The sequence below is a fragment of the Cyprinus carpio genome, chromosome B24 (genome assembly GCF_018340385.1).
Source record: "Cyprinus carpio isolate SPL01 chromosome B24, ASM1834038v1, whole genome shotgun sequence".
NCBI lineage: Eukaryota > Metazoa > Chordata > Actinopteri > Cypriniformes > Cyprinidae > Cyprinus > Cyprinus carpio.
This window is the reverse complement of record NC_056620.1, coordinates 21,777,003-21,829,591: the sequence shown is the minus strand read 5'-3', so window position 1 is coordinate 21,829,591 and position 52,589 is coordinate 21,777,003. Positions and strand designations below refer to the sequence as shown.

Below are 52,589 nucleotides of genomic sequence, written 5' to 3'. Positions count from 1 at the left end.
CTGATTATTTTATGTTTCTTGTCTTTTTCAGTCTGTTTAACATTAAGCTGTTTACCGATAAGCAGCATGACTCAGTGCCATGATATCAACACTGCTTGCTGACACAGTGCAGCAAAGGATGCTGGGAAACACCAAGCGTTTTTTTTGGCAGCGGCGAAGACAAAGAGGCGAGGATGGGGAAGATGAGGAGGAGCGATTGACGAGATTGAAACAAAATGGGATGATCGATATGGGAGACAAGGAACACCAGAACCGGCCGGATCCAAACCGGCAGCCGTTTGTGATTGGATGGCAGAGAGGAGAGAGGCAGCCCAGGGCTGTTAACTCCGCCCAAAGAGGAATCCCGCATTTACCCAGTCAGCCGACTCTTTTGCATCAGACAACCAATCAGCCGCTGTATCACCCGGTCTTGACCATCAGCAGGCCCGGCGGCGTCTGATGGAGCGCAGCATGACCACAGTGACCCCTGTAGAAGACTCACAATTCGCCGTGCTTGTGTTCCGCATCGGCATCCCTGACATCAAACAAACGGTCTGTGCATTTCTCTTCACACACATCACATGCACTCGCAATGTGTACTAACGACTGACCAATTATTATTTTGACAAATTCTCTACTCCATCACTTCTTTAATTTTGCAGCTACAGATATGGTACAGATATTTGCATTTACCAGTATCTTTTTTTTTTTTGGAACAACAATTTTATTTTCAAAGATTGTCATTTAAGTCTTATCGGTTTAAAATAAATAAATAAATAAATAAATAAATAAATAAATAAATAAATAAAAATACGCATTTACCCAATATTCATTTTACTTCTATCAATAACAATAATATGGCACCATAATGTCATTATTATTATAAATTAATTTTATTTTAGAAATGAATACAATTTGTAAACAATAATTGTGTCAAATAAATAGAAATATATATTATTATTATTTATTTTATATTTGTAGTGTAATTTTTATTTTTGTTGTTTTATTGTTTATCAAATAAAACTATAAATAAATATTAATAATTTCTATTTTATTGTTACATTTGTAGATTTTTTATAATTATTGTCAAATAAATAGAAATAAAATAATAATTTAGAATATATTCTTTCATTATTATTATTCATTAATAATGTTTTTGTTTTTGTATTTGTGGTGTAATTTTTTATTTTTATCGGTTTTATTGTTTATAAAAAATACACGAATAAAATGCTTTAAAACAGGTTCTGTTATTATTATTATTAATATTAATAATATTTAGTTGCATTTCAATGTTTTTAGTGATCGTTGTTAAATTAGTAGAAATAAAATAATTTAAAATGGACATATTAATAATTAATAATAATTCTTAATATTTTATTTTTTATAGTTTTTTTTGTTATTGTCAAATATATAGAAATAAAATAATTTAAAACTGGCTCTATTATTATTGTTATTATTTATAATGAATAATTTATTTTTCATTTATTTTGTAGTGATTTTTTTTAGTTATTGTGTCAAACAAATGAACTAAAAATAGTCATGAATAATATTACAAAGAAATAATGTGACATCTCTACAAAATACTAATAATTCACTATTGTACAACAATATTCAACAACCAATAATCATCCACAACATCATTATGACAACAAGAACAGAATAAAGAATACTTCTTAATAACTCCGCCTCCTTATAATATTCTCACTCATAAAAAATCAACACACACACACACACACAAACACACACACACACACACACACACACACACACACACACACACACACACACACACACACACACACACACACACACACACACACACACACACACACACACAAACTTTAATATACTCTGGATCTGTTGTATCTCCCAAGGTTACAGTAGGAGGGATCGAGACATTAGAAGAAAATTTAACAATAAATGAATTCAGGGGGAGAAAAGGGGAACATGGGAACCCGTAATGAAGGAATATTTACTGTGTTTGTATAGTAGTGTGCGTGTCAAGCTATTCTGGGGAAATTTTAAATAAACACACACACTGAGCTTGAGTTCCTCTGGTGAATTGTGTGGGAGCTCTGACCTGATTTAATGTCAAAATCATTCTCATCTAAACTCATCTCAACTCCTGACTCAATTAGCAGCTCACTTTAATACGCTCAATTGCGGCACATTAACAATCCCCAGATAAAGCTGCATATTATGAAGTTCGGTGATGGATTTTAATATGCAGGATGGTTTATGGTTTTCAGTATGGCAGAAGCCTGTTTTAAAGCTTTTGAAAGGGCTTGTAAAAGTGATTAAGTTTCAATGCAAACGACACTGAAATATGTTGTATTATATACATATTCAAAAGGTGTCATTAATGATTTAAACATACAAAATGTTTCAGGTTCAACATAATATTTGACATGTTGTTGTTCACCACAGAAAATGATTGCGATGTACTGCAAATATATTTACAGAAATGGGTTTCAGTGTCCTTTTAATAATTTTAAAATATATAATATTTAATTTTTATATTTTAATGAATGTTTTTTTTATCAAAGAAAATGATTGCAACATATTGCAAATATGTTTACAGTAATGGGGTTGTGTCATTTTAATAATATTAATTATTATAATATTTAATATTCAATTATATTAATAATTCATATATATTTTTATAGTTTGTTAATCTTGTTTTGTATCTTATTATTATATTTCTTATTTCTTATGTTTTCTGTTTTAACTTTAAGTTTAGCCAGAGTTTTAGTAATTTTGCAGTTTTTGTAATTTTTTTTTGTTTTTTAAATGTTACAAAATATAAAAATAACAAAAAATATTTAAATATTTTATTGTTTCAATTTAATTTTAAAGTTTTTTTTTTAATTAGTTTTAGTTTGTTTAAATTGTTAAAAATAAGAAATGTTGCTTTGGCAACTAGCTAAAATAGTTTGTCATATTTTATTTAATTCAGTTAATGTTTATTTAGTTTCATGTAACAAAATATGGATTTATAGTTTTTTTTTTTAATGCATTTACAATGACAATTTTGCATGCAGATATAGAAGGTTGCACAATTGTTCTTGTAAACCTCCAGAATGTCTTTTCAGTAGACATCAATTATAAATACATTACTGTAAACAGGACTTTTATGAGTTATGAGTCAAAATGAAGCTCTGTGGTGAACGACGGCACATCACAGATGCCGTCAATAAAACTGAAAGTAATTTTGAACTTTAAATCCAGTTCAATCTGTTGTTCTTATAAACCTGTTTTCTCTCTCTCCCGTCTGTAGAAGTGTTTGCGGTTTGATCCGGATTCAAGTGTTTGGAACGCAAAGCAGCAGATTATTTGTTCTCTCAGCGAGTCGTTGTGGGATGTTTACAATTACGGCCTCTTCCAGCCAGCTGGAGACGGACGAGATGCCAAGTTCCTGGAGGAGGAGCGCTTGCTTCGAGAGTTCGCCCAGTCCCTGGAGAAGGGAGTTCCCTACCTGGAGGTGCTGTAGAGGATATGAGATCACAGGCTCACAAACACTGGACAGCATCACATAGAATGCTCCTAAACCTCACAACAAAAAAGCTCCTTCATTCACCCATTATATAACAAAAAAAAAAAAAAAAAAAAAAAAAAAACAATAATAAAACCAGTTATTTAACACTTGTTGAGCCTATAGGGGCAAGTTGTCACAATAGGAACCTGCTGTTGGATTGACAGCTGAGAAGAACATCTGGTAACACTTTACAATAAGGTTTCATTTGTTAACATTACTTAACTGCATCAGTTAACATGATCTAGCAATACCAAATACTTATAAAGTATTTATTAATCTTAGTTGATCTTAATTTCAACATTTACTAATAAATGAATAAAATCAAAAGTTAAATATTTTAATATTTTATTTTTATATCTTTTATAATCTTTTAATATGGACCTGAGCTAACATTAACAATGAATGCTTACATTTTTATTAACCAGTTCTAAGATTATTAAACACTGTAACAAATGTATTGCTAATTTTTGTTGATTTTTTTAAATGTATATATATATATATATATATATATATGTATATATATGTATGTCAGTTTTATTTTATTTTAATTTAAGATTTAAATTGTTTAAATACTCTGGTATATTTATTTAGATATTAATAATATGTGTATTTTATTTTATTTTATTTTATTTTATTTTATTTTATTTTATTTTATTTTATTTTATTTTATTTTATTTTATTTTATTTTATTTTTTATTTTATTTTATTTTATTTTATTTTATTTTATTTTGAACAGTTCTTTAGTCCTTCAAACTGCAAAACAGAAATGCGTCACATTTAAAGTCTCCAGACGTGATGCATTTCTGGTTTGCCGTTTGAATCAAACATTTCCTTCATCTATTTAGAGCCTCTTGATTCTCAGAACTTGTAAACTGACCAAGCTTTGACCAGTTCCTCCTCTCTTTCTGGTGTCTTTAACTTACAGTTCAGATATAAGACGCGGGTCTACAAACAGACAAACCTGGATGAGAAACAACTAGCGAAGCTGCACACCAAGGTAAATACAAGACAAAAAACTATAGCTGCCAAAACAGATCGTATATAATTGACTAGACTAGAAATAGTCTTTCGTGGAAAGGTGGATATGTTTTATAGGAAGGAGGTGAAGTGTCTGTGTGTGTCTCCATCTGCAGGCCAATCTGAAGAAGTTTCTGGATTATGTTTATGCCGGAGCAGTGGAGAAGCTGAGTAAAGCTCTGGAGAAAGGACTGGACCCCAACTACCACGACACTGAGAGCGGAGGTGAGACTGTGTGAAGGCTCAGGAATCATTTGGGAGTCTCCAAAATGGTACTTTTGAAAATATGACTAGACAAACTTAATTGCAGCTTTCAGAAAACTGTTTTTTTTTTTGAAAACTTTTGTTTTCTCTTCATTTGTTAACATTACTTAACTACACTAGTTAACATGTACAAACGAAGAAAATACTTCTAAAGCATTTGTTAATCTTAGTTAATTTCAGCTGTTACTAAAACAGTATTAAAATCAGACTTTGTATCTGTTAATATTATTTAATGGACCAGAGTTAACCTGAGCTAATGATGGAGCAGTTTTATTAACTAATATTAACAAAGATTATTAAATGCTGTAACAAATGTATTACTTACTGTAAGTTAATGTCGATACATTAACTAACATTATCTAATAGGACCTTATTGTAAGGTTAATTGACATGTATTGTTAATTGACATTTATATATATATATATATATATATATATATATACTGTATATATTTTATTTCAGCAAGTTGCCAAAGCAACATTTCTCATTTTCGTTTAAAATACTAAAATAACTAAAACTAAGTAAAGTAATAAATTAATTTTTTTGTTGTTTTCACTTTCATTCTAGTTATTAAAGCTTTAATAATTTTCATTTTTGTCATTTTTATGTTATATTTTTTTACCATATTAAAAATGATAATAAAAATGACAAAACAACAACAACAACAAAATGAGTAAAACTTTAATAAAAATTTAAGTGAAAACATAAAAATAAAATTTAATTAAAAATATTTACAAAAACTGTAGTAGTATAGCATTGATACCAAAATAGCACTGGACTGGAGGTTAGATCTGTTTTATTTTTATTTTTTTAATCTAGTTAAGTTATGGTAGATGTAGATTGAATGAAAAATATGTTTAAACCTTTGGCATTTTCAGTTCAGATGAGCGTCATTGTGTGGCCAACATTTCCCTGTCACAATCTCCTCATTACACTGACCTTAGACTCAAAGCTCATAATGTTCATGATGAGCCTGTTCTCGTGATCTCTTGTGCTTTTCATTTAAAGGATGCTTTTTATTTGATGTGACATTCAATGCACTAATTGCAGCGACGTTCTGGAATAAGCAGGAGTTCAGTATTTTGAAATTATGCTTTATACTATACAGGTTGTTTCAAAGCAGCTTCACTTCAGCAATAAAATAGGAAACGCTTTACAAAATGAAATGTTTTACAAAACGAAAATTATGTAAAACTAAACTAAAAACTACAAAGGTGCCCAATTAAATTTTTAAATGTATTTTAAGTATTTAAGTGTTAAACGTTAAATAAAATAAATATTTAAAATAAATAAATAGTGCAACATTTCTCATTTTCATTTAGTTTAGGTTAAAATAATACAACTAAAAAAAAATCTGTTAAAAGTGATAAAGTAATTTTGTACAGAAAATGATCTAAAACTAAAAAAAAAATCTGTTAAAAGTGATAAAGTAATTTTGTACAGAAAATGATCTAAAACTAAACTAAAATCTATAAAGGTGCCCCCCTCAGTTTTTTATTTTATTTTATTTTATTGCATTTTTTTTCAGTGCTTTTAATTCGGTGCATTACAAGCTGTTTCTTTGAAGTTTACAGGCAAGTCCGAAATGAAAATAGCTTTCACGCCACCTTTTTTTTTTTTTTTTTTTTTGAGTGTGTGTTGCCTGTTAGTCTTAAATAAAGCTGTTCTTCTGTAGCTGTCGTGTCAGCGTGTGTTTCCTTCTGTTTCTCAGAGACTCCTCTGACTCTGGCGGTTCAGGGCAATCTGAGCGTGGAAGGGATTCGAGTTCTGGTGCTGAACGGGGCTCATGTGGATTTTAGATCCAGAGACGGATTCACAGCCCTCCATAAAGCAGTCAGAGCGCACAACCAATCCGCGCTGATGGTACAAACACATGCAGTTCACTCACAGCATGATAGACGAAATGCATTTAAAGGAATAGTTCACCTAAATTTGCTGAAGATGTACTCGCCATCAGACCCTCTGAAGATGAATTTGTTTGTTCATCAGATTTGGAGAAATGTAGCATTGCATCACTTGCTCACCAGTGGATCCTCTGAAGTGAATGGGAACCGTCAGAATTCAGAATCAAAATCAAAACAGCTGATAAAAACATCACAATCATCCACACAACTCCAGTCCATCTATGATGAGTCACTAAACACGAGTCCTCTATCCATAATATTGCTTTATACAGTGGAAAAAGTCATCTTGTCTGAATCAGGAGAGAAATCTGCACAGATCAAGCACTGTTTACAGTCCAAAACAGCTCTAAACAAATATGTGGCTGGATTTTGATGTGATAGACAACAGGAGATGGGCTTTTTCACTGTAGGAAGTGTTATTATGGATTATGGACTATTTTGGCCAGAAACAATAGATACAGTAATAGTTAAAAACGTTGTAACGATGGATTTGTTCCTTACAAACACGCAGCTTTCAGCCTCACAAGACATTAACTGATGGACTGGAGTGGTGTGGATTACTTGTGATGCTTTTATCAGATGTTTGGACTCTGATTCTGACGGCACCCATTCACTACAGAGGATCCACTGGTGAGCAAATGCTACATTTCTCAAAATCTGTTTCCATGAAGTAACAGACTAATTTAGGATGAGTGAATTGTCAACAAACTTTTATTTTTGGGTGAACTATATCTTTAAACACCATTTGGCTCCATTTCATTTACAGGTTAAAATTGATGGTGACAACTGCAAAATATTGATTAGTGCATCTTTAATCGGCTTAATTGTTTTTGCATAACTCTTCATTTGATCCCAGGCGCTGCTGTCTTTGGGAGCTTCTCCAGATTATCCAGACCGCTGTGGACTGACGCCGCTGTACCACTCGGTGCTGACGGGGGGCGAAACGTCCTGCTGTGAAACTCTGCTGTACTACAGAGCACAGCTGGGCGTCAGAGACGAGAACGGCTGGGACGAGTCACACCAGGTGTGTTTACTGTCTTCAACACAAAAAGACAATACATGTCAAAGTCTGTGAGTATATGTGTGCATGCGTGTGTCTGTTTACATAATTCTCTCTCTCTCTTTTTTTGGTTCTCTTTTCATTTCTCTATGTGACCCACAATATTTGTGACCCTGGACCACAAAACCAGTCATTAGGGTAGATTTAAACCATTTGAAAATCTAGAATCTGAGGGTGCTAAATAAATAAATAAATAAAAAAAAAAACAAATATTTAAAAAATCGACTTTACAGTTGACCAAATTAAGTTCTTAGCAATGCATATTACTAACCAAAAAAAAATTAATAATTTAAATATATTTACAGTAGGAAAATTTACAAAATACCTTAATGGAACATGATCTTTACTTAATATCCAAATTATTTTTGGCATAAAATAAAAATCAATCATTTTGACCCATACAATGTATTTTTGGCTATTGCTACAAATATACCCCAGAGACTTAAGACTGCTTTTGTGTTCCAGGGTCACATTTTTAATAAAAAAATGTGTGTTTTGCTACATTAGATGACTAGAAAATAGTAGACTCAAGTATTCAAACATGGATTTCTTTAATTGTTTGAATTTTTTTTTTTAAATCTTCGCCTTCTTGTTTCTAAACACCTGTGCATTTTTGTGCATGTTTCATTCATCCTGGTCATCATTGTGTCTTTATTTGTAAGCGCCTGGACTTTGTTCATCCTCTGCTGAAGTTCCATCAGATGCAGGGATCTTTAACTTTAACCTCATACACAGCAAATTTAAAAATTGCACTAAAATGCAAGTATACATGTATAAAGTTAATTACGCTTAATTACGCAGTTGTTTAAAAATGAACGAGAAATGCTCCTTGCTTCAGTATATTTTGTTGTCGAACTCAAACTGTATATACAATAAACTCAGCACAGAACTTGTTTACCAAAACTATTAGAAATAACTGAAATTCAGCTGGAATAAAATAAAAGATGAATATCAAATGAAAAACTAAATATCAGATGTAAGAATATAATGAAAATTGCTTTGGCAACTAACTGAAATTATATTTATTTATTTATTTTTTCTATTATTGTGTATTATTTATTTAATAAATTATTAATTAATTTGTAATATGCATTTATTTACTTATTTTGTACAGCACTTTGGGACATTCTGCACTTTTAAAAGTGCTTTATAAATACATTTTGATTTTGTGTGATTTAATTTGAAGTGAATAAATACTAAAATTAAAGCTGAAATGAAATTAATTAAACTCTATAGATATTTTTGAAAAAGGATAAAAATGATAATAGCACATAATAAAATTACTAAAACATAGATAATACAAAAAATATACTCTCCAAAATGGCACTATAGGGTGATGCGGAGACAATGAATTGTTGAATAAAGTCGCTATTTTTGTTTTCTTTGCGCACAAAAAGTATTCTCGTAGCTTCGTAAAATTACGGTTGAACCACTGTCACATGTCCTTGCTATGTTTCTGAGTCTTGATCGTGGTATGGGAGGGTCAGAGAGCTCTCAGAATTGATCAAAAATATCTTAATTTGTGTTTCAAAGATGAGCGAAGGTCTTACGGGTTTGGAACGACACGAGGGTGAGTAATTATTGACAGAATTTTCATTTTTGGGTGAACTATCCCTTTAAGTACTAAAATTACTAAAATGAAATCTAAAATAAAAAAGTGCTGTAAAAATATTTACAAATAAATGGATAAAAATGATTATAGCACATAATAAAATTACTAAAACTTAATGAATATAAAAATATTAATAAGACTGAGAGAACACTGCTGCCGAGTATGAGAAACTATAAAAATTTAGTATTGCTGTGTAAGGTTGTACATATTGCCTAATCATGTAAATCCTGAAGAAATCATGTCAGAAGCTGTGATTAAGCAGATGTTTTATCCAGTACACTTATCACAGTTCATGTTTCCCTGCAGTTAAGTGATTTGCTTTAAGGCACAACAGTGATAGCGCATGGCTATGACCTTCCAGCACATCGGCTCTGAGATATAACCGCTACACCACACCAGTGGCGTCATGAGGCTCACTGTGCTTCTGTCAGCAAACCCACCGAGTCTGACACCACATGAATCCTGCAGGCCAATCAGTACAGTACAGACGAATGGAGAACAGCGTCTAGGTGCTTCTGAATCATCTGTCAGACACTGTCCATAGTCCTCCGCTGTCTGTCTCTCTCTCTCTCCATAGATCAGACATGAAGAGGCGTTTGGAGAGGTTGAAGTTCACAGGTACCCATCTCTCATCTCTCATTTCATTCATCGTCTTCTGCTGTTTGTCTGTCTGGTGCCTGGTTTTAAACAACACTTTCTCTTTTTAATTCTCTGCTCTTTTCTCTTTCCTTTCTAAGCCGTTTGTGTACAAAAATATATGAATATATTCATTTTCCCCAACCTCCTACAGTACCTGCCTGTTCCCCCCACACAATGGTACCATGGTACGACTCCCACAACACTCTGAGAGCACAATGATTATGTTTATATATCTCCTAAATTAAATCAGGCTTCCAGCCCATCAGCAGAACAATCAGGAGAAATGAAATTCAAAGTTCAAACATGATATGGGCTTTTCAATGATCAGTAATGAATATCTAGAGAGCAGAGCAGGGTTAGTGTAGTTAAAGCTAAAAATAAAACCATCAAGTAACTTTTTAGTCACCTAAAATAAATGTTAACTGGAGAAAAAAAAAACAAAAACATTTCAGCTAGCTGCCAAGGCAAATTTTAAAAACTGAAATAAAAACTACATAGATAAATAGCAAATTTATTTTTATGAGAAACTCAGTAAAAATGTAAAAACATTTTAATTACGTAAATTTGATTATATATATATATATATATATATATATATAACAATATGTTTAATGATACTTAATGCTGGGGCAGAGTTGTCAATATAATAAAACAAAAACTAAACTAAAAAAAATAAAAAAAAAATAAAATGTAAATTAAAATTAATAATATAAAAATAAAACTAATTTCAATAAAACTATTAATAAAAACTATAATAGCAGCGATACTAAAATAATACCGGGGCAGAGTGGTTGATTAAAAAAAAAAAAAACTAACAAAAATTAGAAGAAAAAAGAAAATATAATTACTAAAACTTTAAAATAAAATAACTAAAACAATAAAAATTAATAACTACATAGACAAAAATTAGAAATGTATTAAAAAATATCTCAATAATATTAAAATAATATTGGAGCCGAGTGGTCAGTATAATAAAACAAAGACTAATAAATATGAGAAACTATGAAATTTTAGCTAAAATTAAAATGAAAGTGGATAATATAAAAATAAAAAGTAATTCAAAATCTAAATTAAAAGCAGATTGTGGTAATACTGTAATATATATTCATAATCAATAATAATGTTAATTTGAAAAAAAAAAAAAAAGTATAGAATATGCATCATAATTTTAGGGTCAATGGAAAGATTCAATAATCACCTCCAATCAGAAAGACATGGCACTTTCTGACCTTTGCTGCCCTTTTTTGACTGTTCCTCTGATTTTTCCTTGTTCTTCTGACTTTTTCTGGATGTGGTCTTGTTTCTTTAACCTCTGTTTTGTTCACTCAACTCTAGGCGTGTCAGCACGGATTCGCTCAACACTTAGAACACCTTCTGTTCTATGGGGCAGACACCGCTTCCCAGAATGCATCAGGAAACACTGCCCTCCACATATGTGCCCTTTACAACAAGGTAATCTGACAGAGTCTGACTGTAAATACAGATGTGACACTGGGGATTTATCTTATTTATCAAAGTGTAGTCCAGTCTTATGATAGTATTCATTATATAGTAGTTTTTAAAATATTTAAATTATCTTTCATTTTCAATTTTAAACTATTTAAATTTTATTGGATTATTTTTTTCAATTTTTTTTCCTAATATTTATTTTAATTTAGCTTTTTTCAGCTTTATTTGGGGTTTCTTAAAAAAGTCTTAATTCACAGATCAAGGCCACAGACTAAGGCCTTTGAAAGGTCTTAATTCATGAAGTCGTGGCATTAAATGTTGCATACATTGCAAACAACGAATACCTTCCTCAGCATTTTGGTCTTGTTTTCCAACACAAATATCCTTAAATCGATATACATTTACTTAAGGAGCAAAATGAAGACATGAAGCCTTGCTTTTCTGAGTAATTGACCAAAATTAAGTGAATTTATGTGTGAAACAAGAGCAAATATCTGTCAATGGAGAATGAAATGTTGTTATCCCCGTGAATTAAGTAGATATTTCTGAGCCAACTGGCACATCCAGAAACTCAGCTCCAGAAAATAACACTTCTTATCTTGTAATTTTGATTTAAGAATCTCCTCTTTCCAATCAGGAGAGCTGCGCCCGGGTCCTTCTGTACCGAGGAGCCAGTAAGGAGATAAAGAACAAACACGGCCAAACCCCCTTCCAGGTATCTGTGTGCTAATGGTTTTAATCAACATGACTTATTTTTGTACATTCATGTGGGATGTTTCACCACTGTACTAAAAATAAGGCTAGCAAAACAATGACATTTAGATAAAAAAAAAAATAGTCAGTGCATGTTTCCTAGAATTGCAAAAATTGTCCTCATATTAAAGATTGCGTTGCTGCAAAGTCTTTTGCAATACTGTTTTTGGCAGGTTGCTGTGATGTCTGGACATTTTGAACTCGGAGAAATCATCAAAAATCACAATGATGCAGATGTTGGTAAGTGCACATTTAAAATATGCGTAATGTCTGAAAGAAATGATAAGTATACCATAGCTTTCCTACAAAATCTAGCCTGTGCAACATGATTTTGCTGCCTGCAAAAATATCTTATTTTGGCTAAACTGTAAGGCAGAGTCACAAGGGTCTTTCATAGAGAAGCCAAAATCCATAATGCATTGTGACAAGCTAAATTAAACTGTAGGTAATTAAAAAAATAAATAAAATTGTAAAAAATTAAAGTGTGCATTAACAGTCATTGAAATAAAGCTAACACAAAAAATAAAAAATAAAATTAAAATATTAGATGAAAAACTTATAAACTTAATAAAAAACTTCGGAAAAATCTTACATAAAAGTCCAAATAGAAATATATATATATATATATATATATATAATATATATATATATAATATATAATATATATATATTTGAATCAGTTCTGAGTTGTATTTCTCACACACTTCTTTATTTTCTGCCTATGTAGTCTTTCCAAATCGCTTGCTTGTGAAGTTCCTTTGAAGGCAGTTGCCTATGTAGACATCAAGGCAGCGCATTAGGTTTTGGAACAGTGCCCATCACTATATAACCTCTTCTTCTCTAATCTTTTATTCTTTTCCCATCAGTTCCATTTTTAGAAACTCCCAAATACGCTCCTCTCTTTATGGAGGGTATGTTAAATCAAGCCATCACAGCCGGCCTTCAGCATTCTCACCCGCTGCTCCGTGCCAAGAGCGAGAACACGGTGACGACGCTCATGGACCCCGTAGGGCTGCCCGCGGCTGCCGCCAGCATGCCACCTGCTCAGGTAGCCCTGCACCTCCTGCTGGCCATCAGGGGAACACGCCAGCACAGACATCAGTCGCCAAATCATTCCTTTTCTCTGCTTTCAATCAGACTCAGCGCCGGGCCTCTTTTGCTTTGAGGAGCTCCAGCAGTCCCCACGGAGCCCGAACCCGATCCCCGTCCCGCGGGAGAGAGGGAGGAGAGACGGAGGAAAGGCAGCAAAAACAACGAGGGAGGCAGGGGTGAGTTTAGTTACCAACATCTGTCTCTGGTGACTGTTTTGACCATTCGCCGGCTTGGGATTATGAGGTTCTATCTGCATTCTGAGCAGTTTTGAGATATTGAGCTTCAAAGTTTTGTTGTGTCCATAGACTTCTGTAGATAGAACCCTTTTTGTTTTCTAAAAAAAAAAAGTTTCAAATTGTACACAGCTTACAAAAGAAGCATTGCGTAATGTAAATAAATTGTAAAAAAGAATATGTGAATAACTCCATTTTGATAAAAATGTCAGATAGAGCCTTATAATTTTAAGGCGACGCATTGTATGTGGTGATGATTTTCAAAATGAAATCCTGTAAAAGTTTTTTATATATTTTGCACATTTTGCAGGTTAAATAAAAGTCCCTAAAACCCCTACTTTAGAAACCTGATTTATGTAACTGAATGTAGTCTGAATGAAACAATTCACTAAACTAGATACATAAATAGAATTTAAAATAAACAAATAAAACAAATGCATAAATAATAATAAAAAAATTATAATTACATATTTAAATTAAAAAGAATAAAAAAGAATAAAATAAACTAAATATACTGTAATAAAATGAGATTTAAAATAAATTTTATTAGAAAAATCTAAAATAAATAAAAATGAAATTGAAATAATGTGATTATTTAAATAAATAATACAGCTAAAAGTGCAATAATATAGGGAGTATATTACTAATGCTATTACTAATTACTAATGCTTTTACTGTTGCTAATTCTAATAAATGATGCTAATTAAAGAAACAAATGTAACGTATCAGAAACTAAATATTTTCAAATCGTATATGTCACTATTACAGTTTTTCTAGTTTGAATGATGTATTATATTTTACTATTTTGAATTGACATTTTTTATATTAATTTTAGTTTCATTTTTAGTCATTTTGTTTGGTGCTTTGTGCTTTTGGTGATTTTTTTTTTAAAAAAAGGTTTTGTTAAGATTGAATTTATTCTTGTTTTAATCTTAGTTCAGTTTTACCTTCTATTTATTTCCAGTTAATAATTTTGATGCTTCAGTTTATAGTTATTTCAGTTAATTGACAAAGTAACATTTCTCATTTTCATTTGAAGTTTTTTTTTTAATCAAATAATTATTTTTTATTTCATTAAGCTTTATTTAAATTAATGATTTAGACATTGTAATTCTTTACATGAGAGACTTTCTAGTAAACTTATTTATCTATTATTATTGTAGCACTTTGTCTCTTTTCTGGAAAAGCTGCAGCATTGTGGTAAATTTAAGAAGTTTAGTTACTTGATGATGACAAAGTGCACAGATCTTCTTGACTGGGGAGAAGAGTACAGGCTGAACTCTCAGCAGGCCTAAAGCACACCAAACCAGAGCAGCTCCTGCCATGATGAAAGCCAAGTTCAAACTGATGGAAATGAGAATCACCTTAGGGTGTCATAAATTAATAAATGAATTTCTCAGGGTGCCTCCGGGATGTAATTACGTTTGTTTTCTTTCAATTTACGCTGTCATTTGATTTCAGTGCTGGTAAACGTCCCTTTGGTGAGCGAACAATCTCAACCTGTCAGGAACTTTTCCAGGTCAAATTTTTACACCAAAATCAAAAGAAAATGAGAAAAAAAAAAAAACTTTTTTTTTTTTTTTTTTGTTCAATTGAAACATTAATCAATGTTTAAACATTATGTAATATAAAATTAAAAACTTAATTTTTTTTGTCATAATGCCTTTAATAAATTGAATAAAAAAAAAGCAAACAACAAAAAAAAAAACAATGTTTTTTGTTGTTATATGTATATATTATATATCTATACACGATATCTATAGATATATATATATATATATAGATAATAATATATATATTGATATATATTATAATACTAATCATAAGTAAATTGTCAGAAAATAAATGCAAAACTAAAGTGTTTTATCGTAATTGTTTTCACTTTAAAAGTATATATTTTAATTTTACTTTTTTATAATTTTTAATATGATATATTGCTGTATGTAATTTTTTGTTGTTGTATTGCCTTTAATTAATTGAATTTTTTTTTTTTTTAAAAAGCAAACAGCAAAAAAAAAATACAATGTTTTTTGTTGCTTGCTTTTTTTAAAAAATTAAATTAATATATAAATGTATATATGTATATATATATATATAATCATAAGTAAATTGTCAAAAAAAATTGCAAAACTAAAATGTCTGGATGCATTAAAGTAATGTGAAAGGTAATTTTTTATTTATTTTTTCATTTTTGTTTTTAATGATATTTTAGGCAAAATCTTTTTCTTTCTTTTTCTTTTTTTTGTTTTGTCTTGAGATTCATCATACTGTATTTTAGCTTATAGCGTTTGAGACGGTTTCACTCCACATTAGCTGTTCAGTAGTGCATGAACATCAGGGGGACTTTACAGCAAAACCACTTGCATAGATAACCACAGAAATATCAGTGATTATATGGACGGTTTTTAAGTGTAAATACTTGTTCAGATACTTACATCTATAATTGTGGTGTTTTTATATGTTAAACTGTCAGCGTTGATTTCTGTTGCTCTCTTATGGTACATTACAGAAGCTCTGACTCACTATTTTGCACGTCGTGATTTGCTCTGTTCGGCTTCTGGCCAAAGCGCCACTGCCATACTGAGTTAATTCTTACTCAGTGGCTAAGAAACAAACACTTTCTGCTGTGTACAAGAATCAATCATCAGGCTAAAACACTCACTCTATGGCATCTATACATTAGTACATTTGAAGTTTATTCAGAAGTGGATTCTTAAACTTTTGCTTTTCCGTTTGGTTCAGCCAGTCTTGAAATTTTGGTAACATCCTTGAAATAATGATTTTGTGAGGATTTGGTCCCACGTAGTTCAATAATGGATGAGATCCAGATACTAAGGAGTTATTGCACTCACCAAATCCTTGGAAACATATCCTATTAAACAAAGCCGAGCCAACATTATTCATTGGCACTAACGCAAAAAGTCACCCGCCCACACTCTTTTTTATGACCTTGGATGGGCTACAACTTTTTGCCTGTATGTTCACATTAGTGTATTCTGTATTTTTCTGTCTGTCCCAGTATTATATTTTTGTTTATTATTAGGGTTGCAAAAAGGTAGAAAATTTCCAGTACATTTTGGAAATATTCCCAAAATTTTGGAAACTTTCCAGGACTTTTTGGAATATTCCGGGGATTTTTGAAATTTGAAATTTTCCACTCCTTTGCAACCCTTTTATTATATATTTCTTGACATTTTAAATGATCTTTTATTCAGTTTCATTTTAATTTGAGTTTATTTAAGTTGTTATTTCAGTTCTATCAGTTATTGCTTTTCTTTGTAAATATTTGTAAAAAAGTTTTTTTATTAACTTTTATTTTAGTTTTAATTTTAGCATTTTGAGTTTTTTATTTTAGGCTTGTTATCTGTTTTTTTTTTTTTTTTTTTGTTATTATTTTGGTGATTTTAGTATTTAGCTTACATGTATTTATTATAGTTTGTTGCCAAAAAATGTAAAGTATAAATTTATTGTGAGTTTTTGTCATTTTTATTCTTTTTTGTAATACTTCTGCATAACTTCTGTAATATATTTATATTTATTTCAGTATTAGTTTTAGCATTTTTTAATATTAGTTTAAGATCGTTATGTTTGGTCATTTTCAGTATTTTTTTATATTTCGATTTAGCTTTCCATTATATTTATTTCATTTTTAGTTTTAGTTATTTTAGTACTTCAGCTTAAACATTTATTTCCATTAGTTACTAAAGGCAATATTTCTAATTTCGATTTCATTTTTTTTAATCTAAATTTGTTACTATTATACATAGTTTTTGTAATATTTCTGCATAGCTTTAACTTACATGTATTTAAGTATTAGTTTTAGAAATGTTAGTAGTAGTTTAAGATTATGTTTATTTTCTATTCTATATCGATATATATATATATATTATATTAGATATATATATATATATAAAAAAAAAAATATATATATATATATATATATATATATATATATATATATATATGTGAACCTGGACCACAAAACCTGAATAAATAATCTTTCCGTTGATGTATGGTTTATTATGATCGGACAATATTTGGCCAAGATACAACTATTTGAAAATCGGGAATGTGTGGGTGCAAAAAAAATCTAAATACTGAGAAAATTGCCTTTGAAGTTGTTCAAATGAATTCTTAGCAATGCATATTACTTATCAAAAATTAAGTTTTGATATATTTACAGTAGGAACGTTTACAAAATATCTTCATGAACATGATCTTTTACTTAATATCCCTAATGATTGTGGGCATAAAAGAAAAATCTATCATTTTGAACCATACAATGTTTTTTTGGCTATTGCTACAAATGTACCCCAGAGACTTAAGACTGGTTTTGTGCTCCAGGGTCACATATATTTTCTATATAGATTTAATTTATATTAATTTATATTGAATAACTTAAATAAAATAAGTTTTTTTAGTTTTGAATCTAATATTTGGATTACTGAAAATGATTGTTAATAGGTTTATTTTAGTTAACAGCACTGGTGTGTCTGTGTCTGTTGTAGAGGAGGACAGAGGAAACGTCTCTACAGCGCTGTTCCGGGTCGCGTGTTTGTGGCGACTCGTTCTCACTCTGCTCACGGTGAGCGAGAGGTCAGCCTCAGCAAAGGGGACAAGGTCAAAGGTCAGAAGTCTCTTTATGTCGTTCTCTTCAATTTAGCATTAACATTCGAAAATATTTAAGGTTTGTTAAAGCTGTCAAACCCTCTCAGTGTTGAGTGTAGGTGAAGGGGGATTCTGGGAAGGAACAGTGAAGGGCAGAACAAAAAAAAAACATACAGGTACCTGGTTTCCTGCTGAATGTGTAGAAGAGGTACTGCCCCAAACCCAGGAGCAGCATACAGGTACAGCATACCAATCACACCTCAGCTCTCTGTAATATCTCAGATGTGTCTCTTAGATAACAACGAGATACAGTGCAAATAAATGAGCCTTTATTTAAGTCTCAACAGTCTCAAATGTGACCCTGGAGCACAAAAGCAGTCTTAAGTCTCTGGGGTATATTTGTACCAATAGCCAAAAATACATTGTATGGGTCAAAATTATTGATTTTTCTTTTATGCCAAAAATCATTAAGATATTAAGTAAAGATCATGTTCCATAAAGATATTTTGTAAAAATTTCCTACAGTAAATATATAAAAATTTACTTTTTGGAGGAAGTAATATGCATTCTAAAGACTTCATTTGGACAACTTTAAAGGCAATTTTCTCAATATTTAGATTTTTTTGCACCCTCAGATTCCAGATTTTCTATCTTATTTATTCCAGCTGTCAGATGACGTATAAATCTCAATTTCAAAAAATTTACCCTTTGACTGGTTTTGTGGTCCAGGGTCACAATGTCCCTTTGATCCTTCAAAAAGAAATGTATATAGTACCTTGTTGACAGCTCTTATAAAATAGAATAGAAAGAAATATCTGAGTTGATACTATTTGAAAAATACAGAGAAATCCAGTTCTCCTGATCTATGAAAGATGAACGTCTGAGCGCTCGTATTTCTAAATGTGGACTTCTGTTCTACCTAAATGAAGCTATATGTAAGAACTATTGACAAACTGTAATTCTAAAACACAATGGTGAATAATTTCATTTCTTTATGTATCCTTTATGGGTCTTTTCTCGTTTTTGAGGATGTCCCCAAGAGCTTTTCCCCGTGGTGATTTGCCTTCTCACATAATCTCTGCACAGCACACGAATATGCAAAATCACATCAATTTGAATACATCACACTTACACTTACACAGATATACACGCCTACATGTGCTAACAGTCGGACTGTGTGTGTGTGTGTGTGTTTCAGAGAGCCGCAGTGAGAAGGCCAAGAGGAAGCTGTTTCGTCATTACACAGTAGGAACGTACGATGGTCTTGAAGTGCCCAGGTGGGAACAGTATGGAATCTGTATTCAATTGTTATTTGAAGTGTTCTATATTTAATTTTCTTAATGACAAATTTGTATGTGTTTTTTATGTTTTAAGGCAACATTTAACACAGTAATATTATGAAATATTATTACAATTTAAAATAACTGTTTTCTATTTGAATATATTGTTACAATGTAATCTATTCCTGTGATCAAAGCTGAATTTTCAGCATCATTACTCCAGTCTTCAGTGCCACATGATCCTTCAGAAATTATTCTAATATGCTGATTTTCTGCTCAAGAAACATTTCTGATTATTATCAGTGTTGAAAACAGTTGTGCTGCTTCATATTTTTGTGTAAACCATGGTAAATATTTTTTCCAGGATTTTTTGATGAATAGAAAGTTCAAAAGAACTGCATTTATTTGAAATAAAAATCTTTGTAGCATTATAAATGTAATTATTGTCACTTTTGATCAATTTAATATCTGCATCTTTGCTAAGTAAAAGTAATTTAAAAAAAAATCTTAGTGCCCCCAAACTATTAGTTAATATTCCATAATTTCTAAAAAGTTACTGTAGAAATAACAACTCTGTTAAAAACTCGTGTTAAAAACTTAACTGAAATTATTTTAAACCTAAAGTGGTGTCACAGTAGTTCTGTGCTTCTATACTAGAAATGGTTTTTCTAGCTTGGTTGTGTGTGTGTGTGTGTGTGCGTGTGCGTGTGTGTAAGTATAAACTAAACTGTACATGTAGATCCAGTGAAATCTATCCATGGGTTTTGGTCAAATGGATTCACCACAAAAAAGATTAGCGGCTGCTTCCTGTTTCAAATGCTTAATGGCCGGTGCAAAACGCGAGTCTGCCTCCACTAGATGGGTATACTAATGTCACAGGCACTTTCAAAAAATGACACAACAGTGTTTGGATCTGTGGCTCTCATGTGGAATATGAACACATGCGGTGTGAGCCGCTGCTGTCTCTCTGCTGCCGTTCTCTTGTCTCTGATCTGTCTCTCTCTCACGCACCCTGTATCAGCTGAAACAGCTCAGTTTGCAGTGGATTTGTAAAATTGTGTGCATACTTTGTGTTGTGTGTTTGTGCATGTATGCATGGGGGTGTGTGTGTGCGCGTGTCCGTGCACATATACACATGTAAGCTGTCTTGATCATCTGTTGCCATGCAGGCCGAGTGTATCCGCTCGCATCTCTCACCCACTCATCAAAATCCCACAATTTATTGCCGGCTCTGTATGAAAGGAATAGAACACCCAAAAAATGATTTTTATTCAATTTATGAATTCTGTTATTATTTAGGCTACTCACCCTTATATGGGAACAGCTGTGCTGCTTCATAATTTTGTGGAAACCATGATAAAGATTTTTTATGAATAGAAAGTTCAAAAGAACTGCATTTATTTGAAACTTAAATCTTTTGTAACATTATAAATCTTTACTGTCTTTTGATCAATGCAATGTGTCCTTACTGATTATTTACTTTGAAAAATTTTCTTACTACCGCCAAACTTTTGCACTGTAGTCTATATTCTCATTATTCCCCAGTCTTCTGAAGTTATATGATGCTTGGTGTGAGGAACACACTGTATTTAAATCATTTATTAACTGAAAACCTTTTCCCCATCAAAGCTCTGAAATCTCATTTCTGTTTGCGTCATTGAGAAATGCAGCACAGATGTGCTGTGCTACTTTTAAAGACTTTTATGGTGTGTTTCAACCCTTTTTATCAGCATCAAAAATAGACTGTAACCCAGAGATGTCAAGACCAGAAAAACACCATGAAAGTATCATAAAAGCAGTTGAGTCATTATATTACTATATTCCTGCTGCATCTTGTGGCATCCAAGAAAAGGCTTTTGGCATCTTTGACACCAAACCTGCTGTTATAAGAAAAAATGATCAGTGTTAACAATTTAAATTAAGCATTTCAACAGCACAAACACTAGATCATTGCACCAGCATGGGTGTGATTATTAGGGAATGCAGGCATTTTTATATAAATTGTCAAATGCATAAATGTAAATGGTCAATTTTGGTCGGCTCATCATGCAAAGCTATTTGTTTACAACAAAAATATACTGAAACCAGTGTCAGTGACGTCAAACATGCTATGATAGGAAAAATTATCAGTTCATATGAAGCATTATTGTAGCTCAAACAATAAAAAAGTATGTTTGTAATGCAGTGGGTTCCATTCCCAGGCAATGCATGTATTTTTATATAAAATATGTACCCTGAATGCAGTATTAGTCACTCTGGATGAAAGTATCTGCCAAATCCATAAACACATATAAATGTTGAAGTTATATCTGCTTCTCATGCAAAGCTATCAGAAGACTTCATGAGGCCACAGTATATTCCATTTGAGATATGTTTATGGTGTTTCTGGCACTTTTGTCTACAACAAAAACTGTAACCAGAAACCAGAAGCTATCAAGAAGTTTCTTTTGTCATCACTGACATCAAATCTGCCATGATAGAAAAAAAATATCAATTAAAATGAAGCATTCCTGTAGCTCATACAATAGCGCATGATGTTTGCAATGCAAGTCAGTTCCTAGGCAATGCATGCAATGCATTTTCAGTCTGCTCCTGATGCAACACTGTCGTGTGACTTCAGGAGGCCACAGTATATGTGACAAGATGCAATTAAATAAGATTTCCATTGATGTATGGTTTATTAGGATAGGACAATATTTGGCCAAGACACAACTATTTGAAAATCTGGAATGTGAGGGTGCAAAAAAATCAAAATATTGAAAAAATAGCCATTAAACTTGTCCAAATTAAGTTCTCAGCAATGCATATTGCTAATAAAAAAATAAGTTTTGATATATTTACGGTAGGACATTCATAAAATATATTTATGGAACATGATCTTTACTTAATATCCTAATAATTTTTGGCATAAAAGAAAAATTTATATTTTTGACCCATACAATGTATTGTTGGCTATTGCTACAAATATACCCCAGAGACTTAAGACTGCTTTTGTGCTCCAGGGTCACATATTTTATGCTGTTTTTGGCCCTTTATGTCTACAACAAAAACTAACCAGAATCCCGAAGCTGGCAAGAAATTACTTTTGGCACTTTTGGCTTCTGCCTTTAAACCTGTTGCAATAGGAAGATTTAATCATTAAAATTGAGTATTCCTGTATCTCAAACAACAGAGCACAACCTTTGCAATGAAATGGGTTCGATTTCCAGGCAATGCATGCATTTCTACATAAAATATGTACCATTAATGCAATGCAAGACACTTTGGATAAAAGCGTCTGTCAGCTGCATGAATGCAAATGTTAGATTTCTGTCTGCACTTCATGAGTTCAGGAGGCCGCATTATGTCATTTACAGAGCTTAAATATATAGCAGCTCACTGTAGGCTTTCATTACATGGTACAGAGCAGCATGAACGTTCGGCTAAACAACTCCATTCACGTTCCACGTTAGAAAGAGAATCACACAGGTTTGAAACGAGCACAGGATTTTGGTTTTTGAGTGAACTATTCCTTTAAAGCATGTTTCTCTCCCACACTCGTTTCTTTCATTCTCTCCCTTGTCTTTTTTTCACACAACCCCTCCTCGTTCTGTCTCTCTCTGAATGTCGCAGTGACTGAATGTGAGCTCTGTTAAACCCTCCCTTTCTCTCTCTCTCTCTCCCTCCTCCTCCCTCGTTCTTAAGCGTGTAGGGTCTTGCTTTGCTCAGTGTCTCTCTCTCTTTCTCTCTCTCTCTCCTCCTCTCCTCCTCTGGCTGTGCGCGCGCTGAGAGACGAGGGCCGGAGAGGAGGAGGAGGACTCCGAGGAGGGGGGGGACATGGCAATGGGGGGATACGGAGAGAAAGACCTGTCTCTCCCTCTCTCCCTCTCATCCTCATGGCCCTCGCTCGGTCCCCAGAACCGCAGCGTCTGGTTCATTTACAGGTATCGGCTGCTCCGTTTTTTTATTGTCGCTGCGGAGAGAGAGAGAGGGAGAGAGAGAGAGGCAGATGGATGCTCTGAAGAGGTAGCAGACAGACTGTTGAGCGGAATCAATGTTTTCATATACAGTATATAACATCTGTATGTGTGTGTGTGTGTGTGTGTGTGTGTACAGTCTAGTTGTTTATGGTAAATCAGACCCCTCTCTCTCTTACAGTGCTTGTGTGTTTATATGTGTCTATACGTGTGTATTTGAGTCGTGAATGTGCCTGTCATTGTACACACGGCAGCGACACGTCAGAAAACATTTTTTTGCTGTGTGTGTGTGTGTGTGTGTGTGTTAGTGTTGTAAATGAGTTCTTGTGACATGTATTTGTGTTTTTGAGTCATTGAAAGGGTATGAGTCACTATGGGTGTATGTATGTGTGTGTGAAACACAGTACATCATAGAAAGTTGTGCTGCTGCGGGGTTGATCAAATATGGCATGAACGTGTGTGAGTCTTGCTGGCGTATCGTCATTTATGCATCACTATCTTTCCCACTGTCACTGATGTGATATGTAATGCCGTAGGGAGCAGCGTTTAAGTAGGAAAATGCTGCTGCCGGGTTGGATTACAATTCGAGACGGATCAACTTCTAGAAAATGGGCAAAGTTGTCATGTGAGGATTTTGTAAGGATATCATAATTGCAGTAAAAGGAAAGCATTCAGCTCAAGATAAAGGTGTTAAACTCCAACGGTCTTCAGTGGCGAAAACTGAACTTACTGTGGTTTTGCTGATAATCTGAATATTAATTTGTTTGCATGTTGTAATTCTCACATATATGGCATCAACATGTTTTCTTACATTTTTAACTTTTCTTTAGTAGTAGGTTTTGGTTTGGATTAATTTAGCTTTATATAAGTCAGTTAAGTATGTGTTACCACAATATAGTATAGTGATGCATTTGTGAATTTAAACTGTTGGTTGCTCCGTCCGAACTATTTGTCATTTATGCCTCACAATATTTTATTCCAACACAGATGCGATGTGTTGATTCTGTTAAAGATGGCATTTAAGTAGGAAAATGCTGCTGTTGGATTGGTTTACATTTTAGAGATGTAACAACTTGTTGTGAGGATTTGTAGATGGAAACGTAAGAAAAAAAATGTTTAGCTGAAGTTAAAAGGCTTGGGTTTGTCATAAGTGTTTTCTAATTAGTTTTATATAAGTCTGTTAATTAGCTAAGGAAATCTGGGTTTGTATTTGGTTGGAGAAATTCAGATTTTGTTCATTCTAAAATTTTAAACATTTAAACATGTAAACATGTCATCTGCAGTGATTCATAGATTACTGAAAAATTGCAATCTCTGATTACAAATTACATGGTGAAAATTGTAGTCAATAAAGTAATCTTGTCCAGTAATGTGCTCGCCAATTCTGTGGCTCGTCAGTATTTCTGTGCTGTTTCCGTGATGGATCTCCAGGATCATGGGGAACTTAGCAGTATGACTGTTGAAGAAAATAAGGACTGCAGTATCACAACTGATTCAGTTCATAAAAAAGAGACTTAATCAAGTCCTTGTTTTGTAGATTTAGTAAAATGAGAATCTTTTTATCAGCATAGGCAAATGTATGCCTCATTTTAGGACCCAAAGTGTTGGAATACATTATATAAAGGCTGGGTACGGGTTATAAACAGATGTTAAATTTACTTTAATGGTACAGGCTTATGTTCTACTTACATTAAGCAAACTGGCAATTTTATCGTTTTCTCAGCCAAAATGGAATGTTTGAAAAAGGTTTTTAGAATCTAAATGTCTTGCAGTTAATCTGTGTGGTAGTTCTTTAGCAAGTTACTAAGTACTGGCTTTACATTGTGCCTGCCATTGTAGCGTTTGTGTTTTAAGCATCATCGAGCATATGAGAGCATATGTTCATAATAAGAGCTGAGCTGACAGAACACAATGCTAGACCGTAACTGTCATTGTTTTTGCACTGAACTAGAACTGTACTCGTCTGCAAACTCCCATACGCTCACCATGGTAACCATAGTGTCCGCCAAAAATACCATAATTAATTGGCAAATTGCTACTGTAAACCCAACATACTGTATATGACATTTTTCAGAATCATTTCTGTTTTGTGCTTCAGCTAGAGGCTGTGTGTTGGAACATGGAAGCTCATTTCTGATTGGTCCAAGGTAATCAACTGGATTACCGGCCAAAATCAGCAAAAAAATTATTCAAAAATAGCTAGATTTTCCAGTGGATTTAGTGCAATGTTCTTTTATCCAACTTCTTATGGTTGTAGTTTAACTATATATATATATATATATAATATATATATATATATATATTATAATATATACAGTATATATATATCATATATCTATATCTATATATTATATATATATATATTATATTAATATATAATACGTATATATACATATATACGTATATATATATGTATATATAGCTATAGATATATATATATATATATATCAATATATATAATTTAATATTTTTATTTATTCTTTTTTTTTTTTATATTTGGTTGTAATTTTTAAAGTATATAGTCATTTTCTTTCTTGTTGAGGTTGTCCCTTTTATTTTTTATTTTTATATACGTCTGTATGGTTTGTATTTTTTTTTTTCGATTTAAGTACTTTTAGGTGATTTAGTAATGACATTTACACTAGTGTTTCCTTGCCAAATAACTGAATGAAATATTATCTATATATATAGAGACTTTAAATATATATTATATATCTATATATATGTTATATTATTAATTTTTTTTGTATATAGTTTACTTTTCTTTCCATTGGTTATAAGATAGATCATTTATGATTTTAGATTTAATTAACAATAATAACCCTGATTCAGGGTGATATTCTCAAATGACAAGTAATTTCTTAATTGTGAATTTAGGTTGATAAAATAAGCTTAAAGATTTTGCAGATCCAGATTTTTGTTGTTTGTGTAGTAACTGGGATTTTTATTATTTTATTTTAGTTGGTTTATTTATTATTTTATTTTTTCTTCATAGTATTGATAATAGAAGATAATAATTTAGAAATAATTAGGTAATTAATAGTAAGTATCTTTCAATAATCATGTCCTATATATTTTACATCATGTATAAACTGAATGAAATATGAGAAATGTTGCCTTGGGCAACTAACTTGAAAATGAAACGATAAGTTTTTATGTTAGTGATGAGATCTGTGGTTTAATTCGGTGTTTTCAGTGAGCTACATTATCTCTGATCCAAACTTGATCCCATCAGAGGAACTTGTGTGCATCTTCGAGTCTTTCACATGAGCTCCTCTCTTTTCTCTCTGACAGTGACTACATCATAAAAGAGAAAACTGTACTTCTGCAGAAAAAAGACAATTACTGCTTTCGTTTTGTACTCCGAGGGGCCAAAGGTGAGTGGATGTAACATCACTGGTGTGATAACCGAGACGTCAGGCATGACATAGACTGATTCACGTCTGTGATTGGTGGATCTGTGATCTCCAGCCCAGACTCCCTGTTGAGGAGTTCAGCCCAATCCAGCCTTCCCTGCTCTGCAGTACCTCGAGTCTGTCGACGAGGGGGGCGTCGCGTGGAGGTCCGGCCTGCGGATGGGGGACTTCCTGATCGAGGTTAGCCCTGTCATCACCTCCTTTGATGCAACCATGTTTTAGACACTTTTAATGACCCATTAAAATGAGTTTTTAATAGATGGGAGCCCATTGAAATTATAAGCAGAGCCGAATGCTGCATCGAGGAAAAGCCAAAACTCGTTTAGCAGTAATGGTCTCCAGTCTGTGAGGTGTTGAACAAATCGTAACACCTTCACGGAGGTGATAACCCTCAAGGAGATACTTGTTTTACGTACTTTAAGTTGATTCGGGAAGAGAAGATGACGTGGTCTTTTGCTGCCTGTTTGTCGCCTATCCTTGACTGTTGTGTATTGCAAAATATATTTTTATTGATGCATCTCCAGACCCGCAACACCCTAGCAACAGACAGATCTATACCCTTACCAAACATAGTTCCCTGGCTGGTTAGATTTAAGTTTGTGAAATCAATGTTTGAAACATTTTGAATCAAGTCTGATGAGAATGCTTAAGCACACCCACTTGTGTTTTTCTCTCTCTTTCTTTAAAAACTGGGGGGGGGGGGGGGTGCAAAAATCAAATTTCTTCTCTTATATCATTGTTATTTAAGATCTTCATTAGATCTTTCTGAAAGTCACTTCAGTAGAAATAGAAAAGGTAGAATATAATACTTTCAAAGGTAAGGTGTGTAAGATTTTTTAAATTTTAAGGTTTTAAAGCTTTTAACGTCCCGATTTTGACTCACCAAGGATGCATTTTATTATGATGAAACAATTATACAGTTAAACCATTAAAAATTGTGAAATATTATTACTGTTTCAAAATAGTTGTGTGTCTATGTGAATCTCTTGTAAAATATAATTCATGCAGGTGATCAAAAGCAGAATTTTCAGCATCAATTACTCCCAGTGTTCAGTGTCACATGATCTTCAGAAATCATTCTAATATGCTGATTTGCTGCTCGAGAAACATTTCTGCGATTCTTAATCAATGTTGAGGGAACAGATGTGCTGCTATAAATCTTATATATGTGTTGTTGACACAATATGTGTGATACCTTTGATTAGACTTCTTTGAAATGAACAGAAAGTTCAAAAGAACAGCATTTGTTTGAAATACACTGAATCCACCTAGCACTTTGAAAACATTGTAAAAAATGTCTTTTCTGTCACTTTGTGATCAATGTAAACAATCCTTCTTTTAAAAAACCATCCTTTCTTTTAAAAAACGAGTATACTGTGTCCAAACTTTTGAACAGTTATATGTATTAACAATGTATCTTAAGTTTCTAATTGATGGCTGTATTTTAACAGGTGAATTGAATCAATGTAGTAGAGGTGGGTCACAGGACAGGTGGTGAACATGATTCAGCCAGGGCCTCGGAACAGGTCTCCGATGGTGAAGGCGTCATGGTAGCACGAAATCCTGAGAGATGGAGGAATGCCTAAGAAGAAAGGTCAGTCGAGCGGTTTTTGTCTCACTGTCTGGATTTTTGTCTTTCGGGAGTATGAATGAATGGCATTACAGGGCAGTTTTGCGATTTGATTTAACAAGAGCTCTCTCTCCCTTTAGTTTCCCCAGCAGAGCAAACGACTGACCCCGTACCGGCTATAGCTCTGCGCTCCAAATCCATGACGTTCAGAACTGGAGGAGATGGTACAGTCTTACAAACACATAATATACACATAATACGCACCTAATGTAAAACTCTGATATTGTGCATTCAGTTGTCATTGTGGGGGGGAACATAATTTGCTTGTTTGTCTTTTTTTTCTTTTTGTCACACAGTGGAAAAAGGCTGGTGTCATATATTATTTATATATAGGTTTTTTTTATATAAGGAATGTAAATTATAATAATAATAGTATAATTCTAGTATATTATTTTAGAATGAAGATCTGACTAAAACTATCCAGGGCTGCGTTTTCCAAAAGCTTCGTAAGCCTAAGAACTTCGTAAAAACAATCATACGACTGATCTTAATATTACGGTGTCCCTGTTTCCCAAAAGCATCGTAACTTAATCAGTAGCACTGGAAAATCATTTGTAGATCTACGATTGCTCTGGAGTAATTGTAAAGCCCTAAGTGCATCGTAAGAAGACTGATTTTGGCGGTCACCTGCAGATACAATCGTAAAGATTGCACCTTTAAACTTATTCAGTATATAATATAGGGCTAAAGATTTGATTGACTTTTTATTGTACACTTTATTACAAATCTCCAATGACCTCGCTGGACGTGCACGATATATTATATATATATATATATATATATATATATAATATATAGTATATCTATTATATATATATATATATATATATATATATATACATAAAGCATATTACATATTATTATGTAAATTATAATAATATAATATAATATAATATAACTATAATATATAATATCCGAGTTGTCTTATAATAAAATATAATAAAAGGCTATAATATAATATAATATAATATAATATAATATAATATAATATCCGAGTTGTCTGGAACACAGCATTAGGTTAACATTTCAATAAATGAGCATGTTCTAATTATGAGCCATTCTAATAGGTAACATTTCAGCACTTGACAAACAGATATCGATTCCTAAGTAGCACTTAAAACACAGCTACGTGCAATTGCTTAAGTGTATTTTTGGGAAACGCACGTGAAACAATGATGAACAATCGTAAAATGATTTTTAGAAAACGCTCTTAAGCTCTAAGATCAATCGTTATCGGGAAACCCGGCCCAGGATAAATTATATATATTATATATACTGTATATGTGTGTGTGTTTATTTATTAAATTTATTGGCATTTTATGGGAATTGAGCACATTTGTTGGATGTTTTAGTTTCTAATATAATACAGTTCCTTTTTCTTTCTGTCTTTTTTTCTTTTTTTTTTTTTTACAGTATTTGTATTTCACAACCACAATAAATAAATACTACTATAAAATGTGTTTGTTTTTTGGTCATAAAAAATGTTATAATACAAAAACAAAAATTAAAAAAGAGCCTAAACAGGACAAAATGATTTGATCTGATGAAATGATCTTGTTTCTTCTGTTTTAGGAGTGAAATGTATCTTTTGTGACAGGTTTTATGAAATTAACTGTTTAATCCTATAAAAATATTGTGTAGAGTTTAATGCATTCTTTTAGTTGGATAATCTGTCTTCTCAATATAAAATGTTACAAGGTTATTAATGTCCTTCATTAGTTTATCAGTCAGCATCAGTCTAGATTTTAAATAATAAGCATCTGTATGTGGTTTACACGTATTAGTTATGAAATGTGTTTCTTGTCAACGACGGTGAAAACATGTTCTAATGTTTTTATTTGGCTGTCAGTTTTTGTCTTAATTTGTTACCATGACAACTGAAAGTAGACTGCAAACTTGTGAAAAATCCTTGCTGGGTATTGACAGTGTTGATTCTGTGCAAGGGAATAATTTTAAAATAATGATTAAAAAAACTAAACTAAATATGAACTATTACATTGTCACCATAGTGTCCAGTTAAACATGCACTTATAAAACCGTTGCATATTTAATGTTACTCACTTCCTTTTACAGCTGCCTCACCATGGAAAAAGAAACCAGGTGACTTGAATTTTGCATTTATGAGTATGTGAATGTCAGATTTTAAAATGTATACAGGTGATGAAATGAGTATTATGACTGGACCCTCTAGATAGTATGATTATCAGATGAGAGGCATTTAAGAGCAATTGATGAAATCCTAAATGTTTCTCTGGCATGTGTGTTTGTTCCTTATAAGCTTTTAACAGGATCATTATGGTCAGATACATGTGAAGCTGTCTGTGTATCTGTGTGTTCATTTTTTGCATGTGTTTTTCTCTATGCTCCAGATCACACAGAGAGCTCTCAAGCGCCAGAAAAGAAGAAGAAGATGTCTATCAAAATGGCCCTTAGTAAGAAACCCTTCCCTTTGCATTTATTATTTTTCATCTCCTGCTATACATTTGTGTCTATATACACCCGTTTGTATCTCACATTTAATGTAAATTATTTATGTGCACATGGTTTCACCTCCAGTCTTAATAAAAAGACTAAAGGCAAAAATAGGTTTTCATGATTTATTGCATGTTCGTTTTCTCTTATCATTCTCCAGACAAGTTGGACGAGATTCTAGCCGCTGCTCAGCAGACAATTAGCACATCAGACTCTCAGGGTCACAGAGGTCACGGGGGCAAGAAGGAACGAAACAAGGGCTTTAACGCTAATGAGGTAACATCTCTGTTTCATTTTCTCTGTTCTGATTAACATAGCGTTTCAACAGTGTCGAGGAAGCTACTTTTGAAATCAAGTTTAAACTACAGTCAGTATGATGTTTTTTTGTCATTTATCATCAGCATAAACTTTAACAAGCATCTTAAAAAAACAACAGCATGAACAGCAGCATGTAGCTAAATATTTCAGCGTAAAAAAATATAAAAAATGCAGCATGGGGACTTGAATCGGTGCAATGTTCAGAACAAAAAAAAATTCATTTTCACACATGAGAGAGGAGAGCTTGTTTGATTATTGCATCAGCTCGCTCAGCTGTATACTGTAGATGTGTGCACAATAGCATGTGACATCAAAAGCCACTGTTATAAAAAAAATGTAGCTACAAAAATGCTTGAAAAGAGTTATATACACAGCTTTGAAGAAGCTGTTTTGGTGGAATAAAAGGGTTCTTTGTAATTTGATGCTTCTTATGTCCAATTGCATTTGCTAGCCTGATCTTAGCTGTTGCAAAGTCATGTTAGTAAGGCTTTTCACCTGGTAATAAGTGTGAGAGTGACACCACTTCTGTGCTGCAGGTGCTGAAAAAGTACATTTACAAGCAGTTATTGTGTGGAAATAGAATTGTAAGATTGTCTGATGTAGAGCTATATATAATGTGCTAAATATTCCATCCCATCAGTCTTTTCCCTTTTTTACAGCAAACTCTTGAACAATCAGGTGTTGGCGTGATGTCATCAGGGTCTGGGTATGGTTATAACCAAGCCCAGTTTTCATCAGGCCATTCAACTCAACGTGCTATGATGATGCGTCAGAAATCCATGGGTGAGTTTAAATGCAACAAGTGTTGAATCCATCTCTTTTCAGTCCAGTCCACTGTAATTCTAGGTGCAGTTTATGTAACTGTGTTCTCCTGTCCAAAGGAGTGACCGAGGACGAGAGGGTACAGCTCCATCCTCCTACTATGAAGCTGTCTCGTAGTCTTTCTGTGCCTGGACCAGAGGACATCCCCCCTCCACCCGAAACCTCAGCGCCTGAGCCGCCCCTGTCTGCTGGCGGCCACACAGACAGGAGAGCGGCACCAACACATTTTTATGCTGTCCCTCCTCTGCCTCCATCGCACCACCTGCCTCATAGCCAGACACAGCACAGAGTCCCCAACCGCAGGGTAAGAGCTTGATAGTGCTGGTCAAATACTTCAAGAAGTGACATTGCTCATATTCTTTCTTGTCTGTTCCTGAACATATACAGACACAATAAAAGTATTAAAGGAATAGTTCACCCAAAAATGAAAATTAAGTCATGATTTACTCACCCTGTGTTGTTCCTTTTTTGGGACCACACAAAAGAATTTTTTTTTTTGAAGAATATAATGTCAGCTAGTAGATAGCGCTCAGCATCAAACTTTTTAAAAAAAGATACAAAAGTAATCACAGAATGGATCCCATGTGGAAACGTGCCATATATTCCAAGTATTCGGGGGTTATACAGCACGATAAGGTTTAGTGGAAATCAAACTGAAATTTAACATTATTTAATGAATATCCTGACCTTGACCGTTGATGAGACTCTATTAGCGCAGTAGTTCACTCTGACTTGCCCAGAAAAAGCACATGTTATGAAAAATCAGGGTTAATAAAAATGTGTTAATAAAAATAAAAATACCCTCAAAATAATATCTATGTACTTTCTTTACTAAATAGAATGTCTCCAAACTGGAAATCTGTTTGTCATGACAGTCAAAATGACGATTGACAGATGACTGTGATAACTTGTTGCAACAAAGACAACAGATACAGTTACCTCAGAGAAGAAGGTACATGGATTGTATTTAATGACGTGTTTTTATTTATCTTGATTTTTGACTACTTGTGGGCTTCTCCCAGGTGAGTCGGAGTGAACTGCTTCACTAATAGAGTCTCAAGAAGCACAGATTCATGCACAGAGACTAACGGCCTAGGTCAGGCTATTTATTAAATAATATAGTACATTTCAGTTTGTTTTTTTGCCGTATATTTTTTGAATATACAGCATGCACCATATGGGACCATTCGGTGATATTTTTGCACCTTATTTTGAAAGCGTCATGTTGATGGCCTAGTATTATATGGACAAGCACATGGGACATTTTTTTAAAAAAAAATCCCCTTTTGTAGTCCACAAAAAAGAAGGGCATACAGCACTAGAACAACACAAGGGTGAGTAAATCATGAATGAATTTTCATTTTTTGGTTGAACTATACCTTTAAGACTTTGAAATATTGTGTTTGACAGGCTGAAACTGATACCAGCAAGATGGGAGGAGCAAAAATGGGCGGCCTGAGGCGGGGCTATAGCAATGCCACACCTCCCTCTGATGTGGGCCCCAAACAGCCAACCGCACAGCGGAACAAAGCGCCAGCGGTCACCAAGATTGCAGGTCGGCAAGGTGGGAAGGGGCTGTTGGTGAAGCAGCGCAAAGTGGAGGAGACCGGCCGAGAAAAGTTGGAAAAAAATCCAAAGTTCCATTTCGATCCCAACGATTATTGTGAAAGCGCCATCTACCAGCAGCTCTGGGCACAGCAGCCGGGCGAGCAGTGAAGAAACAGAACCGTCTCTCCTGAGAATAAAGAACAAGAAGAAAGAAAAAAATCAAAAAAAACCAATAACACCAACTACCCCCCCACCACAACAACCAAGTATCCCCTCAAAGCTGGAAACACTGGGCAAGAGCACAGCACAGCGGGAACGCGAACGTTTCCGTTCGTGACTCCCGTCGGAGAAGCACCTCCCTCTATTACTCCTCTGAGGAGGACATGTTGGATGAACAGGAGTCTGCTCAGACTTCATTGGAGGCCAACACCTCCGCCTCGATTGCGCTCTTCTAAGTCTATCGATGAGGGATTGATCTCTGGTGATGCCTTAAGCATGCCACCTGCGTTTGGGTTGCCACAGTATGCATCAGCTACACCTCATCAAGCCACTACTTTCATCCACCCAATTGACAGGGAAGGTTCTAGACCCAACAAGCCCACTTGGACTGGCACTGGCGGCTCGTGAGCGAGCGCTGAAAGACGACCGGGAGAACGCGTAGAGAGGGAACGCCACTTCGGTCGGCAGCTGCTGTCTAGCACTGGAGCGTTTCCTTCTGCCGTCTCCTCTCCAAACCAAAAACCTGTTCCTCCCTTCTACATCTACCAATCACACACCTCTCTATACCTTAGTGGTGCCTCTCCAACAACAAGTGGGCCAGTCCCACAAAGTCGCCCCCAGTCCCCTCGGATGCTTCGATTAAGTGGTGGTGGGACAGGGAGCTTGGAATGGAGTGAACAGAATATTGTTGATCGAGAGGAAAGAGGGGCACCAAAGGTGCGGTTTACAGATAATCAAGCCAGTCAGTACCAGTCTCACCTTCAGGACAGAGACAACAGAGTCAATCAGTACCAAACTTACATGCGGGACAGAGAAAGGGAAGGGCACAAGAGGATACCGCCCAAGCCTCCTCCCCGCAGGCCTTCCTTTATAGGCAAGGAGAATGAACTCGGCACGGCTGACAAAAATCCCACTGGTAATTCCCAGGATGATAGAGGAGGACAGAAAATGGGAGAGACTGGGATGGAAAAGGAGAAGGATGCAAAGAGAGGGCAAAATCTAGGGGTTGGAGAGGGTGGCGATGTGATGGTGCTTCCACCTCCTGCTCCATCTATGGATGTGGATGACGAGTTTGTGTTTGCAGAGCCCCTACCTCCCCCTATACAGTTTGCAAACGGAATAGAAATAGACACCCATGGAACAACAGAATATAATCAACAACATCAACAACAGGAGGAGCAGTCAGGATCTCAGCCACCCAAGGAGCAACAGTCTCTGCAAATGCTGTCCAAACCCCTGCAAGACGCCATGTCCCTACCAGACAACACACAAGCTGACTCACAGCAGACACCCATCCATCCTTCTGCTGTGGTGCATCCATTTCTTTTCCCACCATCATCTCTCTCTAATCCCCCCTCCACAGCTGTGTCCCAAAATACCTCCTGCAAACCCGCCCCCAGTCGCAACCCTCTAGCTATTCCCAGCACCCAAACACCAGCCAACCCCAACCTTTACCCTCGCCACAAGCGGGAGACTCTGCCACTTCTAGTCTTACATCTTATGACAGTGAGGTGGCCAATCTGACCCAGTCAGCTCTCTCCCCGTCCCTTCCTTCTCCTCAAATATTCCCTTCATCGAGTTCCCCTTCTGCCCCAACCACCTCATCTGACCCTATGTCGTTGCATCGGCCTCTCCCACTTTTCTACCCACAGCAAGGCCATGCTAAAATTTCTATGTCATATTCCACTGTGGCTTCAACTGCGGCTATAATGACTGTCACCACAACAATGCCTTCGGAAAATACATCAGTTATCGCAGTTGACCGACTTCCTCCGGGAATTAAGGGCCGTGATTGGTCGGGAGGCTGTGGTTGATTCTGGGATTGAGGAACTGGATAGTCATAGCAGCAGTGATCACCACATGGAAAACTTTGGAGAAAGAATAGAACAAGAAGGAGGCAGAGAGAAGGAGAGGGGAGGAAGACGAGGAGAAAGCATGGAGAGTGGGATAGTAGGGGATGGATTCAAAGGAGACCGAAGAGTGTCCCTGGATTCGTCTCTTTCTCACCCTGATAAATTTGCTCAAAAAACACACAAACCGCACATGCATAAATCCAAACCTCCAAACCCGCCACTTGCAAAAACGCACACTCAGAATATGTCAAAATATCACACTCACACAGAAAATGGACGAACTGGACCTCCTCTACAGCGGCAGGCTAGCACCGCTCCCAACATGTACAGGTCAAGGGAAGAGGAGAAGAGCAGAACAGGGAAGAGGGAGGTGATGCTGCAGTGAAGATGCCGGCATTTATGGATCGTCGTCTGAACTCTCCTCTCTCCAATGTTAAGGCCAGCATTATAAATGAACTCAGCAGTAAACTACAACAGCTTGGTGGCTGGCAGGGTCAGGCACCACCATCAAAATCATAGGTGAGACGTCTTGTGAAATCAAAAAGACACTCATGTTCTTACTGAAGAAAAAGTTTGCGAACCCTTTAAGAAATTAATAGATTTCTGCATTCTTTATGTGGTCTAATGTACAGTTATATTTTAAACTATATATCTTTTTCCCTCCAACTGTATCTCAAATGGAGTCTGGGAGTCTGACAGCAGCCAATGCTCCACACAGAGATCTGATCTCACCATCATCCAGTCTGTCTGGAATGACATGAAGAAACAGAACAAACTGAGACAGACTAAATCCAGTAAAACTGCGGAAATGTCTCCAAGATGTTTCAAGAAACCTACCTGTAAAACTATTTTCAAGTGTACCTAGTACAAAGCTGTTAAACGAAAAAAGGATGGTCAAACCAAATGTAGATTTGATTAGTTTAGCAGAAGTTTATTGATGAATAATCTATTTATGACATTATTTTTGAAAGCATCCTCACTTCACAGCATTTAAAAAAAATCACAGTACTGTAGCTTTGCAGGAAAGTTTCTTGAAACATCTTGGAGACGTTGTTCTCCACAATTCTTCTGGATTTAGTCTGTCTCAGTTTGTTCTGTTTTTTCATGTCATTCCAGACAGACTGGATGATGATCAGATCAGATTTCTGTGTGAAGCACTGGCTGTTGTCAGACAGAAATCTCACTGGATGATTACAATTAATGGCAAAAGGAATGTTTGGAAATTTAAACTGATATTTCCTACTGACACACTACAGCAAAAGATAAAAATAAATGGTTTAAATCCATTTTTTGTTGGTAAAACAAAAGTCGCCTGAGACTTTTGCATAGTAGTGTGTGTATATACAGTACATGCATGGTACCTCAAATCATAGCAACCCAACAAGCTTAACCTCTTAAATATTCTTCAGCAACCACATAGCAATCCCTGGCAAACACCCACAACACCCTCAGCATTGTTGTGGCAAATGTTTTCACTGGCAAACACCTCTCTTTCTAGTTTTTTTTGCCATTTTTTCTGATTTAAATGGGCAGTACTGTTAGTTTTCTGCTTTACACACTTTCATTTACTCTTCACAGGTTTCCAAGTGATTCCTCCAGCTGTGTGCCTCTCCTCCCTGTTTCTGTGCCGTCTCTCCAGCGCTCCTTCTCTCCAAACCTTCCCCTTAACTCTTTAACATCTAACTGCCCCTCTGTGGCTCTGAACCCTAAACCCCGTACCTTCGTCTCCTCTTCCTGTAGCGTCTCTAACCCCAGCTTTAACTCCAACCCCAGCGCCACCTCCTCTCAAAGACTGGACACCATCTAATTCTCCGATTTCTTTTCCTCATGGGATTTTGTCCCCTCCGTCGCTGCCCCATGCCCCCCTCTCTCCTCTTTCCCTGGCTCATGCACCCCTCTCTCCTCCATCGTTACCTCATCCACCCATTTCCCCTATATCTCTCTCTCACACACCTCTGTCTCCTTCCTCTGTCTCTTATCCGCCACTTTCTCCATCCTATTCCCCCTATCCCTTGTCTCCAACAGCATCGCTCTAAGTATCGTGGTAAAGCTTCTGAGTTTCAGTTCTCCGGACCAGAGCTACGCCGTTCCGAATCTCATTCGTACACCCATCGTCGTCGAGCTCCCAGTCCCCTCATCTCCGGCTCGGACCACCCACCCCATCATGGACCTCCGCGTCCATCCTCACTCCCTCTCTTTCCATCTGCGCCACTCTATGGCTCTCCATACGAAATACAGCCTCCATTAACCCCCCCGTTGGGAGTCGCCCATCAATATTCAGAGCATTTTTTCCCGCAAACTTCTCCTCTCTTTCCGCTCCCATCACCTGTGGCTCCTCCTAACCCCGTGCTGGTCTCCAGCTCTCTCTCTCCTACCAACTTCCTGTCTGGAGGCTCCTCCCCATCTTGTATGGGTTACCCGCCCTTAACTCCTCCTCCTCCCAATCAGCCTTTTGTATCTAAGCCCCTGTCCTACTGGAGCAAATATGATGTTGCTGATTGGCTGACTTACCTGAATCTGGCAGAGCACCGGGAGCGTTTCCTCGACAATGAGATTGATGGCTCTCACTTGCCGTCTCTGACAAAAGAGGACTTCCTGGATCTGGGCGTGAGTCGGGTCGGACATCGCATGAACATTGAGCGCGCGCGCTTAAGAGACTTACAGACAGGTGAGATAGAAAGATAAGAAAAGGTAGATTTAGATGAACAAGCAAAAAGAACATCAGAAAGCAGTGTTTGTGTTGGGGGGGGGGGGGGTATTGTTTTTTTAAAAACCAAAAAGAAGCCCTTTATATTAGTTTTCCTAAAAATGGTCCACCATTTCATAAAAAATTTAGCTCTGCATGGATAATTCTGCCTGCAGCTTTACTCAACAATAAATAAACATTCTGCCCTTGATGTTTGTATGCTTTAGATGATGTTTATTAAAAGAAGTTAAGTAAGGAAGATTTCATTTGATCACAAAACCAATTTCCTCTCTAGACTGCGACCTTCATGTTTACAGATTTTATTTTGCACTGCCAGTAAGAGATTTGGAAAATATCTATTCATTCCTTATTATTAACCTTTTCCACAATTTAGAGTTATAGTAAAGTATTAAAACTAAGAAATAATTCAAATCCAAACCAATTTCATGACACTACTGAAGGTTTTAATTGTCTCCTTGTTTTTATGTGCACTAAAAACTAAAGTTTAATTTTAGAAATGTAAACGTATGCAAAAGCCTTTAGATTAAAAAAGTCATGAGTGATCAAGTGGACCAAACCTTTGACTAGCAGTGTATATTATATCATAATTTTTATATTCCATTTAAAACCACAAAAATAATTTGAATCAGTTGAATTACAGCTCATTTCTTTCATTAAACCTGCCATTTATTTGAATTTGCAAAACTGACACGTGCCCTATAATTACGTACTGCACACTTATGTAACTTTAATTGCTTTTTGAATGCCAAATTCTTCATCATATTCTGTAGTATATCCAGCACTTTGGTTTTCTTACCTCATGCTCTGCCTCCTTTCTTTTTCTTTCCCCCCTTCCATGTTTTCTAGGCTCTCCTCTGCTTTCTCTGTCTCCACTGTTTCTTCTGAAGGGCAGAACGAACGCATGAGAGATGAGGCGACTCAGAGCTAGAGGAGAGAATTAGAGAGAACCAGTTAGAGGATAGAAAGAAAGAAAGATTGGGGTTAGAAAAAAAGCACTGGGATGAAAGGGACTTCCACTGAAGGACAGAGGTGGGGGGATGATTGCAATGGATAAGCGCTATGAAGTACTCAAAAAAAAAACTCTCGCAGAGTGAAAGCTAAAGTCTTCATGAGCAAATGTTTGTCATCCCTGCTGAAGCCAGATGGCCAAACATCTTCAGCCAGTCAGAGACAGAAAGAAAGTACTACTTTCATGGTTTTTTTTTTTTTTGTTTTGTTTTTTTGGGATGATGAGATCACGAGGTGTAATGAACTTTAGTAATATGATATTATTATATTAATACAAATGAGGCTACTGTGCATATTTTAGCATCATGACGTGCAGGCTTTGATTCATCTGATAAATGATGATTAAAAGTTAACATGAAACCAGAACAACCCATGTTTACTTTATAAAAAACCACATTTTAGTGTGCGTTATTCCAAAGAAAAACAAAAAATGCTTATCAAATGTAATTTTCCTTAATTTACATTTTAACCGCCAGTTCATATTAGACACTTTCCACCATTCAATCGATTTGCAATATTCCTGCCATACATTTTTACCATTGAATGTCTTTTAGATATGTTGGATTATGAAAGTAAAATGGGTTGAAGGACTGTTGCGTGTTGACTTTAAACAGTTAAAAAGTCATCGTAATGCCAATAATACCATATAAGGATTATGTAAGCATTTTAATGCGGTTGACACAGAATCAGTCTTCCAAAGATCAGAACACAATGAAAGGACCCATCGTTTAATTGCTTAAGTGCGCTCTTGTTAACCTACACAAATACATACATGCACACAAAACATGGACAGTGTGTGTGTGTGTGTGTGTTTGCCGGGTGGTGTGGGGGTGTATGGCGGTTCGGTGGTGTTTTTATAGGAGTAAAGCATAACTCCATTTCATTTGAAAATATATTTAAAGAACATAGGAACAAAGGAAATATATAAATATATAATAATAATATGGTATGAAAAAAAAAAAATTTGTGAGTGGTGTGGTATGGAATGTACTTGCAGAATTAAAGTATATATATATCAACTATATATATATATATATATATATATATATATCTATATATATATACTAATATAATATCAGATATTTCTATTGTTCTGTACAATAATTGATGAACTATGATGATACATAAGCTCTGATAAGAGGTTTGAATAAATTATTTCTCTTGTTGAATTTATTCCCATCTCTTTTTTACCATAATTGACAAGAAATTATACAGGGTAAGTTCAACCAAAAAATGGCTTCTCAGTCCATCCGAGAGTTTGTTTCTTTATTTGCTATTTGCACAAAAAGAAATGTAGCATTGCATCACTGCTCATCAATGGATCCTTCTGCAGTGAATGGGGGTTTTTTGTTGCTGTTCCGAATGAGAGTCCAAACATCTGATTAAAACCAAATCACAATAATCCACACCACTCCAGTCCATCAGTTAACAACCTGAGAAGCCAAAAAGCTGCATGTCTGTAAGAAACAAATCCTTGTGATCCTTTTACGGATTTGTTTTAACTTCAAACACCAGTTGCTTACTGGCTTAAATATACTATTATAGTCTATAATCCATAATAACGCTTCCCCCCAGTGGAAAAGTCCATCTTCTGTTGTCTCTCACATCAAAATCCACCCACATATTTGTTTAGAATTATGTTGGACAGTTTTCCCTTGTAAATGGTGCTTGATCGTGTGCATATTTCTCTCCGGATTCAGATGAGACCACTTTTTTCTCTGTAGTAAACCATGTCTTGATGGATTGTTTCTTACAAACACGCTTTTGGCTTCTCGGGATGTTTGTTTAACTGATGGACTTGCATAATGAATTGTCCAAACATCCCCCCTGTTCCCCTGTTACGACACCCATTCACTGCAGAGGATCCACACGACACCCATTCACTGCAGAGGATCCATTGCTGAGCAAGTGATGCAATGCAACATTTCTCCAAATCTGATGAAGAAACAAAACTCCTCTACATCTTGGATAGCCCGAGGATGAGCACATTTTCAGCAAATCTTCATTTTTGGGATCCCGTGTGAAACTATTCCTTACATTTCCACAGGCCACCGACTGATGCAGTAGACATCACATGACACTGGTGACTGTCCTGTTGCTGTTGCCGAGGTTGATGAACTCTGATAATAAACAATCATCAACATTCATGTTACTATACTAAGTTCAGTGACTTTTTTTTCAACACCTCATGCTTAGATTATAGAAATTGGCATTATATTAATAGTATTAATAGTGTTTGATTTTGCACTTATGAACCTGCGCTGTGAACATACTGATACATACTAATTGCTTCACATGTTGCCATTTTTTTGCGCTCTAGAGTTGTGACTGGTTGAGAGCTGAAATAACTCTCACATTCTACAACACACTTAAATTTCACACCTGACAACTCATTTACACTCAGATGCGAGAGAATGTCTGTCTGGTCTCTCTCTCTCTGTGTGGTGGTGTGTGTGTGTGTTGTGTGTGTGTGTGTGTGTGGTGTGTGTGTGAGGAGAGAGAGAAGCCCGGCGAGAGGGAGGAGGAGGGGAAACACCAACATTGTACATATGCAGTTTGCAAAAGCTGACTGAATGCACACACACCGGAGCCAAGTCAGACCAGAAATGGGAGAGAATGTGAAGGGGGCAGGAACAGCCAAAGAACGGAAGAAAAACGCCTTGGATGTGACAGTCAGTTGGCTTTTCTTTGCCATTTCAGTTTGGACCTTAAGTTCCTAGTAGTGGACAAAACAACGGATTAGAATTTATTTTAAGGTGTCCTGGGAACAGTGTATTATACATGTAAGTTACTAGGGGTAATAAATAATAACTACATGTCCTTACTGTACTTTATAGTTTAGCGTTAGGATTGGGGTTTGGCTTAGGGTCACTTGCATGTAAAATGAAAGTGGAACCAATGTTTCTTTTTTTTTTTTTCAAGCAATTTGTTCATTAATGGAGATTGTGGATGTAAAATGTTATATGGAATGTTATGCTCAAAAAAACCAACAAAGAAACAAACAAACAAAACAAACAAACAAACAAATAACAAAATCCAGGCCTGATTTGTTTAAACACTTGTGTGTACGAGTGTCTACATAGGAGGTTTGCATTTGAACACACATGATATGCATCCTGGTCAGATATTAAACAGGACTTGTTGAGGTGTGTGTTGTGTGTGTGTGTTTATGTGTGTGTGGTGTGGGTGTGTGGTTGTGTGTGTGTGTGTGTGTGTGTGTGTGTGGTGGTGGTGTGTGTGTGTGTTGTGTGGGTGGGTGTTTGTGTGTGTGTGTGTGTGTGTAAATTTGGGGGGCCAAAAAATTAAGGCTCTCTAAAAATTCGCAAATATTTTGTTCTCTGGGGACTTGTTTAGTAGTTTTTAACTGATGTAAAATAATTCACTACAAAAAAATTAATTAATAATAACAAGATACAGTGTTTGTACCCTATTTACCCATAAAATGGTACCTATGAGGACCCTTTAGCTACATTCTTAATAATTTTTACCTTTTGTACATTACAGTGCAACCCCAGCTACAGTACCTTTTTTTCTGAGAGTGTTTCTTTGTATACGAACAAACATATGCTTCATAAATAGAAAAATCACTTTCACGGGGCCAAATACTCGGCCCTCAAAGAAAATGAATATATACCCTGTTATGTATTTGCACAGGCCAATGTCTGTTATGAGGTGTGTGTGTGAAGACGGACCCACTGACAACTATGGTTATTTGGAGTCACTCAGAGCTGATGGATGGAATTCTGGGGTGAGGGGTGGTTGAAATTCTATTCTAGATCCCACGTTCCAGTAGCATCACCACACCACACAGACCACCACACAGACACACCCTTTACAGTATGCTCCTACAACACGTGTAAAGGCAGCAGTGGCGTTCATTCAGGATTTTAGTTAGTTGGGTGGGTTGTGCTTACCTACCTTAAGAGTTATCACCATTGAGTTTATAGGTTTCTGGTAGTGTTAATCATGTTAAAGTGAAAAGCACATGTCAGAGATGTTTATCATCAGTTCTGTCTATATCCCAGTTGCAGTATTGCATGCAATGAGTTCCTAAAGTGATGCAACGACGGACAGTTGCATTTGCTCTGGATTACGTTTCCAGAAACTCGCCCAAGAACCTTTTTATAAGATGGACTTTTTTAAGCAGTGCGGAAATACATGCATTTAGGTTTAAGTCATGTTATTGATAAATTACAGTCTTAGAGTGTCTGTATAGCAGTGACTCGCATTCTCTTATCATTTGAAAATCTTCACACATTTACCAGGGCCTTAATTTTTTTAATTGCACGGATTTGTGGACCAGTTTGATAACCACTTGCTATGCAGGGCCTCTAATTAGCGATTTTTTATCAAGAAAGCCGCGGGATTTATTGCGTCTTGTCAGTTAATATTTTGCATTTACTATGTTGCTGCGTTGTTTTTTTTAGACAATCTAAACAATGCCAGGTGTCTTTCCTCACCATTTAATCTTTGTTACCTTGTGAAAACTCAATGTATTAATTGTATTTAATGTGCACGTGTAGTGTACTTAAAATCCTTAAAATAATATTTTTTTTAATTATGAAAATCTTATGCATGTACACGCAATGTTAATGAAGTTAAAGGTCACTTACGTGTACTTTAACGAGAGTATCCTTTCATTAACAGTTTTTTAAACATAAAGTTTTACTTTAAGTACCTGTACATCATATATTTTTAATATTGTGTCATGTTTTAAAAGAATTACATTTATTTTAATGCGGTTGAATAACATACTGAAGCCACAAAGTACCTGATTAGTTGATGATTAATTCACTGATATGATCGTTACTAATTGCAACTTCATAATTACAATACATATGAACTAATTCATTACATACAAGCTTCAATTACATTAAAATATATTTTCGTTTACCATAAATGACTGTCAGTACATTTGGCAGTACACATCCATATTTCAAACACAATATGTTATGAAATTACATATAAAGATGCACTTATATCCTATTTAAGTGGGTCAAAAAAACACTTAAGTTCAACTAACTGTAATACATTTTCATAATTTGCAAATTACATGCAATTAAGTATTATTTTAATGAGTATGCTAAAGTGTGCTTTATTTGTCACAATGGTGTTTATCTGTGTAGTTTCCTTTTTAAGTAACACAAGTAAAATGTTGGCCGTTGGCATGAGGCCAAATGAGGAAAGCAGCAGTAGAAAGTAGCTTGTCAGGTGGAGTGTTTTCTTTTTTAAGAGCATCTGTACCTGTTAGTGCTGTTTGCCAAGTGCAGCATCACTAATACTGTTGCTCTTAAAACGGCAGAATGTAATTCATCCTGCAGTATATCAAAACCAAAAGATGGAAACATCCGGCTCGGGGAAACGCAAATGTGCAGGAGGCTCAAAAGCTTGTGAAACACTGCAGCAGAGCGGCCGTCTGTTTGCCATGAAGCCTCTTGAAGGATTGTGGAACAAATGAGCAAACAAAACCAGATGCCCCAGAATAAATGTCACCCGACATATTAAGATGGGTTCATGGGGTAACAGCCGAAAAGTAGGGCAACAGCTGCCCGAGGCTGGTGCAACAAGCAGAAACTGGGCCGGACTGACAACTTTGGACATCTATTGGCATTCTGAGTAGTGCACTGCATTTATAGTCCATGATATGAAGCATGCAGATGCCGCTTCTCTTACAGTACATTGTTGCTCATGTTTAACTGTCTCTTTTGCAGAACCAGCGGCGACAATGGCAGACCCTACCTACAGGGCCCTCCTGAGGATATCAACAAAATCAGCTTCGGATGGTTAAGAAAAAACGTTATTCCAAAGCCCAGTAGCTGCCTTTCTGTCTGCGCTCCCTACACTGGCAGCATCTCAGCTGAGACGCAAACCTCAAAGTTGACTGATTTGGAACAACACTGCTGCAAAAAAAATAGCGATCTAGACTCGATTCACAGGTTTGCATAATTCTCTGGATATCCAGATAACAAATTATTACTACTAATTAATTACAAATTATACAAATACGGTAAGTTTAGGTAAACACTTTATTTAAGGTTTCTTTGTTCCACATGTTCATGTACTTACTATTATGAAGAAACAAAGTCATTGCCATGCATAATTACATGCAAGTAACCCTAAGCCAAACCGTTTAGTAATGTGCATGTAGTGAATTAATATTACACAGTACTTAAAAGGCAAAATTCCACTGTAAACACAGGACTACCTTAAAATAAAGTGTAACCTAAGTTTATATAGATAATGGAGAGATGCACAGATACTAGATTTTTCCGTAACCGATGATTCAAATTAATATCTGCCCAATACCGCGACTGATAGTTTAGTTTTTCCTAAAGAAAAAAAAAAATCTCTCCCAACTAATGCTGTCATTATATAGAAAAACAGTCTCATGGGTACATAATCTGAGATGATGAAATGAAACAACACAACTGAACATAAATTTTCCAAAAAAATTTGCAAGATGGCTTACTAGGCATGTGAAAAAGCCAGTTCATATTCAGTAATAGTTAGTGCTTAACACTGCAACTGACCACTGCAAGAGGAAAAACTCGTGATTAAACCTAGAGCTGGATAATGAACACGTACTTTGCATAAAGTTAACACTGGTAGTTGAACTCAATTAAGTCGTTAGAATGCAATTAACTCACAAGACAACGACTTGTCTTCTGCAGATCTGATTTAAAACTGAAATTAACATTGATGAATTTTACAATATGAAACAAGTTCTTTTGTTTCATTTATTTCTGTCGATAGCTTGCTTTGAACCAATCTTTTATTTGTACAAAGCAACTGTCTGACAACAAATCAACTCGAAAGTGGAACCCAAATAAAAATGATATACATGAGTTTCATAGAAAAGATAAAACAAAATAATCCCTCTGTTCTCGTCTCTTAGCCCGGAAATTACATGAAGGACCAGAACATAGGACACCGGAGTGCGTACCAGGCTTGTCAAAGACATCATGGCATGCATGAAGTAGCCCCGGGCTCATGTGGAGGACAGTAGAGACAGTACGAACCCATCAATGTCGTACCGGATGAGTAGCAACAGTGGAAAGAGCTATCACTGAGAACTCGTGAGTAGTCAAAAACATATCGTCAGCCTACATTAAACAACATGGCATTGTGTCAAAGGATGGCTTTTTATCATTTGAGTAGCTCCGCCTACAGTTCAATCTCATTGGTCCAAAAACATCCTGCTCCACATAGCATTTTCAGAAAGCATGTTTCTTCCACTGAATTTTTTTTTTTATCTCACAATTCTGACTTTATAGCTTGCAATTGCAACTTTATACAAGAAAAAAAGTCAGAATTGCAAGATGTAAAGTCGGAATTGCGAAAAAAATTACACAATTAGCTTAATTTTTTTAATTGTTAAAAAACAGTGTTGGAAATGGGTTTCCATAAAGCATCCATTGAAAGTTGCATAATATTTAAGCAAACTTATTTTATCTTATTTTTGGAATTTATGTGAGTATTATCTTTGTCTTTTTGTGTGAAATAATTTGCACAATATTATAGGTAAAAAAGACCAAAAACACTTATCTATTTATCTAAATTTTCGATTCAGGTAACATCTTTCAGACTAGTGGGAAAACATCCAAAAATTACACAAGTCTTGATTGAATTGTTTAACACAGATTTATTAGTTTTACAACTATATATATATATTATATATATATATATATTATATATAATATATATATATATATATTTATATATATATATATATATATATATATATATATATATATATATATATATATATAATTTTTACTGGAGGAGTTTGCACACTTTGATTGATTTGGTAAATCATTTTATTCCTGAAAGCATAGATAGTAAAAAAGAACGTTTTTTTTTTTTTTTCTAGTTTTTTGACAGCATTTTCAGATTTATGTTAAAAAGACAAAAATGCAATATTCCCTTTCCGTAAAATATTTTACTCTCGTATGTCATTAAAATGAAACAAGATTTTTTTTGTCTTTTTCTGGCTTTTTCTCTGAATATTTAATTAGACACATGCCTCACTGCGAGATCATTTGCTTTAATCTGAAGGTTCCTGTTATCATCTACCCGCTTATTTTTCTCATGTGACTTTATGCAAAGTTGCTCTTTAACATGCAACTAAAATTTGCTGGCACTCAAGTTCAATTGCAAGTTGCGCTCAGTTTAATTGTAATTGAATAGTATTTGGTGTTGTTTCTCTCAGGGCTCTGTATGGGGTCTCTCGTGCGGGCCTGGACAGGTGCTTTTTCTCATCCACCGAGCGTCTGTCTGCCCTTCACACATCAGTCTCCAGTCTCTGGTTTCTGAAGAGGGAGAACGCATTCGCTCGTGGCAGAAGGAGACGTTCCCGCGGAAAATGTTCTGACGGGGATTCAGAGAAGTCACATGATCTTGCGACGGCTTTCTCACGAGCTCAGAAGCCCTGGGAGAAACGATTAAGAAGGTGATAGCAAAGCCGTATTCTGATGGCGCTTTTAATTGCTGGTTAATATTTGGGTAATCCAAAAAAAGCTGAACTGTTCTCACTGCTGTTGGTTCAAAATCTCACGCAACATATTCAGGCAAGGTAAAACCATGGTCAGTTCTGAGATTTTGCGTAGCATGTCTTCTCTCAGACTAATCTAAAAGAAAAAGAAAACATCCAAAATACACATTTAAGGTACAGTGAACAATTTGTGAGAAACGCTGTTGAAAGTGGATTCAGACTGAGAACCAAAAAACACACTTCTAGCCAATCAACATTAGGGGCGTGTCCACAGATCATGATGGGGGAGGTGCACTGTTGTTTATAGCATGTTTGTGAATTTGGGGGGCGGAGCTATCAAGATGGGTGTGGATTCCTTATAGGTGGAGTGTGTTTGTTTTGTTTTTTCACAAATATCAAGAAATCACTTACTGCACCTTTAGTTTTTTTTATATTATTATTATTTACATTATCTGTCTGCCATCTGTAGATTTCAATTTACAATGCTATATTTAAAAGATGCTTTCTTAATTTTTTTTTCCAGCCAGAAATCTTAAAAGTATCTATAGTTTCACTTGTTACATTTGATTTACATTTGATTTAACATTTATTCCTAAAAGCATGTGACAAATATTTTTTTTTCTGGCCTATTGACAGTTATTTTTCTGATTTAATATATTATATATATATATATATATATATATATATATATATATATATATATATATATATATATATATATAGATATATAATATTAGAATAAAAAATACATTGGAAGCTTCACTGAGAAATGTAGAGAAAGAAGATGAAACGGCATCTCCAGTGCATAACATCAGTAGCATATCTAAGAGCTGAATGGAATATGAAAAGCATTACATGAGTCTACTAATAAATCTCTGTTGTCCCATTAGCTGGAAAAGGCTCGTGCGGCATATCATAAGTCAATGTCAGAAAGAGCAGAGCGCTCAGGAAAAAGAGAGTCAAGCCAAACACAAAACGCCAAGTTGAGCGAGAGCAAACTGTCCAAGAGATCCAGCAGGCCAGAGAGAAAGCCACACAGGAGCGCAGCAAGGTCACGTCAGCGATCGGACGCCACAAACATATACCACTTACTGCTGTGAATTACTGAATGTGCGTGTTTTTGCAGGCACGTGATCGGTTATGAGAAGGTTCTAGAGGATGTCACTGGCTTCGCACCGCGATACATGGAGGAAATGGAGTCTGTATTCGACCAATCACAGGAGGAGGAGAGGAAGAGGATCAGCTTTCTGAAGCAGGCCTTCCTGTCCATTCACAGACACCTCGACATTACCAACAATGAGAGGTTTAAAACACAAACAAGCATATTATTTTAGCTGCCTTATAAAGGTCACACGGACCAGTAAATCGATGACACTTTATTATCTGACGTTAAAACATTCAGCACATTTCAAAGGAAAACAAACAAAGTATTTGTTAGCGTTGTTGGTTTCAGCTATTTCAGTTGCAGTAGATGATTTGTGTACAGGGTTATAGTTAATAGTTAAAACTGCAACCAAAAAAAAAAAAGAATTAAATAAATGTTATTTTATTATTTTATTAACTAGTCAATTATAAATAAAAACTTCTGCCATTGAATTTCTTTCTTTTTCTTATTTAATTATTATTTTTTAAGTTTAACTTGAAGTACTAAAAAACCTAAAACTAATAAATAACAATGAATACAAACATAAACATAAAAAAACAAAAATGACAACAAAAAAGTACTAAATTTACATTTTAATTGAAAATATAAATGTAAATAATAAAATTGTTTTATCTAATTCAAAATATTACTAAAAACTAATAATATCAATGATAATGAAATTACACAGGATACTATACAAAACATTTTGTAGAAAAAAATTATTTTAGACCTGAGAATCAATTATTTATATTTGACATTTCAAAATATTCAAAATATACCAAAACAAGTAATATTTCAGTGATGATAAATTAAAGCATTCATGATTACTGGTTAAGTGTCTTTTTTGTTGTTGTTGTTGTTTTGTAGTCAAAATATCTTAGAGCTGAGAATCTAATTATTTTTGATATTTGACATTACAGTTGTATAAATTGGTGTGTTTTCCATAAACGCTGCAGGATATATTGACAGACAGAATTTTCCAAATGCATAAGTTAATAATATAAAACACTGATTGTCTCACATAGTGCATCAAGCATGGACTTCATCCACAGCCTTTTCCATTTTAGTCTCCTTTATAAAGGCAAACAGCGACATGCAAAGATGGGCAAGTTTGTTGGAAAAACAATTTAAGGAAACCAAAGTTTGTAGTATTATAGTACTGAAAAAAGTTCATTATCTGCAGTGATGTTTTCCTGTCATGTGTTTTATGTGTATTGTGTGTGGTTTCAGTATTTAAAAACAGTGTACAGTGAACTGCATCACCCACTCATGTCCATCAGTGAGCCCGATGATCTCCGCTGGTGGAAGAACAAACCATGGGCCGGGCATGCCGACAGACTGGCCTAAACTAGAGGTGTGTGTCATCACATGCATTCAGATATTATCAGCAGAACTATCCTTATTACATCCATCCTGATTTATTTTGTGCCCCCCATGAACAGTTGTAATTTAGTGTTGCATGACTCTCTGAGCTTTAAATGAATTACACATTTTAAAATGTATATATATTAAATATATTTTCTTACTGCTATTTATTGCCTTTGCATTTTAATCTTGTAATCTGGTCTCTCTCTCTCTGTGTGTGTGTGTGTGTGTGCGTGCGTGCGTGGCGTGTGTGTGTGTGTGGTGTGTTTGTTGCAGGACTGGCAACCCACCCGCCGATTAAAAAGCAAAAAAAAACCAGGAAAGAAACCAAAAGTACACAGAGGAACTGAGGAGAAAGCGTAAGACCATCAAACATACACAAATATGTAGTAGTGTCTATATGTGTATATTCAACCCCACAATTTTCAACTATGAAGACTAAGAGACACCTACTGTATAGGAAGCATTTGTATTTTGGAAATTACTTTTTTAACTTTAAGTGTTTTTTTGAACTCCATTTATTTGGCTTCCATAACGTGTCTTCTTCCAGACTAGTGGAAAGAAAACATCCAATATATATAAATATAAAAAACAAGTGTTGATTTTATTAGACTTTTTCTATTTGCACTTATAGATTCCAATTAAAATACATACTGTATATTTAAATGCCTTTTCATAAAAGGTGTCAGAAAATCTCAACTTCAACAAATGTTAGTTTTATTCCTCTTTTTATTCTGAGTTTTGTTCATTCCATGGTTTATATAAAATGTTATTATCATTTAATTATTTCTGGCTGTTGAGAGTAATTTCCCAAGTTATATGAGTGATAAAAACAAATTTCCTGAATCCCTCTGTAAAAACAAAAAAAGCAAAAAAAATAAATAAAGCAAAGCAAAAAAAAATAAATAAAAATAAATAATAAATAATAATAAAAAAAAAAAAAAAAAAAAAAAAACAAATTTTAAAACCTGGCTTAATCCCATGTTCAGATTCTTGTTCTGAAAATGCATGTAAGTTTGGTGCATATTTAATTAGATAATGCCTGTTGTCCATATTTAAACATTACATTTCAGAAAACTTGTAATACCATTTAATTGTCTTAATGTATGTGATTAATCAACTGGCAAAAGTGTACACATTAGTTAAAATGTCTGTCCTATTCACCCTGTAATGTTCTGCCTTTGAACTGAGAAATTTTGCACACAAAGTGCTCTATTAAAATGTCAAAGGTAGTATTAATTAAATCAAGTAATTAGAAAAGAATTAGAATGAATCAGATTAAGAACTGAAATGTGTAAGTATTGAGCGGCGAGTCTCTTTGGGTTTGGTCTCGGCTGAGCTGATTGAGGCTGGATGAGGACTGACTGTGCTACAGTCACAGAGGTGAAGTGTGTCATTTGACAAAATGTGTCTATGGCGTTCAGTCATGTAGACCTTCCATTTCCCTCTGACGAATGACCCTGGAGGTGATTTCATCTGGACTAGTCAGTTTGATCAGCCTTGAAGAGATGTTTTTTGCACAAAATGCATTAAAAATGCAAAATTTGTTTTCTGTCATGATGTCGGGATGGCTGCACTGAATTAAACATGAGGTCATGTGATAACAATGTAGTGTACTACTGTTTAAAATGCTTGTTGCATAATGAATACATATTTTAAAAATAGTAGGCAATATTCAGTGCATGTTGGCACAGTATGCAGTCTGTGAATATTGCATTTTTTTTTATATATTTTTAATTTCTCTTTGATATTTAACAAAACACTTTACAATAAGCTCTCATTGGTTATGGTAATAAAGTTGTTACAGTGTGTATTAATCTTTGTTAACATTATATCAAAATGTAGTCCATGTGATCTCAGGTCCATTAAAAAATATTACATATACAACTTTGTATAATATTTAATATTAAGATTTACCCACCCCTAATTTTTCATGCAAATAAATAAATAAATAAAATAAGTTAAGTCAACTAAGTAAATAAATACAAAATAAAAAGGAAAAAAGCAGTGTGTATATATATATACACATACATATTTTTATTGTTTATTTTATAAAAATTTTTTTATATATAAAAATACAAGTATTATAATCATTTTTATTGTTTATTGTGTGTGTGTGTATATATATATATATAGCACATAATAAAATGATTAAAACAAACTAAAATTATAATGGAAAAAAAGAGCATTCAAAATATTAATAAATACTAATATT

General features: G+C 34.7%; 2 pseudogenes; both read left to right on the top strand.

Annotated features, from left to right (window-relative positions):
- The first annotated feature begins 421 nt into the window (after positions 1–421).
- On the top strand, positions 422–39,357 carry LOC109050371 (annotated as a pseudogene).
- Positions 39,358–44,880: 5,523 nt separating this feature from the next.
- The window catches only part of LOC122142271, an 8,153-nt pseudogene continuing 444 nt past the window's right edge, over positions 44,881–52,589 (top strand).